Source organism: Pseudophryne corroboree, chromosome 2 (genome assembly GCF_028390025.1).
Source record: "Pseudophryne corroboree isolate aPseCor3 chromosome 2, aPseCor3.hap2, whole genome shotgun sequence".
Lineage (NCBI taxonomy): Eukaryota > Metazoa > Chordata > Amphibia > Anura > Myobatrachidae > Pseudophryne > Pseudophryne corroboree.
In genome coordinates, this window is record NC_086445.1 from 179194954 (window position 1) to 179267042 (window position 72089).

General features: G+C 44.5%; 2 protein-coding genes across 2 annotated transcripts in view; both read right to left on the bottom strand.

The window, feature by feature from the left end:
• Positions 1 to 13385: 13385 nt before the first annotated feature.
• On the bottom strand, positions 13386 to 59344 carry LOC134990872 (keratin, type II cytoskeletal cochleal-like). The gene is made up of 9 exons (XM_063950723.1): positions 58904 to 59344; positions 58129 to 58352; positions 41129 to 41189; positions 35366 to 35461; positions 30380 to 30544; positions 22167 to 22292; positions 21467 to 21687; positions 21089 to 21123; positions 13386 to 14023 (listed from the first exon to the last, which is right to left on the bottom strand). Exons 1-9 carry the CDS (start codon positions 59342 to 59344, stop codon positions 13821 to 13823), a joined length of 1572 nt encoding a protein of 523 aa, XP_063806793.1. The 3' UTR covers positions 13386 to 13820.
• Positions 59345 to 68327: 8983 nt separating this feature from the next.
• LOC135006894 (keratin, type II cytoskeletal cochleal-like) overlaps positions 68328 to 72089 on the bottom strand; it is an 18773-nt gene continuing 15011 nt past the window's right edge. Inside the window, exon 9 of the mRNA XM_063952070.1 lies at positions 68328 to 69184. Coding sequence (XP_063808140.1) covers positions 68958 to 69184 — 227 coding nt within the window. The 3' untranslated portion in view covers positions 68328 to 68957. The remainder of the gene's footprint in view (positions 69185 to 72089) is intronic.

A 72089-nucleotide genomic window follows, 5' to 3' on the forward strand; every position in this document is an offset into this window, starting at 1 on the left:
GCCCTTTACCTCAGTCGGTCGACACAGACCCAGACACAGACACTGAATCTAGTGTCGACGGTGATGAAACAAACGTATTTTCAAGTAGGGCCACACGTTATATGATCACGGCAATGAAGGAGGCTTTGCATATCTCTGATACTACAAGTACCACAAAAAGGGGTATTATGTGGGGGGTGAAAAAACTACCTGTAGTTTTTCCTGAATCAGAGGAATTAAATGATGTATGTGATGAAGCGTGGGTTAACCCAGATAGAAAAATGCTAATTTCAAAAAAGTTATTAGCATTATACCCTTTCCCGCCAGAGGTTAGGGCGCGCTGGGAAACACCCCCTAGGGTGGATAAGGCGCTCACACGCTTATCAAAACAAGTGGCGTTACCGTCTCCTGATACGGCCGCCCTCAAGGATCCAGCAGATAGGAGGCTGGAAACTACCTTAAAAAGTATATACACACATACTGGTGTTATACTGCGACCAGCCATCGCCTCAGCCTGGATGTGCAGTGCTGGGGTCGTCTGGTTGGATTCCCTGACTGAAAATATTGATACCCTGGATAGGGACAGTATTTTATTGACTATAGAGCAATTAAAGGATGCTTTCCTTTATATGCGAGATGCGCAGAGAGATATTTGCACTCTGGCATCGAGAGTAAATGCGATGTCCATATCTGCCAGAAGGAGTTTATGGACGCGACAGTGGTCAGGTGATGCGGATTCCAAACGACATATGGAAGTATTGCCGTATAAAGGGGAGGAATTATTTGGCGTCAGTCTATCGGATCTGGTGGCCACGGCAACTGCCGGAAAATCCACCTTTTTACCTCAGACCCCCTCCCAACAGAAAAAGACACCGTCTTTTCAGCCGCAGTCCTTTCGGTCCTATAAGAACAAGCGAACAAAAGGACAGTCATATCTGCCTAGGGGCAGAGGAAGGGGTAAGAGAGGGCAGCAAGCAGCCCCTACCCAGGAACAGAAGCCCTCCCAGGTTTCTGCAAAGCCCTCAGCATGACGCTGGGGCCTTACAAGCGGACTCAGGAACGGTGGGGGGTCGACTCAAGAATTTCAGCGCACAGTGGGCTTGCTCACAGGTGGACCCCTGGATTCTGCAGGTAGTATCTCAGGGTTACAGGTTGGAATTCGAGAAGTCTCCCCCTCGCCGGTTCCTAAAGTCTGCTTTGCCAACGTCTCCCTCAGACAGGGCGACGGTATTGGAAGCCATTCACAAGCTGTTTGCTCAGCAGGTGATAGTCAAGGTACCCCTCCTACAACAGGGAAAGGGGTATTACTCCACGCTATTTGTGGTACCGAAGCCGGACGGCTCGGTAAGACCTATTCTAAATCTGAAATCTTTGAACCTGTACATACAAAAATTCAAGTTCAAGATGGAGTCACTCAGAGCAGTGATAGCGAATCTGGAAGAAGGGGACTTTATGGTGTCCCTGGACATAAAGGATGCTTACCTGCATGTCCCAATTTGCCCTTCACATCAAGGGTACCTCAGGTTCGTAGTACAAAACTGTCATTATCAGTTTCAGACGCTGCCGTTTGGATTGTCCACGGCACCTCGGGTCTTTACCAAGGTAATGGCCGAAATGATGATTCTTCTGCGAAGAAGAGGCGTATTAATTATCCCTTACTTGGACGATCTCCTGATAAGGGCAAGGTCCAGAGAACAGCTGGAGGACGGAGTAGCACTAACCCAAGTAGTGCTGCAACAACACGGGTGGATTCTGAATTTTCCAAAATCTCAGTTGACCCCGACAACACGTCTGCTGTTCCTGGGAATGATTCTGGACACGGTTCAGAAAAAGGTGTTTCTTCCGGAGGAGAAAGCCAGGGAGTTATCCGAACTTGTCAGGAACCTCCTAAAACCAGGGACAGTGTCTGTACATCAATGCACAAGAGTCCTGGGAAAGATGGTGGCTTCTTACGAAGCGATTCCATTCGGCAGATTCCACGCACGAACTTTTCAGTGGGATCTGCTGGACAAATGGTCCGGATCGCATCTGCAGATGCATCAGCGGATAACCTTATCGCCACGGACAAGGGTGTCTCTTCTGTGGTGGTTGCAGAGTGCTCATCTGTTAGAGGGCCGCAGATTCGGCATACAGGACTGGGTCCTGGTGACCACGGATGCCAGTCTGAGAGGCTGGGGAGCGGTCACACAAGGAAGAAACTTCCAGGGAGTATGGTCAAGCCTGGAGATGTCTCTTCACATAAATATACTGGAGCTAAGAGCGATTTACAATGCTCTAAGTCTGGCAAAACCCCTGCTTCAGGGTCAGCCGGTGTTGATCCAGTCGGACAACATCACGGCAGTCGCCCACGTAAACAGACAGGGCGGCACAAGAAGCAGGACAGCAATGGCAGAAGCTGCAAGGATTCTTCGCTGGGCGGAAGATCATGTGATAGCACTGTCAGCAGTATTCATTCCGGGAGTGGACAACTGGGAAGCAGACTTCCTCAGCAGACACGATCTACACCCGGGAGAGTGGGGACTTCATCCAGAAGTCTTCCACATGATTGTGAACCGTTGGGAAAAACCAATGGTGGATATGATGGCGTCCCGCCTCAACAAAAAACTGGACAGGTATTGCGCCAGGTCAAGAGATCCTCAGGCAATAGCTGTGGACGCTCTGGTAACACCGTGGGTGTTCCAGTCAGTGTATGTGTTCCCTCCTCTGCCTCTCATACCAAAAGTACTGAGAATTATACGGCAGAAGGGAGTAAGAACGATACTAGTGGCTCCGGATTGGCCAAGAAGAACTTGGTACCCGGAACTTCAAGAGATGCTCACGGAGGATCCATGGCCTCTACCTCTAAGACGGGACCTGCTTCAGCAGGGACCGTGTCTATTCCAAGACTTACCGCGGCTGCGTTTGACGGCATGGCGGTTGAACGCCGAATTCTAAAGGAAAAAGGCATTCCGGAAGAGGTCATTCCTACACTGGTAAAAGCCAGGAAGGAGGTGACTGCACAACATTATCACCGCATTTGGAGAAAATATGTTGCGTGGTGTGAGGCCAGGAAGGCCCCCACGGAGGAATTTCAACTGGGTCGATTCCTACATTTCCTACAAACAGGATTATCTATGGGCCTCAAATTGGGGTCCATTAAGGTTCAAATTTCGGCCCTGTCGATTTTCTTCCAAAAAGAATTGGCTTCAGTTCCTGAAGTCCAGACTTTTGTAAAAGGAGTACTACATATACAGCCCCCGGTTGTGCCCCCAGTGGCACCGTGGGATCTTAATGTAGTCTTGGATTTTCTCAAATCCCATTGGTTTGAGCCGCTCAAATCGGTGGAGCTGAAGTATCTCACATGGAAAGTAACCATGCTACTGGCCCTGGCTTCAGCAAGGAGAGTATCAGAATTGGCGGCTTTATCATATAAGAGCCCATATCTGATTTTCCATACGGACAGGGCAGAACTGCGGACGCGTCCTCATTTTCTGCCTAAGGTGGTGTCAGCGTTTCACCTGAACCAGCCTATTGTGGTACCTGCGGCTACTAACGAGTTGGAGGATTCCAAGTTGTTGGACGTGGTCCGGGCATTGAAAATATATATTTCAAGAACGGCGGGAGTCAGAAAGTCTGACTCACTGCTTATATTGTATGCACCCAACAAGATGGGTGCTCCTGCTTCTAAGCAGACGATTGCTCGTTGGATTTGTAGCACAATTCAACTTGCACATCCTGTGGCAGGCTTGCCACAACCTAAATCTGTCAAGGCCCATTCCACAAGGAAAGTGGGCTCATCCTGGGCGGCTGCCCGGGGAGTCTCGGCATTACAACTCTGCCGAGCTGCTACTTGGTCAGGGGCAAATACGTTTGCAAAATTCTACAAATTTGATACCCTGGCTGAGGAGGACCTGGAGTTCTCTCATTCGGTGCTGCAGAGTCATCCGCACTCTCCCGCCCGTTTGGGAGCTTTGGTATAATCCCCATGGTCCTGACGGAGTCCCCAGCATCCACTTAGGACGTTAGAGAAAATAAGAATTTACTTACCGATAATTCTATTTCTCGTAGTCCGTAGTGGATGCTGGGCGCCCATCCCAAGTGCGGATTGTCTGCAATACTTGTACATAGTTATTGTTACAAAAAAATCGGGTTGTTATTTGTTGTGAGCCGTCTGTTCAGAGGCTCCTACGTTTGTCATACTGTTAACTGGGTTCAGATCACAAGTTATACGGTGTGATTGGTGTGGCTGGTATGAGTCTTACCCGGGGTTCAATATCCTTCCTTATTGTGTACGCTCGTCCGGGCACAGTATCCTAACTGAGGCTTGGAGGAGGGTCATAGGGGGAGGAGCCAGTACACACCACCTGATCCTAAAGCTTTATTTTTGTGCCCTGTCTCCTGTGGAGCCGCTATTCCCCATGGTCCTGACGGAGTCCCCAGCATCCACTACGGACTACGAGAAATAGAATTATCGGTAAGTAAATTCTTATTATTTTTTTTTGTCTTGTAAGTAAGGTTGTTTTTAGGTTATTTTATTTGATTTCTGGTAGTATGAAGGTTGTGTGAATATTGGGGGTCATTCCGAGTTGTTCGCTCGTTATATTTTTCTCGCAACGGAGCGATTAGTCGCTAATGCGCACGCGCAATGTCCGCAGTGCGACTGCGCCAAGTAAATTTGCTATGCAGTTAGGAATTTTACTCACGGCATTACAAGGTTTTTTCTTCGTTCTGGTGATTGTAATGTGATTGACAGGAAGTGGGTGTTTCTGGGCGGAAACTGGCCGTTTTATGGGTGTGTGCGAAAAAACGCTACCGTTTCTGGGAAAACGCGGGAGTGGCTGGAGAAACGGAGGAGTGTCTGGCCGAACGCTGGGAGTGTTTGTGACGTCAAACCAGGAACGAAACTGACTGAACTGATCGCAGTATAGGAGTAAGTCTCGAGCTACTCAGAAACTTCTAAGAAGTGTCTATTCGCAATTTAGAGAATCTTTTGTTCGCAATTTTGATAAGCCAAAATTCATTCCCAGTAGGCGGCGGCTTAGCGTGTGCAATGCTGCTAAAAGCAGCTTGCGAGCGAACAACTCGGAATGAGGGCCCTTGTTTTTGTATTTTCAGATTGGTGTTTGGATGAGTGTCTGATATGGATTGTGGGGCACTCGTATGTCTTTCACGGTGAAAAGTCTGGGTTGGAGTGCCTTCAGTCCCCTGAAGCAAAGCTAATCAGGTGGATCGGTGTGAGGGGCCTACATTGGGAGCATGTCATGCCCCTATTTTGGCAGCAGATGCAGAGGTCGGGATGCCCGTTGAGAGTGGTGTTCCATGCCGGGGGAAAAGACTTGATCAAATGGTCAGGTCTTGACCTTTGGAAAACCATGGTTAGGGACTTAGTTAGCCTACAAAACAGGTTACCTTTCCTAAGCGTGGGATGGTCTGACATCGTTCCACGGTTTGTGTGGAGAGGTGCGGAGAGACCTGCTGCCATAGAGTTGGTGCGGCGCCGGATCAATTCTGTGGTGGGCTGGGCTGTGAGTGAGAACTGGGGGTTTGTGGTCCCACATCCCTCCATTTCAGTTTCTACCCCTCAGGTTTGACATGGCCAATGGTGTCCATTTGAATTTGAGGGGTATGGAAATCTTTCTGAAGGACCTGTTGTCCTCAGTCTGTAGTTGGGAATTTTATTAGTGAGGTAGAAGGATTTTTTAAGAGAAGGAGTAAGTGGAGTTTGTTAAGGTTTGAGATATGGTGGCGGGGTTTCGTTGAAACTGTGGCGGGTTGGGACGGCCTGAAATTGTGGCTGTAGTTGAAAAAGGGTTTATAGGTGCTCAGGAGATGAGACGGTGGTGGAGTTTGATACATTATGGGGCCGGAGTACCATCGGACCAGGTGGGCTTCGGTCTCCGGTGGAGTGGGTAGACACCTGAGCACCTTTTTGGTTTGGAGTTGGGAAATACCTTGAGTGGAAAGTTGGCCACGGTATCCCTGGTTAACATTAATCAACACAAGGGGTGGCAAATGGCCCCTTATGGCCCCTTGTGATGCGATGGAGGCTGGGCTGAAATTGGGCCCTTGCCTCTTCTTGTGGTTTGAAACTTAGATGTTGTTTGGGTCAGCCACAATAAAAAAGGTTAAAATTTAGAATAAATAGGGACTTGAGTTAAATAGGCCGTCCCTCCTTGCCACCATACCATTTGTTTAATAATAAAGCTGACATTTTCATTTGGCAAAACTATTCCTGTTGTCGGTGTCAGTTATTTCTTTAGAGTATGTCTTGAGTATGCGTGTGAATGAAGGATAGTCTACGATAGACATTTTATTGCATACTCCAGTGGTTCCCAAGCAGTGTGCCACTACCTAGCCACCCTGGAGTGCCTCAGAGTACTTGCTGTGGTGCTCTGGGTTGGTGGTCCAGGACTAATTTAAATTATTTATGGTCAATGTAATAGAAAAAAATACAGTGCTTGGGTTTTCCAATCATAAAATATATGGACAAACAGAAGCAACCCCTGTCCCTCATCACATAACTGAACCTCAGAATGACATATATTATCACAATTCACTTAATTTTATTTGTTTTTTCTAATTTCTGAATAAGAAACTTTTGGCCTAGGGATGCTATGAAACAAATTCTGATACTTTAGGGCACCAAGATTTGAAAAAGTTTGGGAACCACTGGCATACTCTATTGCTGTGCTTGGCCTCTCAAGTAATAAGGCAAAAATGTGGTTGTGGAAAGGAAAAAGAGCACCTACTAGTGAAGTGTCACGCTCGGCTTGAGTTGAGGATCTGACGACTGACAATTGACTGAGGGAGCAGCTTTCCGCAAAGGAAGGAAACAAGATGACTGAATGTAGTTCTTATTCATGGATTGAAGACTTAGGCCCGAAGATGTAGAGAGGTAGGCAAAGAGGACAATGAACGAAAATGATTACACTGAAGAAAGATTAATTCAGCTTTACTGAGACGACAATCATACACAACGACTAGGAGATGAGTGAATTCTGAAAGACGAAATGTTTGTGACTTGTAAACAATGCTGAAGAATACTGAATGAAGAGATGACTTGTGATTTGTAAACGATGCTGAAGAACTCTGCATGAAGAGATTACATGATTTGTAAACAATGCTGAAGAACACTGAATGAGGAGATGACTTGTGATTTGTAAATGATGCCGAAGAACACTAAATGAAGAGACAACTTGAAGAACGATGTTGAAGAGCGTATCGCTGTGAGCACCATCAGCAAACAGAGACTCTCTACCAGTTAGAGGCCCCAGGGGTTAAACCGCAAGAGCAGGTGGACTGGGAGAAAAGGACTGCAATAACAGAACTGACCACCGGGCGGCCACAAAAGAACCAGGATACCTGGGAGCACAGAGCTTGAGCACCTTACAGCAGCATGTAACTTGAAGCACTGGCACCATGACTAAGCATCAACCCCTTTTTATAAGGGAAGACTGCACTGGATTGGCTGGATGCAAACTGGGATACTATTGGCTTGGCTTGGTCTCCAACATGGCGGCCCCCTGCACAGAGGACACATGTGGAACCAGCACACAGCCACTACCACAGGCCTCAGCTGTCCAGACGCCGCACTCCAGCAACAGAACACTTGGAAACAGACTCCTCCGGCTGCCATGCTCTGCTCCCCTGAACCCGGACCCCAGCCTCCAGACATCCGCCAGCTGCACCAGAGAACCTCGCTGCCACTGCTCCTATCCGCCGCAGCCACACCAGCCTGCTAACAGGAAGGCCGCAGGGACCAGAACCGGAGGTAAGACTCCGGATGCTGACATGAAGTACTGTAGATTACATTTCCAAATATCAAAAAAAGTGCTTGTGCTTATTAAATTGTATGTAAGAGAATAACATTATTTCTCGTAGTCCAAGAATTACTTACAATTTTATTAGGTACATAAATAAGTGGGCAATGGAAAACTAAAATAATGTGTACTGTCATTTTGAACATATACTGAATTATATTTTTATTACTATTTAATAGTAATAAAACAGTAGTTATATATTATTTAGAGTTATTATTTTATTACCTACTATACAGCAGTGTCGGACTGGGGCATGTAGGGCCCAACGGGGGAATGCAGTGGTAGGGGGTGTTACCAGTCCACAGAGGGGGTGTGGCCTGCCACCTCATTGGTTTGACTAACCATTAGAGAGTGCAACATCTGGGCCCCTTCATAAATATATACAGTAAATTCATCTGCTGCATGCATGATAATGCACCAGATTAAGAACAGATTAAGAACAGCAATGCACTGTAGAAAATACACCATAGTACAGTATAAGGAAACATATGTATGATGTATAATTCAAGTGCACAGTCTGGAACCTGATCCTTAGAGCAGGAGGTGGGCCCCCAGGCAGTGGGGTCCACCGGTGGTTTCCCCTGTACCCCTGTGGGCCAGTCCAAGCCTGCTATACAGTATATATAACTGTTGTTTTTACTATACATAGATTAAATATATAATAGATGAAATGCGTTGCAATGTTAATTGCAGGAATGCAAAGTGTCTCTTTTGAAACTTGCGTGTCTACTAAGACGTAAAAGTTTTTGACATAGTGTTTGAACATACAAGCAAATTCTGAGTAGAGTACGGGTAGGGCCACACATAGCAAGCAAGATACGGTCGGACCTAGTGGCGGCAGGACTACCACATGTGTGGGCGTCTGCATAAGCGCACATCTCCGCAATCACTTACAAGGCATGGTTTTGCCTTGTAAGTGATTGCCCTTTTAAAAAAAAGTCTGAGATAGGCCAGCATCCCTCATGGCTGCTGAACTTGGGCAGCATTACATCCCACCCCAGATGTTTGTTCTATTGATGTTCACTGTCTATTTGATTACCCCACCCCTTTTTTTTTTCTTTATGTTCCCCCACCCCTTTCTTTGATGTTAGAAATTAGATCCTATTCTTCTGGCACATCTGATGGACTCCCGGAAGAGTTTGTGACCCACATGCATCACACCTTCTAACTATTGAATGGGCAGGACTGGGAGCATACAGCAACAAATTGCCTTTCCAGGAGGGTATAGGGCCTAATTATGAGAAGGGCTCTATTCTGCCCCCACCAGCAATCAGCTGTATCCCCTTTCCAGGTACTCTACCAGATGAAGAAAATAAATGTAGGCAAATATGACATAGACTACTTCTGTCTTTAACACTTGCAATCACAAATACAGAAAAGACTGACAACAGCACCAGTCACATTTATAAACCCTAGGGCCATCTTAACAGCAGTGTAGGCCCCTGGGCAAAGCAATACACTAGGTCTCCTACCCAGCAGTATGGGTAGGGTGTGCTATTCCCGAGGGCTGTGAGGTCCTACAGGCAGTATAAGGTGTTCTATCTTCAGCTCAGCATGCAGGACCTGGAGCAGTAATTCTGATTATTTCTCCTTTACTATACAGGGGGGGGGGGGGGTAGTGAGATGGGACGGAAGGGAGAACACTAAACTGTAGAAGTGGGGCATTGGACTGAATGAAGGAGCCCCAATACAAGACTTTCAGGGTGGTAGGGGGTGTTTAATATGCGGGAAAGGAGTGGAGTGAGCTTACTATTTATCATTTTCCAGTGGGAGGGCAGCTGTCTTGACCACGGATATCTCCAGTTCTTTCCTTTCAGGAGGTACCATGGGTCTTGGGGATCGTGATTCAGGAAACAGAGCAATCCACCACCGAAAATGTAAACTGCATACCAGACGTGTGGAGCTGGAGCAGGGAGCAGCTGCTTGAAGGCTTATATATCCAGTTCTGGGCATGGTAGAGACAAGCTGCCTATGTCCACTGACAGGGGAGAGTCACAGCTTTTGGAGTATCCCCTCAGAAAAATTCTAAGTCAGACAGTATCCCTCAGCTATCAGCTTACGGACCTTAGACTCCAGGAGCCCTTGGACAACTGCCCATTAAGCCCAATGGAAAAGACTCCTGCTACTTTACCACAGACGGTTATTGGGTTGCCGTGCATTGAGACAGCTGAGTAAATTGCTATAGGAAAGACGCCACTTGAGTAAGGACCCCAAAGATTAAGGTGATATACTGTAAAACTGTGTAATATTCAATCACAGACAAGGGTTCTCAAGCTATCACTTTGTGCACAGGTGCAATTATATCTTGCCTGAGACTTTGTTCTTAGTTACTGATCTAGACGTTTATGTCCCAGGTGTACTACATCAACTAGATACATAATGAAGTTAAATGCATTAAAACAACCAGACTGCCAGCTACTTACACTAATTAACTCTCAGTATTTATTCTAAACAGACACAATTGATACTTTTCAGGGAGACATTTATATATTGCAACTTCTTAGCGATACTAACACTATCATGTAACACTGATTGATGCTGATATTCTTAACTTATTTTTACAGTCTTTGTGAATGTTTTTATATTTGTGTGATTACTGATGTCCAATAAATAGGTTATTTATTTAATTGGTACCATCTGCATTTTGTGGTCCATCTAGCGCAGTTAGGTGTCTATTCATGAAGCAGTGAAAAGAGTGGAGAAATGTGCCAGTGGAGAAGTTGCCCATGGCAACCAATCAGCTGCTCTGCATAATTTTATAGCACGCAAAATATAAATGTTACTTCAATGCTAATTGGTTGCCATAGGCAACTTCTCCACTGGCTCACTTCTCCACTCTTTTCACTGCTACATGAATAGACCCCGTAGTCCTTCCTTCCATTGAGTCCATGTAAAATTGTGAACCAACCTGTTTGTAAGTTTTTACATTATCATTTATTGTTTATTCTTACCCTTATGTGAAGCACTACAGAACCTCTGTGGACCTACTGTATATTAAGATATTAATGGTATACCCAAATGTCCACATAATTAGCTTACTTAACTTTATAGAGATCTGTATATTATAGCTTTGTTTAAGGCCCAATGAATGATAAAATGTATTTAAGTATTTTCAAAGCATTAAAAAAAAAAAATAGAAGTTGGTAAATACATGCCTGCAGGAAATGCATTTCAAATTGTTCCACCCTAAAATATAATATCACTTGCCATAGTGATAACATTGATGAGAAAAAAATCAATTAATTATTATCTACAGCAGGCATTCCCAACCACAGTCCTCAAGGCACACTAACAGTGCAAGTTTTAGTGCTATCCAGGCTTGAGCACAGGTGACTTAATTAGCACCTCAGTTATTTTGATTTAACCATCTGTGCTGCAGCTTGTATATCACTAAAACCTGCACTGTAAAGGTGGGTACACACTAACAGATATATCTGCAGATCAATTGATCTGCAGATATATCTATGGACGGATCGAGCAGTGTGTTCAGCATACACACTGCTCGATCCGTCGGGGACTGACGTCATGAACTGGGCGGGCATGTACACACGCCCGCCCAGTAAACCTGTCAATCACCGCCGGCCGCCGCAGCATGTGTACGGGCGGTCGGCCGACCGCCCCGTACACGCACAGCGACGCGCCAATATATCGGTAGATATATTGGCCGTCGGCTGTGCTGCGCGGCCGACGCGATACGTCTGTGAACGACGGAGTTCACAGACGTATCGGCCGTACACACTGGCCGACGGTCCCGCGATATATCGGCCGTTCAGGAGAACGGCCGATATATCGACCAGTTTGTACGGGCCTTTAGTGTGCCTTGAGGACCGTGGTTGGGAATGCCTGATCTACAGTATTTAGTAAACAACAGAAAACAATATTTTGATGGCTTACTTTAGATTTGAGAGATTTGATTGTGATTTACATCTACAAGTGATACGTTTCCTCCCAGCTACTGTAGATAAGTCCAACAATTTCATGAAATGCAGAAACAAAAGAATCACTAGTACACAGTACAGGTGAGGAGTAGATCAACTTCCATAGTCTTTGCACCAGATAATGGGGACATCAGTGCCTCACAGTGCAGTTGCCATGCATTATATTACAGGAATGTCATTATCCATGCCAAGCGTATATCTTATATGAATGTCTACATGGTTTACTCCAGGTACTTTAATTCACTCTCAGATCCCAAACCATACCTCCCAACATGACCCTCTCCAGGAGGGACATAATGCTCTGCTTCTGGATTTTTCTCTTAATTTATGCTTGCTGGCACCAGTGTTGAACAGGTTAATGGATACGAAACTTTCACCACAGGTGATGACAATCATACAGTAAGAAGGAAGGCCAGAAGCAGAGCATTCTGTCCCTCCTGGATAGGGTCATGTTGGAAGGTATGCCAAACACATTAAGTTTAATGTTAGTGTATTTATGATAGAGAATTTAGATGGTAAACTGCAGTGAGGTAGTCATTGATGTGAATGATTCAAAAAAAGATTCTCAATAGTGTGCTGCATAATATGTTAGTGTTATATAAATAACAGTTAATAATAATACATACAGTACTAGCTGATGTGCCTTGTGTCAGGTTTGCTGGGAGAAACATTTTACCCCTTTTCATCCCCTTAGGAGTCGAAAAAATCCCTGAGGAGTCGAAGCAACCCCCTTAGTGGGTAGCTGCAAATAACTGTCACAGTTAGCAGACCACCCAGCAGGTGCGCAGGTAGAGTTCACCAACTGTCACATTTTCCATCAGCACAATGGTGATGCATTGTGAATGGCAGGTGGACGTTTTGCCACATAACTCAGAAACGAAGCAGTCAATTATAACCCTAATGTTTCTGCAAATCTATGGACCAATACCTTTAATTTGATATATATGCTCAGACAAGGCATCATAGAAATATGGCACTCATAAAAGTCTTCCTTCTGCTATTAATGTATAGATATGACAGTTGAATTTAACTACTTGCCATCAATAGTTTCTTTAACATGGAGAACAGGACACTTCTCCAAGATATTTACGTCAATGTCAGTCTCTGTTTTCTTTAAAATATAAACTAAATTGACAAAGTTGATTAGTTCTCACTACACCACAAATACAAATATTATAAAAACTCAATGATTGTCAAAGTGAAATTTTAAATGAAAATTGTCTGCTTGTTTTCTACAGAAATTATACATAATTATTTGAATAAAGCTAAAAAAGTAGAACATGTGTTTGTGTTTTACTCATGAGGACCATATTACGGCCCTGTGGATCCTAATGCCCATGTAGTAATAGGAGGAAATATATCCCATGCTCGTACAGTATTATTATCTGTTTGGCACACATTACATAGACAAGCTTTTGTGAAGGCATGACTTGGCTTATGATTTATTATCATTGCTGCATAAAAGAAAAGACATTGTGAATCAACAAGCCATTTAAGGACACTTTGCAAAACCACTTGGAACAGTTAGATAGACCACAAACCTCCCTTCACAAAATCTAGATGTGGAAAAGACCACTATGGGAATTATGCTAGAAACTGAGTAAGCTGAGAATGGCTTAAAATTAGATCAGATATGAAGATAGTGTAAAATTAAAATAAAAGTCGTCAGTATAGTAAGTAAAAAAAACAGCTTGAGAATATTTTTCTTCTTTCAATTCTAACAGCTGGTTATAACAGCAGTGAGCTTCATTTAACATTGAAAGTAGGTTTTTTTCTTTAATTTCTCACGTTTTGTTTTCTTAAGATAATTCTATCTATGCTTTAGTTTTTTGAATCACGCCCACTTTTGCTAATTTGTATGTATTTTTGAGTTTATAGTGCCAAACAAGAGTATAAAGTATAAAGAGTTATTATTTTAATAGAATTTGAACTTAATTTCACAGCAATATAATGGCAGTTTAAAGGCATTTTTTACTTACTCCACCTCTATAATATAGCAGTTATCTAACACAACAAATGATTTGGGATCAATTTAGAAATTTATATGAATGCTGCATATTAAGCAGTCATTTGAACGGATGCATTTTTTGCACAATTAATTTTGTTAGGAAGCGTAGTTGGACTTCAGGCTCTCAGTTGTTGAGATGATCTTCACAGGCCCACGTCTAATCTGTTGCTGTCCAGCGCTGGAGAGACTGGCAGATGTACTTGAGATGCTGCCTCCATACACAGAACCGTAGCCACCACCAGAACTGTAGCCACCACCAGAACCAGCACCTGCTCCAGAATTAGATCCACTTATAACAGCTGCAAGAAAAAATTCATGAATTACATGCATATCATTACATGTATTATGACTACTGTAACCTATAGTCATCACTTACAAAAGGGAGATGCAGACATTTTGTAGGCTTAACCAATTTTCATGGAAATTAAAGCCACTAAGTCACTTGCAAATGGATGCCAGTGGGGTATGAGGGACTTTTGTGCTGTCATTCTTGTAATTGAGGCCTCAGAGTCTGTGATGTCCCTAATGAATTTATAGGAAACCTTATCATGGATATTATCAGTGGTATAATGAGAGTGAGGCAAACAGGGCATATGCCCCAGGCACCAGTATGAAGTGGTGCCAGGGATGGACTGGACCTGGCCCTGATCCCTCTCCTTAGCCCAATGTCTTCACCAGCAGCCATTTCCAGATCAGTTACTAGACTTTCACTGTGCAGCAACTGCCACAGACCCATGACCCATGCACATGACCCATGCACATGATGATGCTGGGAGGTAGGTCATGTTGGACATGCTTCTGCTGCACAGTGACAGTCTGTGTGGCACATGAATTGCTGAAGATGCTGCGCTGCCTGTCAGACAGGAAGATGGAAGAATGAATGACCTGCTTTGGAAAGCAAGCTACAAAGCTACTGGGCGGAGCACGGCTGCACCATATGGAATTTACATGGGGGAAGGGGGGCGCTGTAAGTGATATACAGATAGGTGACAATATGGTAATTACAGCTGGGGGGTGGGGGGGAATGATGAGAAGCAGTTTAAAGACATTAAAGAGCAAACAGACTGAGGCTTGATGGAGTGGGGTGTGAGTAGCGCAATAAGAAACATCCAGCAGGGGCTAGGACACATTTTATGAACTCAGTAAACCTAATACAGACAAGGAGTAGTATTATAGGGAAAATACAGACAAGGGGGTGGCCACTCTTAGGATAATACAGATGAGAGGGTCACTATAGGGAAAATACAGATTTCAAGGGGCGCTATTTTTTATTTGCCCTGGGAGCCACTGACCCTAGTTACGCCTCCAAAAATTAGTTCATCTCCAGAAATTGTCTCTTTCATTCTTAATCATATTAACATTTGCACTTAGCCAATATGCCCTAAAGGTACCAGAACATGTACTGTACCCGCTGTAATTATTAATCCTGAGTTGTTATTTCATATTTTTCCCATCATATATTGTACTGTGCTACTATTTGATACCATGCCCCAATATATATTTTGTGCTGAGCTACTATTTTATATATTTTAGTTATATTTTATATATATACACAAAAGAATGGTATGCGGCACTCACGGCTATAGTAATAAAAGACAACAAAGGCTCAATAGATTCTCAACGTTTTTAATTCCAACCAGGAATTTTCATCAGGAGTGACAATACAGAATGAATACAAGTCTTATCCCAACACCACAGTGCAGAATTAGCGCTTCCTGCTCGCGGCCCCGGCATCTGTGCTGCGCTCTGTTGCACCCACTATGACGTCATACGGGACCACGGCTGGTTGCTAAGTGATAATAAACAAAGTGAATGCAATAATGCCTCTCGTTAGGGAAGATATAAAATGTTAAATATAGCAGCATACTTAATAAAAAAAGAGATTAACTGGACTAAGATCATATAAAGACGTTCAAATTCAATTCTTAATTCAGCCTATGGGGATGGACGTATTCAAAGTATAAATCCAGCGTGCTTCCTTCTGTAATAAGTGCTTTGCTCTATCTCCCCCACGAATGTTATCAGGCACACAGTCTATCATTTTGTAACGTATTGTAGATAATCCGTGTTTGAGATCTCTAAAATGTTTTGCCACGGGCTGGTCAGTGGGTTTACCCTGTATGGCTGCTTGAATTGCACTCTTGTGAAGTGCCATTCTTTCCTTGAACTCTCTCACTGTTTTGCCCACATAGACCAAACCACAGGGGCAATGAATATAATAAATGACATGGGTAGAGTTACATGAAAAGATATGTTTCATTTTGTACAGTTTACCAGTATGTGGGTGAGGGAATGTATTTCCCTGCTCTAAATACCCACAGGTAACACACCCGAGGCACCTATAGTTGCCTGTTTCTTTAGTAAGGAAATTAGTGGGCACAACAGTGAGATAGTTAGTGAAATCAGTCTTTACGAACCAATCACGAATATTCTTGCTGCGTTTATAGCAGGGGATCAGTTTGCTATCTATTAATAGAGGTAGATCCAGATCCTTATTGATAAGAGGCCAGTGACGTTTGGCATTTTTTAGAAAGTTCTGAACTAACAGGAGAAAATTGATTCAACCATAACTTGTCATTCTCCCGTATCCTCCAATTACTCTTCTGTAGCAGGTCACTCCTAGGGATTTTCTGTACTTTATTTTTTGCCATAATGAGATAAGTTCTACTGTACCCCCTTTGTAAAAATGTATTAAACATAAGTGACAGATGTTTTTCTTCCTACTCTTTATTGTCACAAATTCTCCTTATTTTCAAAAATTGGGAATAGGGTAGTTCCTTCTTAAGGGAGATTGGGTGGTTACTAGATGCCTGCAAAAAGAGTTGACATCAGTCGGCTTCAAATTCAGACTGGTAGAAAGTTTACCCTTTTGGAGACTGATCTTGACATCCAAAAAATGTATTGCCACATTACGAATGTCAAACGTAAATTTGACATTAGGATCTAATGAATTAACAGTTTTCATCATACTGATTAATTCATTTTTCGTACCACACCACACCATAAATACATTGTCGATGTAGTGTTTGAAACATTTAATTTTAGAGCTATAAACAGGGTTATTGAAGAAAAGATCACTCTCCTTCTCAAACATGAAGGCGTTAGCGTACATGGGGGCCATCCATGCCCCCATTGTACCCCCCCATAGTTGTAGATAATGTGCCCCATTAAAGATTAAATAGTTTTGTGAGAAAACAAGTTTTAGAAGGACCAAAAAAAGTGATAGATCCGGACCCGTATAGTAACTGTTGTTAGTTAAGAGTAGTCTAGTAGCCTCTATTCTGCGAGAATGCAGAATGTTGGTGTATAGGCTTATGACGTCAATTGTACAAATAAAGCAATCAGGTGGCAGATCTTGTATTTTTCCTAATTCGTTCAGAAACATAGTTGTATCTTGCAGATAAGTTGGCTCTGCTAGGACCACTGGCTGCAAAAAATTATCCAGATATTTAGAAACTCCATAATACAGGGAACCCCTGGCCAATATTATCGGATGTGCTGGGGGTTTGGTGCTATTTTTATGTATTTTCGGAATTAGGTAAAAGGTAGGTGTCACTGGTTTTTCTTCAATAAGTGCCATCTTCACCTGAGATGAGATTAGTACATAAAATACATAAAAATAACACCAAACCCCTGGGACATCCGATAATATCGGCATGGGGTTCCCTGTATTATGGAGTTGCATGTATGGCCCCCGTGTATGCTAACGCCTTCATGTTTGAGGTGGAGAGTGATCTTTTCTTCAATAACCCTGTTTATAGCTCTAAAACTAAATGTTTCAAACGCTACATCGATGATGTATTTATGGTGTGGTGTGGTACGAAAAATGAATTCATCAGTATGATGGAAACTGTTAATTGATTATATCCTAATGATACATTTACGTTTGACATTAGTAATGTGGCAATACAGGTTTTGGACGTCAAGATCAGTCTCCAAAAGGGTAAACTTTCTACCAGTCTGAATTTGAAGCCGACTGATAACAATTAACAATTAACAATTTTTGAGAGTAAGGAGTATTTGTGACAATAAAGAGGAGGAAGAAAAACATCTGTCACTTATGTTTTAATAAATTCTTACAAAGGGGGTACAGTAGAACTGATCTCATTTTGGTGAAAAATAAAGTACAGACAATCCCTAGGAGTGACCTGCTACTGAAGAGTAATCGGAGGCTACGGGAGAATGACAAGTTATGGTTGAATCAATTTTCTCCTGGTAGTGCAGAACTTTCTAAAAATGCCAAATGTCACTGGCCTCTTATCAATAAGGATCCGGATCTACCTCTTTTAATAGATAGCAAACTGATCCCCTGCTATAAACGCAGCAAGAATATTCGTGATTGGGTCGTAAAGACTGATTTCATTAACTTCCTCACTGTTGTGCCCACTAATTTCCTTTCTAAAAAAACGGTAACTATAGGTGCCTCATGTGTATTACCTGTGGGTATTTAGAGCAGGGAAATACATTCCCCCACCCCAGGGCCGGATTAAGGTCTGTGGGGTCCCTGGGCAACAAATTTGTGGGGACCCCACACACTGTCCTCACAACTGCAAAAAAAACATTGGAGCAGGGGTACAGCATTTACATGTCTCCTCTCCGTCCTCCTCAGCAGCTGAGCTGTTCCTTTACAGCTGCGGTTGCTGAGGAGCTTCACTCACAGCAGTGTGAAGTCTCGTGAGATAATTTCAAATCTTGCGAGACTTCACACTGCAGTGACTGAAGCTCCTCGGCGGCTGCAGCTGTAATGGAACGTCTCAGCTGCCGAGGAGGACGGAGAGGAGACAGGTAAAAGTTGTACTCCTACTCCGATGTTATTTTACAGTTGTGAGGACAGAGAGTGGGGGCCCCAGGACAATGACCCTTCCGCCTTGCCGTTAATCCGGCTCTGCCCCACCCACATACTGGTAAACTGTACAAAATGAAACATATCTTTTCATGTAACTCTACCCATGTAATTTATTATATTCATTGCCCCTGTGGTTTGATCTATGTGGCAAAACAGTGAGAAAGTTCAAGGAAAGAATGGCACTTCATAGGAGTGCAATTCAAGCAGCCATACAGGGTAAACCCACAGACCAGCCTGTGGCAAAACAGTTAGAGATCTCAAAAACGGATTATCTGCAATACGTTACAAAATGATAGACTGTGTGACTGATAACATTCGTGGGGGAGATAGAGCAAAGCACTTATTACAGAAGGAAGCACACTGGCTTTATACTTTGAATACGGTCCATCCCCATGGGCTGAATGAACAATTGAATTTGAATGTCTTTATATGATCTTAGACCAGTTAACCTCTTTTTTGATTAAGTATGCTGCTATTTTTAACATTTTATATCTTCCCTAACGAGAGGCATTATTGCATTTACTTTGTTTATTATCACTTTGCAACCAGCCGTGGTCCCGTATGATGTCACAGTGGGTGCAACAGGCGCAGCACAGACGCCGGGGTGCTGCAAGCGGGAAGCGCTCATTCTGCACTGTGGTGTTGGGATATAAGGTAAGACTTTTATTCATTCTGTATTGTCACTCCTGATTAAAATTCCTAGTTGGGATTGAAATGTTGAGAATCTATTGAGCGTTAGTTGTCTTTTATTACTATAGCCGTGAGTGCCGCATACCATTCTTTTGTATGTCATTTTGCTAATGAGGGCACCCAGCGCCTGAGTATCTATGGAGGGGTGAGTGCCTATCATGGAAGAGATTTTATATATATATATATATATATATATATAATATTATATATACATACTAGCTGTTTTACCCGTTCTTTGTACGGGAGTTTCTAATTTTCATGGGTTGTTAAATCTATAGAGATGTAAATTTGAGACTTCTTCATGTAAGTAAATATTAATCCATGGTTCTTGGTGTTACCCAAGGTGCAGCCGTAGCAGATACGGTAAAAAGTGACAGGACCATATTTGTAGTTTATTTTATTGTAGACACTGGAGGTGAAATCCAAATTTTGGTCCGATCTTGTCCATTTGGGCATTATCGTTCACGCAATGCAAGCCACGCATCGGTAGTAACGTTATTATGTCAACCCCTTTTCAACCCCGTAGGGGAGATTTATTAAAATTCTTATTACGTAGTTTTCCTATTTCCCACCTGAAGAATACCTATGTTACATTTCAGCTTCCTAACATATCAGGAAGTAAGAGAAATAGTGATGATTCAGTGAGTGAGGACTTCCGCATTTATATATATATAGATCGCCCACGTGGAAATCTTAACGCAATACGACTATTTTCATTACGCTCATCTTCAAGTTTAAGTTCACTGCCCAATCCCTAAAATAACTAGTGTGAAGATCCTTTCCCTATATGTTAACGGACAGTCTAAGGAACATATCAATTTTCAAAATGCAAACAGCTTAGCGACCCTGAAAACTATGGATTTGACACTAATATCGGTAAATTTGGACATTTTATTTTTAACCCCTTCCCACCCCCCATGCTGATGGGGGCTGAACTTGGACTTAAACGGCATCGGGAGTGTCACTATTCATCTCAGTGACCCCGAAAACTATGGATTTTTACATGTCACCCACTTCTCACCCCCACCCCTAGGGGTGCTAGGGGTGTATTACCCCCATAGTATTTTTGTCCAGATTGTAAGTCATATGTGTGCCAAGTTTGGTGTAAATTGCTCCAGGAATTCCAGATTTATGCCCGAAAATTATGGATTTTTACATGTCACCCACTTCTCACTCCCACCCCTAGGGGTGCTAAAGGTGTATTATCCCATAGTATTTTTGTCCAGATTGTAAGTCATATGTGTACCAAGTTTGGTGTAAATTGCTCCAGGAATTCCAGAGTTATGCCCGAAAATTATGGATTTTTACATGTCACCCCCTTCCCATCCCCACCCCTAGGGGTGCTAGGGGTTTCTTACCCCCATAGTATTTTTTTCAGAGTGTAAGTCATATGTGTACCAAGTTTAGTGTACATTTCTCCAGGCATTTTAGAGTTATGCCCGAAAACTATGGATTTTTACCTGTCACCCCCTTCCTACCTCCACCCCTATGGGTCCTAGGGATGTCTTACCCCCACATTATTTTTTTTCAGATTGTAAGTCTTATGTGTATCAAGTTTGCTGTAAATTGCTCCAGGCATTCCAGTTATGCAACACACATGTATGTATATATATATATATATATATATATATATATATTGTACTGTGCTACTATTTGAAACCTAGCCTTGCTGTATGAGTACATATGTACACTGCTGTACGTACACTACTCAATGAAAGTATACAAACATTGAGGGTTTGAAATGCATGACATAATATATTCTTGGGTCAGGTAAGACTAAACCTGAAAATAATTTAGCATAATAGGTAAATATTCTGATGTTACTTACAGACATTGACTGTATTAGTGATCTCTCCCGAGATTCTGTAGGAACAAGAAAAGAAGAGTAATGAAGGATGGATAGACCAACTAGATAATCCATTAAAGCTTAGAACTGTTTATTTTATATGTATATTATTGAGTTTAATCTAGTTATTTATTACCCATTTTTCCACTTGATTTCAAGTAGTCACAGGTTTCCAATATGATTACAATACACCAATATTATTATAAGACATTATCTAGATACAGGACATAGTGAAGAGGTGTTTGATGAATAGTCTTCTAATACCAAAATATTAGCATTTCCCTAGTTACTTCCTATCACGAAGGTTTCTAGATTTTGTTGCTATCATAAATGGATATCACCAAATTTCGTGGAACTTGCCTGCCCTCCTCTCCCTCTAGCAGTGTCCTGTAAGTGGCAATTTCTATATCCAGGTACAGTTTCACATTCATCAGCTCCTGGTATTCTTTCAGCAGACGAGCCATCTCTTGTTTCAGATTGTACAATGCCGCCTCCAATTCAACCACCTTGCCCCGGGCATCTACCACAGCGCTTTCTCCTCGTTGCTCAGCGTCTGCAATGGCCAGCTCAAGGCTGGCATTCTGGAAATACATACAATATAAATCAATGTTAAGATACAGTATCTAGGTATCAAGAGGATAGATATGAAATAGATAGGGATGTAATAATTTTGCAGTTACTTTAAGTCCACATTGAACATTTAATTATATTCATGACATTTCAGCTCTGTGATAATATTGGGAAAGCATTAGAGAAGCATTTTGCTTGCTGACGGCTTGCTAACAGAAATCCAATTAGGTTCAATTATATACTTTGCTAATGCTTTAGGAGACCTCTTTCTACAGTATTTAAACCAGTAAAGAAAAAGATGAATAGATTAATATGATTTGACCCATCACTGTGAATAAATGTTTTGTAAAGGTGCCGATTTACTGTATAACACCAGTAAAGGCACATACAAAGCAGTAATCATATAATTATACATTGTAATTAATTAATCCTAAAATTAGTTGAAATAGATATTTTAATTTAAAGATATTTAAGTAATATGTAATTTTACCTGTTTCTTCACATTCTCAATTTCAGCTTTGAGTTTCTGGATGGCTCTATTCAGCTGTGAGATCTCGTTCTTTGTGTTCTTCAGCTCATTCCCCTGCTGGCCGGCAGCATCCCTCAGCTGCTCATACTGTTAATAGAATAATAGATCAAACGAGCTGGAAAGTCTTGTGAAAAATGATCTCCAAGATTACAGTACATTCTACATTGGAATTCTTAAAATGTCCCTAAACTCCACGATTCTGGCAGACTTTTCCAGCATTTTAGACCTAACTGGCCATAAAGTTCCAAACAATCACTGATCTAGATCGTTTTATAAATGGAATCTCAATGTCGATGGAGGCTTGAGTAAAAATGGTTTTGGTGATTGTTGCGATCAGACTGTGTGTTCATCAAACAACCAACCTCACTAACGGGTTGTTGTACTTTAGTCAGTTTTATTTTTTTGCAAGACTTGTATTTGCATATTCTGCATCAGAACCACAAATGCACACACATACATCCATATGTAGACTTTGGCTTATTGTTGACTTGTGCCTCTATGTACCTGAAGGGGAATCCGGGGTGGACAAGCACAGATTGAATACAGTAAAAGTGTGTTCACGTAATTGTGGGACAATTAGGCATAGAGGGATGGTGCAAGGACATGAAATGATAATGATGGATATAAGCATTACTAGTTAGCCTCTTCTATTTTGCTGATTGTCTATTGAGCCGTCTAGCTGTAAAAAGAAAATTAATTGTAAATGATTATATGGTGATAACTATTCTCATTACTTAGTTGACATTTCCTACCACTGGTATGAACATATAATTTATTTCATTTGTATTTGTGCTCGTCATTACATTTTATATTATATATAATATAACTGTCAAGATAATATTCTCCATTGCACATAAGGTATGACTCTTTGTTACATTATTATATTATGTAAAAATAGCCTAATGTGACACTCAAGCCAAAGCTGGTTACAATCTCCATCACTATGCCATTTGTACACTTTCTCCATCTCATCTCTACCACATAATTGGGCACAGGTATACACACTACTATGCCTAATGTTTACCTAGTACAAATGATACTGTTTCTGTGCTGTATGCCCCGTGAGATGCATTTGACTCAACCTACATGCACGTAAATATGCATATCTTGCAATTGTTCCCTGCGTACATTCTGATTGCATATGGGTCCATCTTTAAATGAGGTCTTAACTGTGCTTCATACAATCTAGACATACAAAATCTATATGTCACAACTGAGGGCCTGAGCTGACGGGAGGCAGCCTCAGTTGTAGGGGCTGAGATGTACCGGAACCTGGGAGGTTGTATCAGACCCCTGGACATGTAAGTAACATAAATAATAACTGCCCGAAGGCGTGACCACGACAACTTGGATAAAAGTCAATGATGTTTATTATGACAACTCCGCAACACAGCAGCAGTAAAAGAAAACGTAAAAGTCAGCAAAGAATAAATACAGTTCCTGGGTACTACAGGATGGCAGGAGCCACAGGGCACTGGTAGTGTGAGATAGTTCTTATGATCTTCTAGATGGAAAGTCCTTACCAGGCCCGACTGTAGCAATGGAGATAACCCAGGATTGTGCCAGCTGGTGTTCCAGGAAAAGCTGGGTTGCTGAAGTTAAAACAGCTGCTGTGGATACTGGCTGGAACCAGACTGTTGTTAGCACGGAGTGGATACTGGCTGGAACCAGTTAAATAATAAATGAACTTGGGAGCGATGAAATATGAACTGAAATGTAGAACTTGAGAGCGGAGAAATAATAATACCGGTGGAGAGTGGTAAAGTGTAGAAAGGACACCGGCCCTTTAAGGGAAGCTGTACTCTGCTGGAAGCTGAGCTGGAAGCAGGTAATGTTGTAGCTGGAAACAGATGAATCCACAATGGATTGGAGAGTCAGGCTACACCACAGGTGGAATGCTGGTGCGGGTCTCTATGGTGGAAGTCTTGAGACAGGAGCTGGAACCTGGAAGACAATCACAGGAGAGAGACAAACAGGAACTAGGTTTGACAACCAAAGCACTGACGCCTTCCTTGCTCAGGCACAGTGTATTTATACCTGCAGCAAGGAAGGGATTGGCTAGGCAATTATGCAGATTATCAATACTGAGAACAGATTGGTGGAAATGATCAGCTGACAGAATCCAAGATGGCTGCGCCCATGCAGACACTTGGAGGGAAGTTTGGTTTGTAATCCATGTGGTAATGAAAACAGTAATGGCGGCGCCGGCCACCGGAGACAGGAGGCGCCAGGCTGACAGATGCACATCCAACCACGCGGACACAGCGGAGGCCGCGGCTGACGTAATCGCCACTCAGACACTCTGCATGCAGAAGTTCAGGGACGGCGGCGGAGGTCGCGGGAGACGCCGTGCCAGGTGTAATATGGCGTTTACTGTGACAGCGTCCCAGAGTGACAGGAGAGGATACAGGAATGTACACATCAGGATAACAGATGGGATCCGGTCCTGGAGCGCTGAGCCAGCCTTAGGAGGCATCTGATGGGTAAGAAATGGCGTCCAGATACCCGGATCGTGACAGCACCCCCCCCTTTAGGAGTGGCCCCAGGACACTTCTTTGGCTTTTGAGGAAACTTGGAATGGAATCTCCGGACCAAGGCAGGAGCATGGACATCAGAAGCATTGGTCCATGAACGTTCCTCAGGACCATAACCCTTCCAGTCAATAAGATATTGTAGTTGACCGTAACGGTGACGTGAGTCCAGGATCTTGGCCACTTCATACTCAACGCCTCGTTGAGTTTGGACTTTCGGAGTTGGAGGAAGTGAGGAATGAAACCGATTCAAGATCAGCGGTTTCAACAGGGAAACATGGAATGTCCTGGGTATTTTTAAGAAGGGAGGCAACTGGAGTCTGTAAGCAACAGGATTGATGACTTGTTCAATCTTGAAAGGACCGATATAGCGAGGTGCAAACTTCATACTGGGAACTCTTAACCTCAAATTCTTCGTGGATAACCATACCCGATCACCCACCTTGAGAGCAGGAACTGCTCGACGCTTCTTATCCGCAAACTTCTTGTACCTGAACGATGCCTTGAGCAGAGCTGATCGTACGCTCTTCCAGATATTGGCAAACTGATGCAAGGTGATATCCACTGCGGGAACAGAAGTTGCTGGAAGCGGTTGGAACTCAGGGACTTTAGGGTGGAATCCAAAGTTAGTGAAGAATGGTGTTGAAGCAGATGAAGAATGATACTGGTTGTTATGACAGAACTCGGCCCAGGGAAGTAATTGAACCCAGTCATCTTGAGAGGAGGACACATAGATGCGGAGGAAGGCCTCCAAGTCCTGATTCACCCTCTCGGTTTGACCATTGGTCTGAGGATGGTAAGCCGTGGAAAACTTTAGCTTGACTTGGAGGACTTGACATAAACTTCGCCAGAATTTGGCTGTGAATTGAACTCCTCGATCAGAGATAATTTCTTCATGAAGACCGTGGAGTCGGAAGATCTCTTGTATGAATACTTGAGCCAACTTGGAAGCTGACGGAAGACCGGTGAGAGGAATGAAGTGTGCCATCTTGGTGAACCGGTCAACTACCACCCAGATGGTATTGAACTTGTTGCACATGGGTAAGTCTGTAATGAAATCCATCGACAAGTGGGTCCATGGTCGACGGGGAACGGATAGTGGAACCAGTTGCCCCGCAGGCGACTGGCGGGATACTTTATGTTGGGCACACTTTGGGCAAGATGCAATAAACTCCAAGACGTCCTTTTTCAGAGTTGGCCACCAATAGGACCTAGAGATAAACTCCAGGGTTTTTTGGATACCTGTATGTCCGGCAAAACGGGAAGCATGGGCCCAATGCATGAGCTTCTTCCTTAGCATCGGTTTCACAAAACTTTTCCCTGATGGGGGCGTAGAGTCCATCCCTACCGTGGAGAATGCCAACGGATTTATAATAGGATGCTTGTCTGAAGACTCTGACTCATTTTCTTGCTCCCATGAGCGGGAAAGGGCATCGGCCTTGCGATTCTGAGAGCCCGGACAGAACTGGAGTTTAAAGTCGAACCTGGAAAAGAAAAGTGCCCATCTGGCCTGACGAGGGTAGAGACATTGTGCGCCTTTCAAATATAGAAGGTTCTTGTGGTCTGTAAGGATGGTGATTGAATGAGAAGCTCCCTCCAACAGATATCTCCACTCCTCTAGAGCGAGCTCCGCTGGGGAGAACTTCCGTGAGAAGAAACTGCAAGGATGTAAATGGCCATCTTTAGCCCTCTGAGATAACACCGCTCCTACTCCAACGGAGGAGGCATCCACCTCTAGGATGAAAGGAGAGTCGATGTCAGGCTGTTTCAGGACAGGCGCAGAGATGAACCTCTGTTTTAAAAGATGAAAAGCTTGCATGGCTTCTTCAGGCCACTTGGACGGGTTAGCACCCTTCTTGGTGAAAGCAGTAATAGGCGCCACAATGGTGGAAAAGTCTCGTATAAACTTTCGGTAATAATTGGCGAACCCTAAGAACCTCTGGACCCCTTTGAGGGTTAAGGGTACCGGCCAATTCTGAATTGCTTGTAGTTTCTCAGGATCCATCTCTAGTCCGGAACCGGACACAATGTACCCTAGAAACGGAATGGACTTGACTTCAAAGACGCATTTCTCTAATTTGCAATAGAGATGATTGACACGGAGACGGGACAGAACCTCCTTTACCCAAAAACGATGTTCCTCTAAATTGTTGGCAAAAATGAGGATATCATCTAGATAGACCACGACATGACGGTATAGAATGTCTCTGAAGATCTCATTGACGAAATGCTGGAAGACAGCTGGAGCATTGCTCAATCCGAAGGGCATGACGAGGTACTCATAATGTCCGTCACGGGTGTTAAATGCGGTCTTCCACTCGTCACCCTCACGGATCCGGATGAGATTGTATGCACCTCGCAAGTCCAGCTTTGTAAAGATGGTAGCTCCGCTAACTCTGTCAAAGAGCTCAGTAATCAGGGGTAAAGGATAACGGTTCTTGATGGTAATGTCGTTCAAACCTCTGTAGTCGATGCACGGCCGCAGACCACCATCTTTCTTTTTTACAAAAAAGAAGCCTGCGCCGGCTGGAGAAGAAGAAGGTCGAATGAACCCCTTTGCTAGGTTCTCTTTAATATATTCCTCCATAGAATGCGTCTCAGGCAGAGACAACGGATAAGTTCGACCTCGAGGTGGAACCTTCCCTGGAACGAGATCAATCGGACAGTCCCATTCTCTATGAGGAGGAAGGATATCAGCAGAAGCTTTACTGAACACATCCGTGAAATCTTGATATGGAGGAGGTGGAACATCAGACGACCTGGGGGAGGAAGAACAGACAGGCAATACTTTAAACAAACATGTCTCAGCACAGGAGGAACCCCATGCCAGGATTTGCGTAGTCGTCCAATCAATTGTAGGATTGTGAAGACGGAGCCATGGAAGGCCCAGGACCACAGGATGTGTGGCTCTTGGAATCACTAAAAAAGAAATAAGTTCGGAATGAAGAACTCCCACTCTCAGACGAACTGGTAGAGTCCTTAAAGAAATAACTGCATCAAAAATTTTGCTGCCATCCACGGCAGTTAAAGAAATGGACGAAGGAAGTCTCTCGGTGGGTAGGGACCACCGTTTAACATAGGCTTCGGTAATAAAGTTCCCAGCTGCTCCGGAATCAAGGAGGGCAATGACGTTCCGATAACGTTGAGCAACTTGAAGCGAGACTGGGAGATTACAATCTTGAGAAGATGGAGAGGAGATCATTACTCCTAGCCGGCCCTCTCCTTGTCGAGCTAGGATTTGGAGTTTCCCGGACGTTTGGGACAGGCATTAATGGTGTGAGACGGAGCTGCACAATAGAGACAGAGAAACTCGGAGAGACGTCTTCGGCGCTCAGCAGGAGTTAAACGGGAACGGCCAAGTTGCATGGGCTCATCTTTAGATGGTGACAGTTGACGAGGAGGAGGAGCAGAAGATTTTGGAGCAGATGATCTTCCACGCTCAGTTGCTCTCTCTCTGAAATGTAAATCAACTTTCGTGCAGAGTGAGATTAGCTCATCTAACTTAGAAGGTAAGTCTCTGGTAGCTAACTCATCTTTAATACGCTCAGATAAGCCATGCCAGAATGCAGCATACAGGGCCTCGTCGTTCCATGCCAGTTCGGACGCCAGGATCTGGAACTGTATCAGATATTGTCCTACAGTACGTGACCCCTGGCGTAAACGGAGAATCTCGGATGAAGCTGAGGTTACCCGGCCTGGCTCGTCGAAGATGCGCCTGAATGTTGACACAAAGGCAGTGTAGGAAGATAGCAGGGTGTCGGACCTCTCCCATAACGGTGATGCCCAATCAAGGGCTGAGCCACTGAGAAGAGAAATAATGTAGGCAATTTTTGTACGGTCACTGGGAAAATTGCCAGGTTGTAGCTCAAACTGAATCTCACACTGGTTGAGAAATCCCCTGCAGAATCTTGGAGACCCGTCAAATTTTGCTGGCGTTGGAAGATGAAGACGTGGAGCAGAAATGGGTAAGGTGGGTGGGGTTATAGCTGGAGTCACTGTGGTTGACGCACCAGACGCGCCTGATCCACGGAGAGTTGTCTGAATCCCATCCAGCCGAGTAGAGAGATCCTGGAGACAGCGGATGATGTGGCCCTGTGCAGCCTCCTGATGTTCTAGTCGGGCTGCCAGTTCTTGCATCGGCCTGGCCGCTTGATCCTGGTCTCCGGCTGGATTCATTAGGTCAGTGCTTACTGTCACAACTGAGGGCCTGAGCTGACGGGAGGCAGCCTCAGTTGTAGGGGCTGAGATGTACCGGAACCTGGGAGGTTGTATCAGACCCCTGGACATGTAAGTAACATAAATAATAACTGCCCGAAGGCGTGACCACGACAACTTGGATAAAAGTCAATGATGTTTATTATGACAACTCCGCAACACAGCAGCAGTAAAAGAAAACGTAAAAGTCAGCAAAGAATAAATACAGTTCCTGGGTACTACAGGATGGCAGGAGCCACAGGGCACTGGTAGTGTGAGATAGTTCTTATGATCTTCTAGATGGAAAGTCCTTACCAGGCCCGACTGTAGCAATGGAGATAACCCAGGATTGTGCCAGCTGGTGTTCCAGGAAAAGCTGGGTTGCTGAAGATAAAACAGCTGCTGTGGATACTGGCTGGAACCAGACTGTTGTTAGCACGGAGTGGATACTGGCTGGAACCAGTTAAATAATAAATGAACTTGGGAGCGATGAAATATGAACTGAAATGTAGAACTTGAGAGCGGAGAAATAATAATACCGGTGGAGAGTGGTAAAGTGTAGAAAGGACACCGGCCCTTTAAGGGAAGCTGTACTCTGCTGGAAGCTGAGCTGGAAGCAGGTAATGTTGTAGCTGGAAACAGATGAATCCACAATGGATTGGAGAGTCAGGCTACACCGCAGGTGGAATGCTGGTGCGGGTCTCTATGGTGGAAGTCTTGAGACAGGAGCTGGAACCTGGAAGACAATCACAGGAGAGAGACAAACAGGAACTAGGTTTGACAACCAAAGCACTGACGCCTTCCTTGCTCAGGCACAGTGTATTTATACCTGCAGCAAGGAAGGGATTGGCTAGGCAATTATGCAGATTATCAATACTGAGAACAGATTGGTGGAAATGATCAGCTGACAGAATCCAAGATGGCTGCGCCCATGCAGTCACTTGGAGGGAAGTTTGGTTTGTAATCCATGTGGTAATGAAAACAGTAATGGCGGCGCCGGCCACCGGAGACAGGAGGCGCCAGGCTGACAGATGCACATCCAACCACGCGGACACAGCGGAGGCCGCGGCTGACGTAATCGCCACTCAGACACTCTGCATGCAGAAGTTCAGGGACGGCGGCGGAGGCCGCGGGAGACGCCGTGCCAGGTGTAATATGGCGTTTACTGTGACAGCGTCCCAGAGTGACAGGAGAGGATACAGGAATGTACACATCAGGATAACAGATGGGATCCGGTCCTGGAGCGCTGAGCCAGCCTTAGGAGGCATCTGATGGGTAAGAAATGGCGTCCAGATACCCGGATCGTGACACTATAGATTTGTCCTCTAGGATATGGGCACCGTTATCAGTGTCCCAGTAGGCATTATGCAGATTGTGATTCCTTATTTGCTTCCCTATGTAAATAAAACACATTTGGATCTATTAATGCAATGTGAAAGAATTCCTAACCTTTGTATTGTAGGCTTCTTCTGCCTCTGCTCTGCTTTTGCTTGCAATTTCCTCATACTGAGCCTTTACTTCAGCAATAATATCATCTAGGTTGAGAGATCTGTTGTTGTCCATTGTTACAAGAACAGAGGTGTCATTTGTCTGTTGGTGGATCTCCCCATGCTCCTGCAATATTAGAATATTTGTAAAGAGAACAGAAATTAAAAGAACAAAGCCAATCACTGCAACAGCGCAACAACCGGATTGGAACAGTTAGGGAGGTATTCAATTGTTTTCACCCCCTTCCACAGCCATTCTGTTTCTGCCCTCGGGGGCGTGGTATCATCATTTCAGCTTGCTACCCCTGTTATAGCCAGACAACCAACCCTTTACACAGCTAAACCTGATTATTATGGGTGCAATATGCGTAATAACAGAAATCATTTTAGAAAGGAGATTGGGCGTGATATATCATTTGAATACCACCCTTCGATTCCACTAATAAAGGACATTTCTGTTCATCATGGCTACTTGAATGTTTGTCATCCAACAATTTACATAGAGCTAATAAATTAATAAATTGCTGTAATCCAACTAAAAGATAATGTTAAAAAAATCCATTACAAAAGAGCATTGAACATGAAATGTGGTCGTCTGACGATAGGGAATAGCAACAGTTTTGGATGCGGAGCATAATTAATTAGTTGCTTCTGTAAGGTAGACTCCATTATGAAGTAGTCATACTAAAAATAGATGCACTGTCATATAGGCTATAGGAGTGCACCCATCTTTTCAATGATCCATAGTGTACAGGTAGGAACTACTGTATCATAGGTGTAGTACTGCATGTGTGATTGCAGTAAGGTTGTATTACAGTAACCTATGCTGTATAGATTTATATTTGAATTATTATAGTCTGTGCTGTCATACCATATATACTGATATCTAACGTGCTGCACCGTACAGATGAATAGAATTATAGTGCAAATGGATCACTAGGAACCAATGTGCACTAGTTAGATCAATACATATATTATTAGATCACAGAAACATATTGCGATTAAGATATTGCTTCATATACAAGAAATATCTGTAATTTCTGAATATATAAAGAGAGGGGTTAAAGTGGGCCAGAAAGGGTCGGAACTGCCTTGTCCAGCCCACCTTGCCCGGCCATGGGAATTCTGTAGAGCATCTCTGTAGTGCAGCCGTGGCTACTGCACAAATAGCTGGGGAGGGGGGTAGGCGGCACTGGACTGTTACTGATGCCCTTAGCCCACCTTCCCCAGTCCCCCTCCAATGGTGCTGGACTGCAGCGGGAATGAGGACCCGGCGGCACACTTAGAGCAGACACCAGTGACAGATAAGGCAAGGAGGGTGGGGGTGGCATTTACTGTGGGCATTATTATGTGTACAAGCTGCACTGATACCGTGGGCATTATTATGTGTATAAGCTACACTGATACCGTGGGCATTATTATGTGTATAAGCGGTATTGAAACCGTGGGCATTATTATGTGTATACTGTGGGCATGTGTATAAGTGGCACTGATATTGTGGGCATGTGTATAAGTGGCACTGATACCATATTATGTGTATAAGCGTAATTGAAACTGTGGGCACGTGTATAAGTGGCACTGATACTGTGGGCAGTATTATGTTTATATGGGGCAATGCTACCATGGTCATTGTGTATAAGGGGCACTGATACCATGGCCATTGTGTATAAGGGTCAGTACTGTGTAGCATAGCATGAATATGGGGCATTACTGTCTGTCGTACTCATAATGTTAGTAAAGGCACTACTCAGTAGTGTAATATAAAATAGAGGCACTATGTACAGTGTGATGACAATAAGATAGTGCTACTGTGTGGCGTAATTTCAATTGAGGTTACATAGAAACATAGAATTTGACGGCAGATAAGAACCACTTGGCCCATCTAGTCTGCCCCTATGTTACTATTGTGGGGCAACGCTGCCCCTTCCTTGTGATACCACACCTCTTTTTTGCGCTGCATGCAAAAAAGGGGTGTGGCAAAAAAATACAGTTTTGTAGTTTACAAGAAGGTACCGAACACCCTACCATCACCGCTGTCTCCGCCTAATGGGAGGGGGTTGGTGGCATGGAAATGAGTTCCACCACCTCTTCATTACCACTTTAAGCCCTGGATGAAGATAGATAGATAGATAGATAGATAGATAGATAGATAGATAGATAGATAGATAGATAGATAGATAGATAGATCGTGTCATTTTTCAAAAACAGCCTGTAACATGACTGTTAGGAGCTGATTGACTGAACAGTGGCATGTCAAACTCGGCATAGTGACATGGTGGTAATGTTATTTTAAAAAAACTGTAACTGTGTTGGCTTTAAATCACATTACTACTGTGTCATAGTAACATACCTCTCAACTGTCCTGATTTTTGCTGGACAGTCACTATTTTTTGGGTCTGTCCTGCTGTCCCACCCATGGGCCGCAGTGTCCCGCGGTGGTGGTGGGGCAGAGTTGTGAGGTCTCCAGTCACTTGCTGCTCTGTTTAGTGCAAAGCAGAGCACTGGTGAATAGACCTGGAGCAAGAGGACTGGGGACATGGCCAGCAGCTCACAAAGTACTGGCCATGCCCCCACTGTGACTAAAATGGGAGGCATGGCCTGCGGTCACGGCATTGCCACAAAGCCACATCCCCTTTCCCACACCTCTTTTCGGCAACACACAACTATCCTCCAAAATTGAGGATATTCAAAATTACATCTCCTCCCGTCACCCCTCTGCTGTCCCCTCTGCTCCCACCATCCCTCCCGTCCATCTATCCCACCCTGTCCTGCTTCCGTCCCACCTCAGACAAGGAAGTCCACTCCCTCATCTTATCTTCTCCCCCCACAACCTGCCACTTGGACCCCCTCCCCTCCCGTCTTCTCCGCTCCCCCCCCCCCACCCCCCACTGCCTGCTCCCACCTTGCTCAACTCTTTAACCTATCGCTCTCTACTGGCATCTTTCCCTCACCATTCAAACATGCTCTGGTGTCCCCTATTCTCAAAAAAGCCAACCTCGACCCTTCATCACTCACTAGCTACCGCCCCATCTCTCTTCTCCCTTTCGCCTCCAAACTACTTGAACGTCTACAGCCGTCTCACAAGCTACCTCTCTGACCACTCCATCCTTGATCCACTACAATCTGGCTTTCGCCCACTCCACTCCACCGAGACTGCCCTGGTGAAAGTCACCAGTGACCTGCTTTCGGCCAAATCCAAGGGCCACTTCTCCTTGCTCATCCTTCTGAACCTCTCTGCTGCCTTTGACACCGTGGATCACCCTCTCCTCCTCCGCACACTCCAAAATGTTGGCCTCTCTAGCACCGTCCTTGACTGGTTTACCTCATACCTCACTAACCGCTCCTTCTCTGTGTCTGCCTCCGGAACCACCTCACACCCTTCCATCCTTCCTGTTGGTGTCCCTCGGGGTTCTGTCCTAGGCCCCCTTCTGTTCTCCCTCTACACCTCTTCCCTGGGTGCGCTCATTAACTCATTTGGTCTTCAATACCACCTCTATGCTGATGACACAAAACTCTACCTCTCCTCTCCTGATCTGTCCCCCTCTGTCCTCTCTCAGGTCTCCAGCTGCCTCTCTGCCATCTCCTCCTGGATGTCTGAGCGCTCTCTGAAGCTCAACATGGATAAAACTGAACTTATTATCTTTCCCCCAGCCAGAGCAACACCCCCTACAAATATCTCTATCACTGTTGACAACACTATCATCTCCCCCGTTCCCCAACTCCGCTGCCTGGGCGTCACTCTGGACTCCTCCCTCTCCTTTGCACCCTACATCCAAGCTCTGGCGCAATCTTGTCGGTTCCAGCTACGCAACATTGCTCGCATCAGGCCATTTCTCTCCCAGAGTGCAACTAAACTTATCATCCACTCACTGGTCATCTCACGACTTAACTACTGCAATGTGCTCCTCACTGGCCTCACTTGCTCCCACATCGCTCCCCTCCAATCTGTCCTCAACTCTGCAGCTAGGCTCATCTTCCTCTCCCGCCGCTCCACTTCTGCCACTCCCCTTCAACAAAATCTACACTGGCTCCCATTCCCCTACAGAATCCTCTTCAAACTCCTCACCCTCACATACAAGGCCATCTCTAATTCCACTGCTCCCTACATCTCCAACCTCCTCTCCCTTCATACTCCCTCCCGCCCACTACGGTCGGCTGTTGACCGTCGCCTCTCCTCTGCCTTGGTCACTGCTTCCCATGCACAAGTTCAGGATTTTGCCCGTGCTGCACCCCTTCAGTGGAATGTGCTCTCCCGCTCCATTAGACTCTCCCCGACCTTGCAAAGCTTCAAACGGGCATTGAAAACCCACCTATTTATCAAAGCGTACCCCTCCAATGCATAACCTAGTCCTTAGGCTGCTCCTCCATCCCCCTGCCCCATGCCTTGGACATCTCTGCTTTGCTCGCATACCACCATCAGGCTTCTACCTGCTTGCTTGCACCTCATGTCATCTGTCTGTTGCCCCTCCCCACTAGATTGTTAGCTCTTCAGAGCAGGGCCCTCTTTCCTCTTGTCTAAACCCTCTTCTTGACACATTTCACTCAGCGACCATCTTTACCTGCTTTCTCTCCTGCTGATAAAGGCTCATCTCTATCTATGGCCGCCAGCCCCAAGTAGTACAATGATTACTCCTTCGCTACTTACATCTAAGGTGTATTATGTTTTGAGAACTGTGTTGCTCTTTGTTACCTGCACTCCATTTTTGTTATTTATTTACTGTTATGCTAAGTTTTGTCTCCCTGTACTGTCCTTTGTACGGCACTGCGAAACACTTGTGGCGCCCTATAAATAAAATGTAATAATAATAATAATACTGCACGGAAGGTTCTGACTGCCAAGGTACAGATGTTGGGAGGTATGTAGTAATACAAATTGATATACATATTGATGTGAGGGAATAATTTTTCCTACAGCAACAGTTATTTGAGGCTGCTGAGTAATTATTACCAGTTCATAAAGAGATTTCAAGAAGGCAATCTCATCATTGAGAGAATTCACTTTCCCTTCCAGTTCCACCTGGACTAGATAAGCTGCATCAACATCCTGTAAATGAAGTAAACATTTATATATTAACTGAACTTGGTTATTGATTTTATTTCATCTGATGTCATGGTCTTAAAAGGGCCACTAAACCCAAAAACGTTTAAAAAAATCTGACCTAACAAATGAGAAAAGTTTGGCCACAACATTCATAAACTGTGTAAGTAGCAGCTCCTATAGAGAAGGAATTATAATCTCAGTAATGTAACATTTTGAATAGAATATATATATATATATATATATAATATACTGGAAGAATCGGCGGCACTCAAGCAGACTGTCACAGAAATGCAAAAACGTGTCCCTTTATTAGCCTACATGTTTCGGGGAAACTCCCAGTCCTCAGGGCTAGACAAAAGTGAAAAACCACATACAAAACATTTAAATACATCACAGACAAAGATATCAGTGTGCAAATCATACTCACCTGTCCTCACGGCGCTGCCGCCCGCCTGCACACGTCGTCCGCTTCCGCGTCGCCGGGCTGTGACGTCACGGTGCGCTGCCGGAAAGAATCGTTCTCATAGTAACCAGTGTAACAAAGTCACGGACTCCCCCAGCACTGTAGAGCCTGTGGAAAACATACAAAAAACAAAAACAGCACATTTAAAATACATAGATCTCACTGGTCAAGGAGACAACTTAACAGCCCCTAGCAATAAATATATAAATGAACCATATATTAAGGACTAGCACTCTCATTAATCGACAACAGGGGCTCCTAATAAACTTATAACATTGTCACATTTTCTCCCATAAAGAGAATATAAACATCGTAAGAGCTAAAAAATGCAAAAAGGGGCAAATGCTCGCTAGGTAAATTAGAGGAAACACTGTAACCCTAGATTCTCGTTTAAACCACCAGGGGACAGTGTTCCCAATCTAAGGATCCAACGTGACTCTTTTTTCAAAAGCAACTTATCTCTATTGCCGCCCCTCAACATAATGGGGGTATGGTCAATAAGGATAGCTCGAATGCTGGCTGTTCCGTGTTTGGCCAACAGGCAATGACGAGCAAATGGTTGGTCACTTGATCCCTTCTCAAACGCCTTTTTAATTGCACTCCTGTGGAGAGCCATCCTTTCCCTAAATTGTCGTATGGTCTTGCCTACATAGGCAAGACCACACGGGCATGTAAGCAAATATATCACATGAGTGGTGGTACATGTAAGTCGGTGTTTAATGTGTATTTTCTGGCCTGTATGTGGATGATTAAAGGTAGTGCCAATCTGTAAAGTATTACAGGTGGCACATCCAAGACATCTATAGCACCCCATCTTGGGTCTAAGAAAATGAGCTTGATCAGATCTAGTCATATCAGTAACATCGAGTCGAACCACATGATCCCCAATATTGTTGCCCCTGGTGTGACTGGGCAATAATCTAGTATTGGCTAAACTACTCAATGCGCCCTCCGTTTGTATAATAGGCCACAGATTTTTAGCTTTTCTAACTATCCGTTTTGATCACGTAGTGAATCTGCTTACCCATGGCAATCTATCTGCTCTATTCTCCTGATAGGCCCTTGGGGTTAACAATTGTTCCCTAGATATATTTAATGCTGCCTCCTTGGACTTCTTTAATTCCTTAATCGGATAGCCTCTTTGGGCAAATTTAAGAAGCATTTCATCCAGGGCCCTGATAGTATCCTTAGGATCTGAGGTTATACGCCGTACCCGCAGAAACTGCGAGTATGGCAATCCCTTCTTTAAAGCAAGTGGGTGAAAGCTTTGATAATTCAGAAAAGTGTTCCTATCTGTGGTTTTAACAAACAAGGAGGTACTAAGTTGGCCAGACTCAAGAGAGATGGTGACATCCAAATAGTTAATCTGTTTGTCGTCAATCACATACGTAAATTTTACCACATGATCTGTCGCATTGTGTTGGTCCCACAGGAGCCTAAGGTCTTCCCTAGGGCCACTCCAACACACTATAAGATCATCAATATAGCGCCTGTAATAAATCACATGGGAACTAACTAAAGGATCAAGATGGAACATAGTATTCTCAAGATGGTACATAAACACATTGGCGTACGATGGGGCCACAGCGGACCCCATCGCACACCCCGATGTCTGTAAATAAAAGGCCCCATTAAACACAAAATAATTCCTTTTCAAAACCAAACTCAACAAATGCAGGAAAAAAGACAACTCTGGACCCTGGTAAATTGCATTACCCTCAATGAGTGCCCTTACCGCCTCCACACCTGCATCATGTGGGATGCAGGTGTAGAGACTGGTAACGTCAGCACTACATAGCAGGGCATCAGCAGGTACTGGTCCCAACCGTTGTAATTGTAACAAGAGGGACGACGTATCTTTTAAAAAAGAGGGCAAAGCCTGAACACAGGGATTAAGGTAGGCGTCTAGGTAGACTGCAATGGGTTGATACAATGAACCTCTCGCCGACACAATTGGGCGGCCTGGAGGGTTCACCAAGGTCTTATGCACCTTAGGCAAGGTGTAAAAAAGAGGTGCTACCGGGAAGTCTACCACAAGTGCAGCACAAACATCTTGTGTTATAATACCTGAAACATTGGACTCCCTTAGATAAGTATCCAACTCTTTCTTAAACTCATTAGTAGGATCTTTCTTAAGACATGAATAAACAGTGGGGTTACTCAACTGGCGATCACATTCAGCTATATACGCCCCAATATCCTGAACAACTATAGAGCCCCCCTTGTCAGCTTTACGAATTACAATGTCAGTTCTACTTGACAAATCCCTGAGGGTGGTGCGCTCTTCCCTGGTAAGCTTGAACTGCACCGGCTCATTCATAGCTTGGAGACCTTCCCTCTCCACCATACGAACAAATGTCCTAATGGACGAGTTTTGACTTGGGGGGGGTCAAATTGAGATTTAGGGGCAATCTTCAGAAGTTGTAAAGGAATTCCTGTTGAGGTCATCTCCAAAGGTGTCTGTGAGGAGGCTCTACTATTGAAATATTCCTTTCGTTTCAAAGTCCTATTAAGACGATATATTTCAGCCTTCCATTCCAGTGGATCTGGGATTGTGGTGGGGACAAAAGTCAGTCCCTTAGCTAAAAGTCCATATTCTTGGTCTGTAAGCGGAGTTGATGAAAGATTAAATACAAGTTCTTTTAGGTTCGTGGCGGTCTTAGCTCGTATGATCCTTTGATTTTGTTGGGACCTCCTCGTCCTCTGCCGCGTCCGCTTGTAGGGTTGCGGTTGGGGCGTGCTCGTGCACCCGATTGTGGCTGCCCTAAAGGGACCACTCTTTCCGTCGATGTCGAGGGTGCTGAGGTCGCATCTGAGTCACTAGCAGACGATGACATGCCTGGCTGATCCCTTCGTCGCCAATTTTGTTGTCGGCGTCTAAACGTGTTCTGAGGCTGATTAGGTCTTGAGCTGCCCAGCCAAGGATAAACCTGCCTTTGTGCATAGTCTCGTTGGACTTTAGTAAGTTTATCCTTCTTAAATCGTATAAGATCTTGCCGATATTTTTCAATCTGGGTATTCAGCTTACTCATCCAATCAGCCTGTGTATCAGCACACATGTTGACCTTATGCTGCTGCTCAAATGATATGATCTGTTCTTTTACCAAATTCAATTCTCGGGTGGACTCCACCACTAGTAGAATGAGGTCCATCGAACATTTATTTAGAATGGCCACCCACCGGCGACAAAATTGGGCATTGTAGCGGCCAATCGTCGGCGAGTTGGTAATCCTAAAGCCACGAGGAATTAAATTACTGCGGTAATAATCTGATAATGTTATACCATGATAGGTATAATCACACTCCTTTTGTTTTAATTTAGTCCATTGACGGAACAATTCCTCATTAGTATTAGAGATAGGTTCATCCATCAATCTCCTATCCACCAGAATGGCATTGGCCTCTGCATCTGAAAAACTCAGGCGTTCACGTGCATCCTGGTGCACTAATTCAAGCGTGGCGTCCATATCAGGGTTAGTTTCCATACTGAAGCAAATGTAAAATTTCTCAGATGTGCAGAAATAAACTCCAAGCTGTCAGCATCGTCTCCTGAGCAGTGATGTGATTTTAAAAAAGCTGCCAATGAATACAGCAACAACAGATATCTTAGTCCTGAGTAAAGGCTTCTAATAAACGGGTGCCATGATAAGGATAATGTCTATCCAAAAATATATAAGGAGATTATACCGGCACTCCAAACATCCATAGATTACTTAGCTGCGGTGCCCTCCAGGTCAATGAAGACTAAATATACTGGAAGAATCGGCGGCACTCAAGCAGACTGTCACAGAAATGCAAAAACGTGTCCCTTTATTAGCCTACATGTTTCGGGGAAACTCCCAGTCCTCAGGGCTAGACAAAAGTGAAAAACCACATACAAAACATTTAAATACATCACAGACAAAGATATCAGTGTGCAAATCATACTCACCTGTCCTCACGGCGCTGCCGCCCGCCTGCACACGTCGTCCGCTTCCGTGTCGCCGGGCTGTGACGTCACGGTGCGCCGCGGGACAGGATCGTTCTCATAGTAACCAGTGTAACAAAGTCACGGACTCCCCCAGCACTGTAGAGCCTGTGGAAAACATACAAAAAACAAAAACAGCACATTTATATATACATACACACACACACACACACACACACACACACACACACACACACACACACACACACACACAATCCCTGCAGTGTATAGTATATTAAGTACTATGCACTTTACATGTTATACTCTATTCCTGTACAATAGTGTTCACTTTATGGGTATTTGAAATCTAAAAACTCCATAGTGTTTTAAGTTAACACAGAGCACAATAACACCTTTGCTAGTCCTGGGTCCTTATTGGTAAAATATATTTTTGTGTGTGTTAGTGACTTCCAGCTACTTACAGCATGTTCATGTGTTACCAAAGTCCTAACATGAACATATATGCATGGGGTGGGGGGGGGGGGAGGTAGTGTAACATGTGAGTGCTGAAGAGGATCACCTGTCCTGCCTCTATGAATAGTGAATAGCTCCGCATTGTGCACCCTCTCTTATACTGTGGACGAGATTTATCAAACTTTCTAAAAAGGCAATGAGGAGGTGTTGGCCATTGCAGCCTATCAGATTCTAACTATCACTGACAAGAATGTACTAAATAACTAATAGCTAGAATCTAATTGGATGCTATGGACAACACCTCCACTTCTCCTCCTAATGGTGCCCATACACTTGTGCGATGCCCCGCAACGCGCTATCGCGGGGCATCGCACCGGCAGTTCAGGTGTAATGAAATCGCACCTGAACTGCCAAAGTGATTACCATGCGATCATGCGTCTGGCCGCTCCCGGAGGGTGCCCATCACACATCGCAGTGCGATATATTGCAAGTGTTTTAAAAAACACATGCGATCGCACTGCGATTCGATAAATATTAAGTGCAGCACATACTATCTTGAGACGCGAGATTCGACCGGCGTGCCCGCTTGTCACGTCGCAAGGTACCTAAAATGGGCATACAATCCTTCGATTTCTCTCACAGATCTGGTCGAAATCGAAGGTTAGCACCGATTATCTAACAAGTGTATGGGCACCATTAGAAGGCTTGATGAATCTCACCCTGCGCATTATGCTAGTATACCGCTAACACCTGAGTGGATTTGTTATGATTTTGTCTCTTTTCTACTATCTCCCTAAATCTGAATGTAAAGCAGTTTTCCTATAACCTTTTTGAGCAGCACAAAATCGTTCTCTGCTGAAGCCCGCTGCTCAATTTCAGTCTCATACCTGTTGGTATATAAATGTTAGGTACATCAAATGCAATATGAATGCTATTACAATACACATCAACTATATTTCCCATTTCAAAAAGAGGGTGATACAGTGTCAGATATATGCACCATCTTACAGACAGTTGGAAATAATATCTTTTATGTAGTTTGCACATTTTATATACAACTATTACTTTAGAGTATTACTAGATTTGTTTCTTTTGTTTATTAGTTTGATACATCACAAGTCTTTAAATTCAATTTGATTTCCTAACAGCAAACAATCTATTTAAAGTTTGATGGTTACAATTAGCCTACTATGCTCTTACTGTTCCAATATAATACACATTATTTATATTTGTTTTAGGAAATTAGGGTAATTAGGAGCAGATCTCCAGTGGTGCACTCGCCAATTACATAAACATTCAGACATTAGTATTAAGGCAGTTACCATTACAAGAGCAAGTTTTGTTACTTAAATCAATAAACAAAATGTGAACTACTAGTTGAAATCATGAAAATGTGCATTGCTCAATAAGAGGCAAATAGTTTGCAGTGTTCCTTGAATACTCAATTTTTCCCACTCTGTTATCTCTGCTGTATTTGTGAAAATGGGCATATTGCTGTATTCCAGGCATTCCCAACTTCAGCCCTCAAGGCACACTAGCAGTGCAGGTTTTACTGATATCCAGGCTTCAGCACAGATGGTTAAATACAAATACTGAGGTACTAATTAAGTCACCTGTGCTCAAGCATGGATATCATTAATACCTGGACTGTTACTGTGCCTTGAGGACCGAGGTTGGGAATGCCTGCCGAAATCAGTCTGTTCAGGAGTGCATTTTCCACTAAACAGAGAGGAACTCAGGGGGAGATGTAAAGGCCCCCACACATTAGAACGATATTGTACACGATGTGCATGATTTCGACACATTGGATCGATATAGCGTTAATAAAAGAGCAAACCGTGTACCTTTCTCTACTGATAATGATCTGATGCACGGTCCCATGGGTCATTTGTTGTATCTTCAGATCTCCCTAGGTGCAGGCATGATCAGAAGCTATCACCAATGACAGCATGCTCTCTAATGGGCAAAACCATGTGCACTGCATGAAGGGGGGGGAGCAGATGATCATGTAACGTGTGCAGAGAGTGTTAGATTTGGGTGGGGTGTGCTCAAACTAAAATCTAATTTGCAGTGTAAAAATAAAGCAGCTAGTATTTACCCTGCACAGAAACAATATAACCCACCCAAATCTAGCTCTCTCTGCACATGTTATACCTGCCCCCCCCCCCCCCCCCCCACCCCCTGCATGTCTTTGTCCATTAGAGAGAGATTTTGCTTTTGCGATCGGGTCTGAATTAGGTCATATGGACGTTTTTCAAAGATGGATGCAGATCGCTGCATACGCACCCAGATCTGCGTCCATCTCCTCACATGCTAAGGGCCGCCCAACACTGGGCAAGGCCAGCCAGCATGTGTGATGGGCCGCCTCACGATGCATCCACATTTATATTGCAGATACATCGAATTAAGGTTGAACCCTGTCAGAGCAGCCTAGATGCACTGTCAGGCAGTCCGCTGACATTTTTTTTAAACAGAGTGGCTGCGTGTGATGTAATGCAGCTGTCCTGAAAACGCTCCCGGGCCGCCACACATCCCAACGCCCCACGAATGCTTACCACTGTCAATCACATTGCGACCGCATCGCAATGTGTAAGGTCACGCAGGGTGGATGTGGCTGCTGCGCATGTGCAATTTGCCAATGCAGGTAGACTGCGCTGCGGGCTGCATCATTGGCCATCTCTGAATCAGCCCCTATATCATAACCCTAGGACTACCGGGGAGCTGCTGGGGAGTTCAAGAGAAGTCAAATGTGCTATAAACGGCGCTATTTGAAACTTACAACTAACCTCTGTATGTATGAAAGCAGATAATGTAGAGACAAATCACTTTTCTCTGTAGTATCTGCAAACATCTAACGATTTTGCCATCACGATACAATTGTATGGTGATGTAAACTCATTCAGATGTACTAAAAACCATAAGCGCACTTTTGCAGAAGGGATTTCCTGCCAGAATGTGTTCTAACCCACAGCATCTGCTGAGGTCCAGGCTGCGAGATCTTGCACATGGCAGGGAAGCTGGCTGGGGGGTAAGACTAGTGTTGATGCGCTGTGTCTATAGCAAGGATTCCTGGATAGGGAAGTTTTCACCACTCCCCCACTCAGGCCACTGAGATGTTATCACACCTCATTAATATTGCTTCCTGCTTCAGGTGAAGCAGAAAGAGCTACAGTGGCATGATAAATGCTGCTATAGTAAATTTACCCCTCATTGTTACTAGAGATGAGCGGGTTCGGTTCCTCGGAATCCGAACCCGCCCGAACTTCATTTTTTTTTACACGGGGCCGAGCGACTCGGATCTTCCCGCCTTGCTCGGTTAACCCGAGCGCGCCCGAACGTCATCATCCCGCTGTCGGATTCTCGCGAGGCTCGGATTCTATCGCGAGACTCGGATTCTATATAAGGAGCCGCGCGTCGCCGCCATTTTCACATGTGCATTGAGATTCATAGGGAGAGGACGTGGCTGGCGTTCTCTCCGTTTATAGAGAAGAGAGTGAGACAGTAGAGAGAGACACAGTAGTAATTTTGGGGAGCATTAGGAGGAGTACTAGTAGTTACTTGCTGAAGTGATAGATAGTGTGACTGTATTATCTGACTTGTGGGGGAGACACTGACAGTGGGGAGCAGTTAGAGTCTGAGAGCAGGACTCAGGAGTACATATAACGTACAGTGCACACTTTTGCTGCCAGAGTGCCACACTGCCATTGTGACCACACTGACCACCAGTATAATATATATTGTGATTGTCTGCTTAGGAGTACTACTTGCAAGTTGCTGATAGTGTGACCAGTGACCTGACCACCAGTTTAATAATCACCACCAGTTTAATATATATAATATATATATATAATTGTATATAATATATATATAATATTGTATACCACCTACCCATTTTTTTTCTTTCTTCTTCTTTATACATACTACTATAGTAGCTTACTGTAGCAGTCTGCGGTGCTGCTGAGCTGACAGTGTCCAGCAGGTCCGTCATCAGTCATTACATAATAAATATATATACCTGTCCGGCTGCAGTACTAGTGTGATATTATATATATATATATATATATATTGATTTCATCTCATTATCATCCAGTCTATATTAGCAGCAGACACAGTACGGTAGTCCACGGCTGTAGCTACCTCTGTGTCGGCAGTCGCTCGTCCATCCATAATTGTATACCACCTACCCGTGTTTTTTTTTTTTTCTTTCTTCTTTATACATACTACTATAGTAGCTTACTGTAGCAGTCTGCGGTGCTGCTGAGCTGACAGTGTCCAGCAGGTCCGTCATCAGTCATTACATAATAAATATATCTACCTGTCCGGCTGCAGTACTAGTGTGATATTATATATATATATATATTGATTTCATCTCATTATCATCCAGTCTATATTAGCAGCAGACACAGTACGGTAGTCCACGGCTGTAGCTACCTCTGTGTCGGCAGTCGCTCGTCCATCCATAATTGTATACCACCTACCCGTGGTTTTTTTTTTCTTTCTTCTTTATACATACTACTATAGTAGCTTACTGTAGCAGTCTGCGGTGCTGCTGAGCTGACAGTGTCCAGCAGGTCCGTCATCAGTCATTACATAATAAATATATATACCTGTCCGGCTGCAGTACTAGTGATATTATATATATATATATTGATTTCATCTCATTATCATCCAGTCTATATTAGCAGCAGACACAGTACGGTAGTCCACGGCTGTAGCTACCTCTGTGTCGGCAGTCGCTCGTCCATCCATAAGTATACTAGTATCCATCCATCTCCATTGTTTACCTGAGGTGCCTTTTAGTTGTGCCTATTAAAATATGGAGAACAAAAATGTTGAGGTTCCAAAATTAGGGAAAGATCAAGATCCACTTCCACCTCGTGCTGAAGCTGCTGCCACTAGTCATGGCCGAGACGATGAAATGCCAGCAACGTCGTCTGCCAAGGCCGATGCCCAATGTCATAGTACAGAGCATGTAAAATCCAAAACACCAAATATCAGTAAAAAAAGGACTCCAAAATCTAAAATAAAATTGTCGGAGGAGAAGCGTAAACTTGCCAATATGCCATTTACCACACGGAGTGGCAAGGAACGGCTGAGGCCCTGGCCTATGTTCATGGCTAGTGGTTCAGCTTCACATGAGGATGGAAGCACTCAGCCTCTCGCTAGAAAAATGAAAAGACTCAAGCTGGCAAAAGCACCGCAAAGAACTGTGCATTCTTCGAAATCCCAAATCCACAAGGAGAGTCCAATTGTGTCGGTTGCGATGCCTGACCTTCCCAACACTGGATGTGAACAGCATGCGCCTTCCACCATTTGCACGCCCCCTGCAAGTGCTGGAAGGAGCACCCGCAGTCCAGTTCCTGATAGTCAGATTGAAGATGTCAGTGTTGAAGTACACCAGGATGAGGAGGATATGGGTGTTGCTGGCGCTGGGGAGGAAATTGACAAGGAGGATTCTGATGGTGAGGTGGTTTGTTTAAGTCAGGCACCCGGGGAGACACCTGTTGTCCGTGGGAGGAATATGGCCGTTGACATGCCTGGTGAAAATACCAAAAAAATCAGCTCTTTGGTGTGGAAGTATTTCAACAGAAATGCGGACAACATTTGTCAAGCCGTGTGTTGCCTTTGTCAAGCTGTAATAAGTAGGGGTAAGGACGTTAACCATCTCGGAACATCCTCCCTTATACGTCACCTGCAGCGCATTCATAATAAGTCAGTGACAAGTTCAAAAACTTTGGGCGACAGCGGAAGCAGTCCACTGACCAGTAAATCCCTTCCTCTTGTAACCAAGCTCACGCAAACCACCCCACCAACTCCCTCAGTGTCAATTTCCTCCTTCCCCAGGAATGCCAATAGTCCTGCAGGCCATGTCACTGGCAATTCTGACGATTCCTCTCCTGCCTGGGATTCCTCCGATGCATCCTTGCGTGTAACGCCTACTGCTGCTGGCGCTGCTGTTGTTGCTGCTGGGAGTCGATGGTCATCCCAGAGGGGAAATCGTAAGACCACTTTTACTACTTCCACCAAGCAATTGACTGTCCAACAGTCCTTTGCGAGGAAGATGAAATATCACAGCAGTCATCCTGCTGCAAAGCGGATAACTGAGGCCTTGGCATCCTGGGTGGTGAGAAACGTGGTTCCGGTATCCATCATTACTGCAGAGCCAACTAGAGACTTGTTGGAGGTACTGTGTCCCCGGTACCAAATACCATCTAGGTTCCATTTCTCTATGCAGGCGATACCGAAAATGTACACAGACCTCAGAAAAAGAGTTACCAGTGTCCTAAAAAATGCAGCTGTACCCAATGTCCACTTAACCACGGACATGTGGACAAGTGGAGCAGGGCAGGGTCAGGACTATATGACTGTGACAGCCCACTGGGTAGATGTATGGACTCCCGCCGCAAGAACAGCAGCGGCGGCACCAGTAGCAGCATCTCGCAGACGCCAACTCTTTCCTAGGCAGGCTACGCTTTGTATCACCGGTTTCCAGAATACGCACACAGCTGAAAACCTCTTACGGCAACTGAGGAAGATCATCGCGGAATGGCTTACCCCAATTGGACTCTCCTGTGGATTTGTGGCATCGGACAACGCCAGCAATATTGTGTGTGCATTAAATCTGGGCAAATTCCAGCACGTCCCATGTTTTGCACATACCTTGAATTTGGTGGTGCAGAATTTTTTTAAAAACGACAGGGGCATGCAAGAGATGCTGTCGGTGGCCAGAAGAATTGCGGGACACTTTCGGCGTACAGGCACCACGTACAGAAGACTGGAGCAACACCAAAAACGCCTGAACCTGCCCTGCCATCATCTGAAGCAAGAAGTGGTAACGAGGTGGAATTCAACCCTATATATGCTTCAGAGGTTGGAGGAGCAGCAAAAGGCCATTCAAGCCTATACAATTCAGCACGATATAGGAGGTGGAATGCACCTGTCTCAAGCGCAGTGGAGAATGATTTCAACGTTGTGCAAGGTTCTGCTGCCCTTTGAACTTGCCACACGTGAAGTCAGTTCTGACACTGCCAGCCTGAGTCAGGTCATTCCCCTCATCAGGCTTTTGCAGAAGAAGCTGGAGACATTGAAGGAGGAGCTAACATGGAGCGATTCCGCTAGGCATGTGGGACTTGTGGATGGAGCCCTTAATTCGCTTAACAAGGATTCACGGGTGGTCAATCTGTTGAAATCAGAGCACTACATTTTGGCCACCGTGCTCGATCCTAGATTTAAAACCTACCTTGGATCTCTCTTTCCGGCAGACACAAGTCTGCTGGGGTTCAAAGACCTGCTGGTGAGAAAATTGTCAAGTCAAGCGGAACGCGACCTGTCAACATCTCCTCCTTCACATTCTCCCGCAACTGGGGGTGCGAGGAAAAGGCTATGAATTCCGAGCCCACCCGCTGGCGGTGATGCAGGGCAGTCTGGAGCGACTGCTGATGCTGACATCTGGTCCGGACTGAAGGACCTGTCAACGATTACGGACATGTCGTCTACTGTCACTGCATATGATTCTCTCACCATTGAAAGAATGGTGGAGGATTATATGAGTGACCGCATCCAAGTAGGCACGTCACACAGTCCGTACTTATACTGGCAGAAAAAAGAGGCAATTTGGAGGCCCTTGCACAAACTGGCTTTATTCTACCTAAGTTGCCCTCCCACAAGTGTGTACTCCGAAAGAGTGTTTAGTGCCGCCGCTCACCTTGTCAGCAATCGGCGTACGAGGTTACTTCCAGAAAATGTGGAGAAGATGATGTTCATTAAAATGAATTATAATCAATTCCTCCGTGGAGACATTGACCAGCAGCAATTGCCTCCACAAAGTACACAGGGAGCTGAGATGGTGGATTCCAGTGGGGACGAATTGATAATCTGTGAGGAGGGGGATGTACACGGTGATATATAGGAGGATGATGATGAGGTGGACATCTTGCCTCTGTAGAGCCAGTTTGTGCAAGGAGAGATTAATTGCTTCTTTTTTGGTGGGGGTCCAAACCAACCCGTCATTTCAGTCACAGTCGTGTGGCAGACCCTGTCACTGAAATGATGGGTTGGTTAAAGTGTGCATGTCCTGTTTATACAACATAAGGGTGGGTGGGAGGGCCCAAGGACAATTCCATCTTGCACCTCTTTTTTCTTTAATTTTTCTTTGCGTCATGTGCTGTTTGGGGAGTGTTTTTTGGAAGGGCCATCCTGCGTGACACTGCAGTGCCACTCCTAGATGGGCCCGGTGTTTGTGTCGGCCACTAGGGTCGCTTATCTTACTCACACAGCTACCTCATTGCGCCTCTTTTTTTCTTTGCGTCATGTGCTGTTTGGGGAGTGTTTTTTGGAAGGGCCATCCTGCGTGACACTGCAGTGTCACTCCTAGATGGGCCCGGTGTTTGTGTCGGCCACTAGGGTCGCTTATCTTACTCACACAGCTACCTCATTGCGCCTCTTTTTTTCTTTGCGTCATGTGCTGTTTGGGGAGTGTTTTTTGGAAGGGCCATCCTGCGTGACACTGCAGTGCCACTCCTAGATGGGCCCGGTGTTTGTGTCGGCCACTAGGGTCGCTTATCTTACTCACACAGCTACCTCATTGCGCCTCTTTTTTTCTTTGCGTCATGTGCTGTTTGGGGAGTGTTTTTTGGAAGGGCCATCCTGCGTGACACTGCAGTGTCACTCCTAGATGGGCCCGGTGTTTGTGTCGGCCACTAGGGTCGCTTATCTTACTCACACAGCTACCTCATTGCGCCTCTTTTTTTCTTTGCGTCATGTGCTGTTTGGGGAGTGTTTTTTGGAAGGGCCATCCTGCGTGACACTGCAGTGCCACTCCTAGATGGGCCCGGTGTTTGTGTCGGCCACTAGGGTCGCTTATCTTACTCACACAGCTACCTCATTGCGCCTCTTTTTTTCTTTGCGTCATGTGCTGTTTGGGGAGTGTTTTTTGGAAGGGCCATCCTGCGTGACACTGCAGTGCCACTCCTAGATGGGCCCGGTGTTTGTGTCGGCCACTAGGGTCGCTTTTCTTACTCACACAGCTACCTCATTGCGCCTCTTTTTTTCTTTGCGTCATGTGCTGTTTGGGGAGTGTTTTTTGGAAGGGCCATCCTGCGTGACACTGCAGTGCCACTCCTAGATGGGCCAGGTGTTTGTGTCGGCCACTAGGGTCGCTTAGCTTACTCACACAGCTACCTCATTGCGCCTCTTTTTTTCTTTGCGTCATGTGCTGTTTGGGGAGGGTTTTTTGGAAGGGCCATCCTGCGTGACACTGCAGTGACACTCCTAGATGGGCCCGGTGTTTGTGTCGGCCACTAGGGTCGCTTATCTTACTCACACAGCTACCTCATTGCGCCTCTTTTTTTCTTTGCGTCATGTGCTGTTTGGGGAGTGTTTTTTGGAAGGGCCATCCTGCGTGACACTGCAGTGCCACTCCTAGATGGGCCCGGTGTTTGTGTCGGCCACTAGGGTCGCTTTTCTTACTCACACAGCTACCTCATTGCGCCTCTTTTTTTCTTTGCGTCATGTGCTGTTTGGGGAGTGTTTTTTGGAAGGGCCATCCTGCGTGACACTGCAGTGCCACTCCTAGATGGGCCAGGTGTTTGTGTCGGCCACTAGGGTCGCTTAGCTTACTCACACAGCTACCTCATTGCGCCTCTTTTTTTCTTTGCGTCATGTGCTGTTTGGGGAGGGTTTTTTGGAAGGGCCATCCTGCGTGACACTGCAGTGCCACTCCTAGATGGGCCCGGTGTTTGTGTCGGCCACTAGGGTCGCTTATCTTACTCACACAGCTACCTCATTGCGCCTCTTTTTTTCTTTGCGTCATGTGCTGTTTGGGGAGTGTTTTTTGGAAGGGCCATCCTGCGTGACACTGCAGTGCCACTCCTAGATGGGCCCGGTGTTTGTGTCGGCCACTAGGGTCGCTTAGCTTAGTCATCCAGCGACCTCGGTGCAAATTTTAGGACTAAAAATAATATTGTGAGGTGTGAGGTATTCAGAATAGACTGAAAATGAGTGGAAATTATGGTTTTTGAGGTTAATAATACTTTGGGATCAAAATGACCCCCAAATTCTATGATTTAAGCTGTTTTTTAGTGTTTTTTGAAAAAAACACCCGAATCCGACAAAAAAAATTCGGTGAGGTTTTGCCAAAACGCGGTCGAACCCAAAACACGGCCGCGGAACCGAACCCAAAACCAAAACACAAAACCCAAAAAATTTCAAGTGCACATCTCTAATTGTTACCCTACAGATGGAGCTGCGCTCATCTGTGGCGGCTCCATCACAAATGAGAACTCCTGGCACGACTAGGCGATCCATCCAACTAGACACACTGGGAGTGGACAGAGACGCTCCCATTCAGAGCGTCTCTGTCCGGGCACGCCCACGGAGATGCTCTCTATTTAAGTGAATGGGGCTTGTCTCCATCACAGGAGCGCATGCCCAGCCGGAGACTGAGACGCCGTGTCCTAGGCAGGCACGCCTTGGCACAGATGGAGCCACGACTGGCGTAGCTCCACCTGTACTGTATGTGATGTATCACATAACTAAGTCACTAAATACTGCGCAGATTCTAGACTTTCATTTGAAATGCCAGGAGTTATAGAGCTGATTCATAATCGCAGACCTCAAATCACCCTAACGGTCCAGGTTTTAAGTATATCCATTGCAGCAGTCCGAAACGTGTTAGAATCTAACTGTCAAAGGACCACCAGTGACTACCCGTTTAGAAGCCTTGTAGCCCAGCAGTGTGTATATTCCGGATCACACACTGCTTTACCACCGGCGGCTCCATCTTCAATAACCGGGAAAGATCACTTCTGGTTCTGTCTACAACTGTTTAACCTTAATGCTCATACAACCGGAGCACCAATCAGTGGCGTCACAAGGCGGGTGCGGCCAGCACTCGGGTGTGACGCCTAGAAGGGGTGACACCAATCTGTGGGCTCCTCTGCAGTGACAGGAGCCAGGTGTTGCAGTGTGAAATTCTGCTACAGCACCTGGCTCTGACATAACAGAGGAGCCTACAGTGCTGCAGGCAGTCTCCAGGGGCAGCCCAGTACAGCCCAGCATCTCCGGAGATGCTGGGCACACCCCCGGAGTGACGATCTGTGAGGCCACACCCCCTTTCTTTGCGGCCACACCCCCTTTTGCCGAGAGCGTGCCTCCGGTGCGCTGGCATATGAAGGTGCGCACTGGGTGTCACCACACCCGGTGACGCCTCTGGCACCAATGATGGCATTTTAAGGAGGATTAATTTAGTTTCTAGTTTTTTGTTTTATCTGGTGAGTCACCATAGGACTTTTGATTTTTAATCATTTCTATTTCATGTACAATAAAAATTCTATGTTAAGCACTCCAGCACTCAAATTTAGGAAACTTACAGTATTCACCGCTGCAATACAATCCCTTGGTCTCGAGGAGACCTAGTACTTAACACAGGCTACAAAGGAGGGCTGCGCATTTGAACCATCCACTTCTCTTGCGAATTTAAGTATATCCATGTTTGGTCACAGGCATACTTGCCTACTCTCCCAGAAGTAGTGGGAGGCTCACGATTTTTATGGTAGTCCCCCAGAAGAACAGGCAGCTCTCCTGCACCCTGCCCACACCCTAGAGGAGCGGGCAGGATGGAGAGATAGTCTCCAGCATTCGTTGGTCCCTGGGGAGGCAGAGGGAGGGGCTAAAATGACGAGAATAGCTTGGTGATGTCAGAGCCCGGCCTCGCCCCCTGAAGTTCCCTGCAGCTTCTCCTCTCCGGCCTTCTCCAATCACAACTATGTAAGAATGGCCACAGGTGACTTAATTAGTGCAGAACCTCAGTCAATGTGATTTAATCATCTGTGCTGAGCAATGGATATAAAGGTTGAGTCTCCCTTATCCAAAATGCTTGGGACCAGAGGTATTTTGGATATCAGATTTTTCCGTATTTTGGAATAATTGCATACCATAATGAGATATCATGGTGATGGAACCTAAATCTAAGCACAGAATGCATTTATGTTTCATATACACCTTATACACACAGCCTGAAGGTCATTTAATACAATATTTTTAATAACTTTGTGTATTAAACAAAGTTTGTGTACATTGAGCCATCAAAAAACAAAGGTTTCACTATCTCACTCAAAAAAGTCCGTATTTCGGAATATTCCGTATTTCGGAATATTTGGATATGGGATACTCAACCTGTATTTAAAACCTGGATTGTTTGTCTGCCTTGAGAGCCGCATTTGGAAACTCTGCTATAAGCTAACTAAACAGGAGCTTCTCCACAGGTCTAGGACCACACAGAAATGGAGATAAGTTGCATTATGCAATAATTCATATCATATATTAGACTCAATGCCTACCAGAGCATACAGGGATATAATTTGACAACAACTGATACAAGCTGCCTTCTATGGTCTATAAGGTGTCATTTTTGGACATGCAGTTGTTTTAGGTGTACTAAATCATTTTACTTGGACTGTCACATACATGCATCTGGATCAGGGACATAAGAAGGTGGTGCAGCCGGTGCAGTGCACACGGAGGTTTGCCACTGGGAAGGAGACAAGCATGCTCACACCCACTGTGATGCATGTTACACTGGTGGTGCGCACAGCTCCTTCTCTCCACTGCTGCACTGCTCTGTCTTCCTGCTCCCACACTGTGTGGGTAGAGATGCCATGACATCTCCCACAGTACCATGCTCAGAGCCATTTGACCTGTGTAGCCTCTCTGAGCATCCTGCCCACCAACCCGTGCTCTGGGGAGTAACTTTATGACACAGGTCGCACTGCCTCCCTGTTAAGAGTTTCATTTGGATTCAGGGGCTGATTCTAAGTTGGGAGCAAAGCTTAGAAACAAGTAACTTTGCACCTGGACAAACCATGTTGTGAAAATAGTAATACATATATTTTTTTGCTTGCATGCAGGGTAAATATGGGCTGCTTTTGCATGTAGCCCTACAGCTTTATGTGTACACTGCAATTTAGATTTGAGTTTGGACACGCCCCTCCCAAATCCAAATCTCTCTGCACATATTAAATCTGCTCCACATGCGGGATGCTTGTCTAACTCAGACATTTTTTTAAAGGGGCAATCATTTACAAGGCATGGTTTTGCCTTGTAAATGATTGCCCCTTTAAATAAATGTCCACGTTCGGCCGGAATCCCGCACATCAGGTGAACTCGGGCTCCATTACATCCGCCACATGTGTTTCTATTTGCCCTGTCAGTACAAATCTCCATCAGACGATCATAATTTTAAGACTTATTAAATATATCCTCTATCAGTCTAATAACCTATATATAATTCTTACTGATCCCCAAGATCACTTATTTTTATGTGCCTGCAAGTGCACAACTTGTTAATGGCATACTTTTCACTGACATTAATCATATTGTGCTGTATACAATTGTCTAATTTATATCATTTAAGAATTTATTTTTTGCAATGTTTTGCATTTATCACTGCAAGTGAAGGGCATAAATCTCATAACCGAGCATATGATGATGTTATGAGTGCTGAGGGAGGGGCATGCCAAGAGTCATAGGCGTGCGCAGCTAATTTTGTTAGGGGGTGCACTGCTGGAGGGGCGTGTCTAACACCTCCTTTTGGGCGTGTCTCGCACCGCCTTTTGGGCGTGTCTAGCACCGCCCAGGGACATGTCAACCACTATTTTACATTCTCTCAGTAAAATCACATGGTGTAGTCTAATTTATCCCTAGTTACTAATAATACAAGTAGAAATAATACACCGCAGAGAAATAAAATGAAATATAATGGTGCGACCAGTAGCCAGTACTGACTGTCCGCTACGGCATTAACCTGAGTCCTAGCTGCAGCTGCATACTATCACTACTTACACTTCCCCAACCTATCTCTGACCTAGTGGTGGAACTAGAGTGTGGTGGGCCTTGGTGCAAAATTCACATTACGCCACATGGTATGAGACGAAATTCACATTATGCCATGCGGTATTAGCCGAAATTCACATTACGCCACACGGTATTAGCCAAAATTCACGTTAAGCCACACAGAATAAGACGAAATTTACATTATGCCACACAGTATGAGCCAAAATTCACATTACGCCACAGAGTATGAGCCGAAATTCACATTATGCCACACAGTATGAGCCAAAATTCACATTATGCCACACATTATGATATGAAATTCACATTACGCCACACAGTATGAGCCAAAATTGACATTACGCAGTATGAGATAAAATTTACATTACGCCACACAGTATGAGCCAAAATTGATATTATGCAGTATGAGATAAAATTTACATTATGCCACACAGTATGAGGCAAATTTCACATTACCCCACGTGTGAATGTGCGGCTGCGCCCCGGCCAGAATAGACCCCATAGTACCCCCCAAACACATTATATAATACACAGTGCCCCCTAAACACATTTGCCACATAGTGCCCCCTTACACACATTATGTGACACATAGTGCCCCTCCAAGCACATTATATAATCTACATTACTTGTTGTGGGTGCGCTCGCAGCTGAGCGCTCCTCGTCGCCTGCCACTCCATGCATAGACAATTACTGACGTCCTTTCTCTCTCCTTCACCCCCTCCTTCCCTGCAGTCCTGTTCACATGTGGGTTCCAGAAGCGGGTGCAGCTGACAAATGCACCCTTTGCTGCCCCTGCAGCGGCGTGTCTCTTCCCCTATCGCCAAGCCTGCTGACCGGGTGTAGCGGGCAGGTGTAGAGAGGGAAGCGACGGATGGAGGGTAGGTGCGGGTGCAGAGAGCAGGGTTTGGCAGGCATAGAGAGCGGGGGTGGGCGGGCGTAGCGAGCTGGCGGCCGGCCGTAGAGAGCGGACGGTCTGTGCTGGCTGGTGGGCGGTCTGTGCTGGTGGGCGTAGAGTGCGGGTGTACAGAGTCAGGAATAAAACTGCAAGCTCGGCAATGACTCAGCTACAGGCATGTGTGAGGGGGGTGCCGGACATTAGGGGGTGCCTGTGCGCACCAGGCACCCCCCCCTGCGCACAGCTATGCCAAGAGTGCGTAATTCCCAACCCTGAAATATTGTGTAATCCATAAAAAACAATAACGTTTTCTAAATTGTACTAGAAAAGATTCAAAATATAAGTGAGTTACATGTATGCACTGCACACATGTGAAAACATTGCACGGCAGCGATAGTTTCGCCTGTTTTGAGTATCCCTCTGCTAAGGCAGATGGCTACCCACCATGTTTCATGTCGCAGTGGCTGCATGTGACTTCACTCAGCCGCACCTGCCTGCCCCACAAACGGTCCGGACACAACTGCGTTGTCCGGACCCTGGCCCCCTAAAGCTGCTGTGACGCCCCTTAAACTCCACCACGATCCCCCTCCCACCCGGTGAACATCTCTGCCTGTCAATCAGGCAGAGACATTCGCAGATGTTAGATGCCGCCGCATCCCACAGTGTGCACACATGCAGTTCGGATTCTGGGGGTCATTCCGAGTTGTTCGCTCGTTATTTTTTTCTCGCAACGGAGCGATTAGTCGCTAATGCGCATGCGCAATGTCCGCAGTGCGACTGCGCCAAGTAAATTTGCTATGCAGTTAGGAATTTTACTCACGGCATTACAAGGTTTTTTCTTCGTTCTGGTGATCGTAATGTGATTGACAGGAAGTGGGTGTTTCTGGGCGGAAACAGGCCGTTTTATGGATGTGTGTGAAAAAACGCTACCGTTTCTGGGAAAAACGCGGGAGTGGCTGGAGAAACGGAGGAGTGTCTGGGCGAACGCTGGGTGTGTTTGTGACGTCAAACCAGGAATGACAAGCACTGAACTGATCGCACTGGCAGAGTAAGTCTCGAGCTACTCAGAAACTGCACAGAGAAGTATTTTCACAATATTGCGAATCTTTCGTTCGCAATTTTGATAAGCTAAGATTCCCTCCCAGTAGGCGGCGGCTTAGCGTGTGCAAAGCTGCTAAAAGCAGCTTGCGAGCGAACAACTCGGAATGACCCCCTCTGCACGTGCGCATACTTCAAAAGGCCCCAGCATGGGTTTCATGCTGAATCCGGCCCATAATTGGGCCTCTTGCAGCTCTTTTTCTGCTGTACGTAAGGGCGTAGCTACCATAGTTGCAGACAGTGCAGCTACTATGGGGCCCAGAGCTGAGAAGGACCCAGCTTCCCTGTCAAAGTTACATATGTTAATACATTTTTCACCATTGGGTGGTAGATAGGGGCCCTTTACAAACTTTTTCCTTGGGGTCTGCAATATATCTAAGTATGCTCCTGGACCTGCTTTTAGTCATGTGGTATATAATGAACTGGAGGGCAATACAATGTTACCAAATATAAACTGGGGCACTGTAATGTGGCATAATATGAAGTGGAAGCACTAAAGTGTGAATTGGGGGTACTGTGTTGCATGATGTGTACTCGCAGCCCTACAATTTGACATAATGTGAACTAGGACATTTGTGATACCCACATTGGGGTATCCCTGCTGCATGCTATTGCAGCCCTAGTAGTAATTTGTACGGCCTGAGAGAGAGACTGTTTTGCACAGGCACTGCAGGGTTAATCCCTTTCCCTGGTTGCCTGGCAATGGCCTCGGTTGAGGGGGGCTGGACTAGCAGGGCACTGGGACCTGGGCCTGCAACGAGTGACCCAGCAGCGCGGGAACTCTGCCCCGTTGGGATTGGACAGGGCCATAGCGTGAGGGAAGAGGAGGAGGAGCCGTTAAAAAGGAACTGTGTGGGTCCACGGTCCGGTGCGGGAGGGTTCGTGCGGCGGCGGAAGCTGGTGAAGACCTGCGGCGTGAAGGAGAGACGGGCCAACCTGACCGGAGTGTGAGGAGCCTTTGCCGCAGACCGCCGAGCAAAGGAGGGGAGATCGGATGCTATACACAGCCAGCAGGGAGAAGAGCCGCCCGCAGCAGCAGCGCATCGCCAGTTGGGACACGCTGACGCTGAGCAGGGAAAGGATCCGCCAGCTGCAGCAGAGTCAAAGGGAAGCCCAGCAACCGCAACAGCACCAAGGAGAGCCCAGCAGCCGCGAGTAGGTGCCGGAAGCTGGGATCCGGACACTGCCACTAACCACCAGTGAGCTGGTAAGGGGAACTGCACCTACACTGCACCACCACGATCCCTATCTGGGTGTAGAAGCAGGAGGGACATGACAGTCTAACAGCTAGACACCTCAAGGACATTTTACCCTCTATTCAGATCTTTACTCAGGCGATTGATATGGTGCACTTCTTTATACCCTGTCGAACCCTACTGGTTATATCCAACAGCACGTAATACAGGCCCTCTTGCATTGAACTACCGCAGGGCCAACCTAACCCAGTGCCTACTGACATTTCCATTTTGGACCCCCAGACAGTAACCGCGTGTTGGACTATACCAAACCTCAGCCTCAGTAGGCTGATCATTTGCATTTCCTTTATCCATGGGGTCCTCCTTGGGGTGACCATTCTATTGCCACAGGTTCCTGGGAAAGAAGCTACGAGAGGTCCTGAATCCGCAAGCGTCTTCTGGAAGCGCAGGTACGACACAACACCATCACACATTACTCTGGGGCAAAACATTAACTAAGGCACTGCTATGGTTCAGAAGATGAACTAGGGCACTATTATAGGGCATAAAATGAACATCTGCAGCAGAGAAGTTTCCTTCTAGAAGCATTGGGACAGGGACCCTTGCTACGGGGCCCAGAAAGTCCTGGCTACGCTCCTGGCTGTACGTATAGTGAGTGGCAGATCCTCAGTCAATGTATGTGCAATGCCAATTTTGTATATAGCCTCAGCAAATATTGGTATAGTGACTGTTAAGTGCAGGAATTGACTAGAGCATTTACAGCCCTGTGAAAGTGTAATACCGACTTACCTGCGTTTAAACTCTTCAACACGTTCCTGCTCATTACGTAACTCTCCCTCCAAGCGGCCCTTATTGCTCACTATGCCGTCCAGCTGACTTTTCAAGTTATTAATATAAGCAATGAAGATAGGTTCAATGTTACTTTTCTGACCAGCCTTACTTCCCCCTCCTTGTTGCTGCAACAGGCTCCACTTAGTCTCAAGTACTTTATTCTGTTGCTCAAGAAATCGAACCTGGCAAAAGATACAAAGACAATAACAATATGCAAATTAAATACATACTGATACTGTTCAACATTATTCCAGAATAGAAATCAACCAAACTAGTGGCATTTACAGTAATACCTCTTTCGTGGTTTTCTGACTTATGTCATGCTAAAAGGACCATAGAGTCAGATCACCAGTGCTTAGAGATGATGTTATCTCCAAGTGCCGGCAGATCAGGCAGACTGCACACAGGTGCAGTTTGAAAGGGGTCTATCAGGCAATAATCCGGGTCCAGTCTGCGATGTGATACGGGTTGAAACCATGTTCAATAACCCAGGTTGGACCTGTGATTTTGGTGTGAAAGTAGTAGAAGTATGAAACGTATTGCAGTACAGTTGATATAGGCCAAGCATGCAGCATTAATATATTCAATGTAAGCCTGGCATTCACTGTAGATTTTAATAATTAATAATAATAATAATAATAACAACAACAATGCAATATATATATTTTTTATTAAATACAAAATTTGCAATTATATCATTATGAAAAAGACTAAATATACACTAAGATCATACCTTGTCAATGAACGCAGCAAATTTGTTATTTAGGGTCTTGATCTGCTCTCTTTCCTCTTTCTTCTGAACTGAAATGTTTGGATCGATGCCCAAAATGACTGGTTTCAAGAGGTTTTTATCATAGACCAGACTTCTGATAGTCTCAGATGGAGCTGCAGATCGAGATCCTCCATACCCTCTTCCACCATACCCACCGCCTGAGCCACCGAGCCCACTGCCTGAGCCACCAAACCCACCACCTGATAATGAAATCCTGCCACCAGCTTGCTGGTTGTAGAGGCTTCTACTCCCAAAGTTGGCACTGGGGGCAGAGATAAGACCTGCACGACTCCATTGCGAGGATGAGCTATTGCTGGCTCTGTTGCTGCCTCCCACTGAAAATGAGCTAAAGCCTTTAGAAGATGCTCCTCCAGAGGATGTAACACGTTGTTTCAAACTCATTGTAGCTACAGGTTCTTCGAGATATGTTGGGGACAGGTTCAAGAGTTGAACAAGTGCACTCTGGTTATTGCTCTTATGCTTTTATCTGCACAATATAATGGGCATGGCCTTTTTTTAAGAGATCAATTTACATCTGACCGTCTGTTATGCCTTGAAGCAAAAAGTTGTTTGCAACCTGCTAAATTTGCTTAAAGAAAATATGTTGCTCTGCTTGAAGGCTTACAGCGTGATGTAAACTAACATAACTTAGTTTTCATGGGAAAAATAGGATTTTTTGCACCAGACAGTATATTGTTAAAAAAAAAAAAATACACCTACTCAGAGGTCAATGTACTGTCTGGATATTTGCACATTTAAGTAGCACTGATGACTACTGGAGAAGAGAAAAAGAAGGCTTTGTAAAAAGTAAACCAGCAGACATAGCAAACAATCTATTGGGAATAAATATGATTTGCTGGCGGTCAGGATGCCAGCAGTCACATGACCAACTGCGGCATCCCGACACTGAAGATTCACACATCGTAGGGGGTATTTCTAAACCCCCATATCCCCTATTCTAACCCTAACTCTTGGGGGATGGCGTCTAGGGCTAACCCTCTGGGAGTGAAGGCTATGGCTAACCCTAGTGCCTAACCATAACCCTCCCCCCTCCTGGCCCTAATCCTAAACCTGAACCTAGATACTCACCTTCAGGATGCTGGCTGTCGATGATCCGGCACCATTTTCCTGAGTGGTGTCAGGATTCCGGCGTCGGTCACATGACCACCAGCATCCCATCTATTGTCTGGGTACTTATTTAAATACTCTGCTGGAGGAAGAGAAATGCAGCTGCATACTCCTAGCACTAAGAACACTGATAGTAAGAATAATTTAAATAAACTCACATTTATTATAGAGTATAAGTGAAGTTCTTAGCACACATTTGCGCAAATATGCGGCACCATACACCACGACCAGGTGACTTCATCACATGGGTCCCTAACATCTCTAATACTATCATATTATATCAATTTATCAAGGTCTTACATTCTAATAATGTCCTTATCAATGTGTGATCTGAAATGCAGGAACTTTAATAATGAATACACCTGAGCTTAAATGGGTGGGGTGCCAATACCAGAGAAAGGAGCCTTGCCTTCCACTGTACAATATATACACAAATATAGATGATAGGGGGGGCTGTACTGCATGGGCATGCATATTTGTGCAAATGTGTGCTAAGAACTTCACTTATACTCCATGTTAATTGTGAGAGTTTATTTAAATTATTTTTACTATCAGTGTTCTTAGTGCTAGGAGTGTGCATCTGCATTTATCTTCCTCCATCATAGTATTAGAATCTTCAGCATGATAGCACCTCTTAATATCTTTAGTAATAGGGTGTGCAGTCCAGGCCCCTCCCCCCCTTTATACTTATTTAAATACGTACAGTATATAGGTAAAAAATTGTTGTGCCAATAAAACTACACTAATCTATTGGACTCAAAGTATAAATTACTGTTGGGAAACTAAGTAGAAAGTACAGGTGGAGTCACGCTAATTGTGGCTCCGTCTGTGCCTGGGCGCACCCAGCGAGGCGGACCACTGGGAACTAACGCACGCACCCCATTGAGTTTGAATAGGAGCGTCTGTGTACACTCGGCGGCGGGCTGAGGTGCAGGCGTGCCTAGGCACGCCGCTCACCCCCGCCTGCGATGTTGTCACGCTCAATGAGCATGTCTCCATCTGTAATATAATAATAATAATAATAATAATAAAAACAGGCAATCAGAAAATGCTCAGAAGGCTTAATTGTCACCACATTCAGGGGCATATTCATCATCACTTAATTTCTACAAAAGTACATTTTTACCTACTTTGTAGAAATTAAGTTTTGGGGCCATTCATCATGAAGGTAACGCAGAAGATATCACAGATATCTCTTGCTTACCTGTCACTCCCTTTCTGGCCCGGCGACCCCATCACTAGTTTGGAGACCTAATTCATCAAGCTCTGAAAATACAATACAGTATTTTTAGAGCTTGACTGTGGGAGCATTCGTGATTTCATGTGGCATTTGCTCCTACACCCCCACTCTTTACCTAGGGAAAGCAGTCCTGGCTTGTTAAGAGAGATCCTTCTTGCCCCAGTTCGGCTCCCACTGCCGGACCTCAGGGATTTGTACACCTGCGTGATCCCTAGTTCATGCAGGTGCAGTAGAACTGCCAGGTCAGACTTGGAAGTGCTAACTTTCAGTAGCTACGAAAGTAGCAATGAAAAGATTTTGAGAAGACAGCTGATTTTTGCATCAGCTGTCTCCATGCCGGAGCAATGATACACTGCACTAGCACTCGGGGTGAGTGAGAATGTTAATTAACAATCTGTATCGAAATCCTGTTACACACATCTAAGAAATATCGCCTGAAAACATGTGTATCTCAAACAAGACACTGCAAAAACTTAACTTCAGCCTGATGCTGAGTTGAGACAAATCATGTGTATGTAATCCAGCATCGCACTTCAAGAACTAAAATCACATTTGTTCCAGTTTGCTGAGATGTATGCATCTGGTGGTTCGGCCGCTTGATTTGCTATTGATCATCATCATCATCAATGCACACTTACACCAGACCCAAGGGCGTAGCTACCATAGGTGCAGGGAGTGCAGCTGCTATGGTGCCTAGAGCTGAGAGGGACCATTTTCTTTCATGGTTAAGTGTTATATAAATTTTTCACCATTGGGTGGTACACAGGGGCCCTAACAAACTTTCCTTGGGGCCTACAATATATCTAGTTATGCCGCTCGACCTGCTCATTGTAATGTGGTTTAAAATGAACTGAAGAGCATTATAATGTTACATAATATGAGAGCACTGTTTGTCATAATGTGAATTGGGGGTACCATGTTGCATAATGTGTACAGGCAGCCCTACAATGTGACATAATGTGGTTGATTGAACTTTAATGAATCCGATTTAAAAATACTTCAAGCAAAATACAATGGGACTAGGTAAGTGATTTTTTTAAACTTTGCCTTAACCAAACATTTACCATAAGGCTTACTTACCACCCCATCAGCTGTTGTTAGGTGGCAACACTATTTCCTAGAACAAAAAAGATTGCACATCAAAGATTCCTACAATTTAGTGTACCCCTCCCCCCAGCCTCCGACCACCGACCTGTTGGAAGCAGAGGTGCAACGATCCCTGTGCCCTTTTAAAAAATGCCTGAGTTAGGCCAGCATCCCTCCGAACATGAGCAGCATTTACATCCCACCCCAGATGTTTGTTCTATTGATGTTCAGTGTTTATTTGATTACCCCCCCCCCCTTTTTTTTAATGTTCCCCCACCCCTTTCTTTGATGTCAGAAATGAGATACAATTCTTCTGGCATATCTGGTGGACTCCCGGAAGAGTATGGGACCCACACGCATCCCACCTTCTAACTATTGAATGGGCAGGACTGGGAGCATAAAGCCACAAATCTCCTTCCGTGAGGAGGGTATAGGGCCTAATGATGAGAAGTTACCTATTCTGCCCCCGCCAGCAATCAGCTGTATCCCCTTGCCAGGTACTCTCCCAGATTAATAAAATAAATGTAAGCAACTATGACATAGACTACTTCTGTCATCAACACTTACAATCACAAATACAGAAAAGTCTGACAAAAGTACCAGTCACATTAATAAACCGTAGGGTCCTATTAACTTCAGTGTAGGCCCCTGGGCAAAGCAATGCACTAGGACCCCTACCAAACAGCTGGGGTTGGTTGTGCTATTGTTGGGGGCAGTGATGTCCTACAGGCAGTAAAAGGTGTTCTAGCTTCAGCTCTGCATGCAGGACCTGGAGCAGTAATTTCTGATGATTTCTCCTCTACTATACAGGCGGAGGGGAGGTAGTGAGATGGGACGGAAGGGAGAACACTAAACTGTAGAAGCGGGGCATTGGACTGAATGAAAGGGCCCCAGTACATGACTTTCGGGGTGGTAGGGGATGTTTAATCCGACAGGAAGGAGTTCATAGTGGAGTGAGCTTAGTATTTATCATTTTCCGGTGGGAGGGCAACTTTCTTGACCATGGATATCTCCAGTTCCTGCCTTTTAGGAGGTACCAGGGGTCTTGCGGATCGTGATTCAGGAGCCAGAGCAATCCACCACCGAAAATTTAAAACTGCATACCAGATGTTTGGAGCTGGAGCAGGGAGCAGCTGCTGGAGGGCTGATATATCCGGTTCTGGGCATGGTAGAGACAAGCTGCCTATGTCCACTGACAAGGAAGAGTCACAGCTTTTGGAGTACCCCCCCAGAAAAATTCTAAGTGTTAAGTTCGGTTAACTTTCAGGAAAAAGCAGTACCATATTATACAAGTGTTCAGGCCGCTGCAGCCGCTAAATGTATGCGATTAACCTCTATGAAATGTGTGCACGTTGCGTTGGCACGCCGACACGCTGTGAACACAATGCAGCTATACGTGTGGCAGAATACACTTTAAAACCCTTAACAGGAATGGAATGCGACACCAATTGTATATGTTATGTTGTGGTCCAACGCAGCAACAAATATTTACTTAAAAGTGGATACACACAGAAATACAATAATACAAGAGAAAAGCTACAACCAAGAGTACATACGTTTGTTCGCCTGCGCCACCTGGATCCGATACTCAGTCAGTCTAGCAAGATGACCTTCAGAGAATTAGACTGGGACCAGCCAGGAGGCCTGGCTTTTATACAATTGTCCAAAACATAATACAAAGGAAACTGTAAGCTCTTCTTTCATAGGTCAAAGGGTTGGTCATTTACAGTATGTGAGGGGTCATAGGTCGGTTTGAATAGGTGGGCGATGCTTGGTCCAGGTGTACTTGCAGATGTCCTCCACTGGGTTCCCGCCGAATATCAGGAGTACCGTGATTACAGTGAGATATTAATATTGTATTCCTGTGCATATCTATGCGCAGGAGCATGCTATAATCTGCAAACTGAGATCGGAATGTTGCCCTTGAAATACTGTACATCTGGATACCAAACACTTTGTCCTAACCTAATTCTGTCCCCTCACATCCTGTAAAGTTGAATATCTCTATTGTTCCATTTCTGAAGTAAATGTAACTTGCTGGTGTGGTGTGTGTAGACTATGGGTAAATTATGCACTATGTGGATAAAATATCAGATATGTCTTTGTGGCTTTTCTATGCGAATGCGTATGTTACCGTATTTACTCATACCACGCGCTAACTCGCAGGACTTCGGGAGCCAATGTACGCAGCGTGTGGGTATGCGCACGCACGGCAGAACAAGCACCCGCACGGAGGCCACTCTGTGTGGTGTTTGCACATGATGGATGTGGGTATAATATTTTCGACTTCGACATAAGTCAGACAGAACTGGAGATATCTGGCTGGGAAGAGCAATTAACCATCATGGGCTGGGACCACTACTTTGAAGTCGGATAGCTCCGGTTTTCCAGGGCCGATTTAAAAAAAATCTTGTATCCCTGGAAAAAGAAGACCCTCAGCTATCAGCTTACGGACGTTAGAATCCAGGAGCCCTTGGACAACTGCCCATTAAGCCCAATGGAAAAAACAGCCCTGATAAACCACTGCTACTTTACCACAGACGGTTATTGGGGTGCCGTGTCATTGAGACAGCTGAGTAAATTGCCATGGGAAAGGCGCCACTTAAGTAAGGAGGCCAAAGATTAAGGTGATATACTGTAAAACTGGAATATTCAATCACGGACAAGGGTTCTCAAGCTATCACTTTGTGCACAGGTGCAATTATATCTTGCCTGAGACTTTGTTCTTAGTTACTGATCTAGACTTTTTATGTCCCAGGTGTACTACATCAACTAGATACATAATGAATTTATATGCATTCAAACAACCAGACTGACGGCTACTTACACTAATTAATTCTCAGTATTTATTCTAAACAGACACAATTGATACTTTTCAGGGAGACATTTATTTATTGCAACTTCTTAGCAATACTGAGGGTGATTCAGACCTGATCGCAAGCAGGCGTTTTTTTTTTTTGCAGTGCTGCGATCAGGTAGTTGCCACCTACAGGGGGTGGGGGTATTTGATGTCCAGGGGTGCGAACGCTTGTGCAGAGAGCTGCACAAACAAAAGTTTGTGCAGTCTCTGCACAGCTCAGGACTAACTCAGCCGCTGCGATGATCCAGCCAGGAGCTGACGTCAGGAATCTTCGCTCCAAACGGCTGGGCACGCCTGCATTTTTCCGGACACTCCCTAGAAATGGTCAGTTGACACCCAGAAACGGCTTCTTCCTGTCAATCTTCTGGCGATCACTGGTGCGGCCGCTTTCTTTGTAAAATCTGTCGCTGTCCGGCGATCCCCATCACCAGCGGTCAACGTGCCTGTGCATTGCGGTGCATATGCATGCGCAGTTCAGACTCGATCGTACTGCTGCAAAAAAAAGCTAGCATGCCATCGGGTCTGAATGACTCCCACTACTACTATCATGTATCACTGATTGATGCTGACATTCTTAACTTATTTTTACAGTCTTTGTGAATGTTTTTATATTTGTGTGATTAAATAGGTTATTTATTTAATTGGTACCATCTTCATTTTGTGGTCCATCTAGCGCAGCTAGGGGTCTATTCATGAATTAGTGAAAAGAGTGGAAAAATGAGCCAGTGGAGAAGTTGCCCATGGCAACCAATCAGCTGCTCTGTATAATTGTATAGTATGCAAAATATAAATGTTACTTCACTGCTAATTGGTTGCCATAGGCAACTTCTCCATTGGCTCACTTCTTTACTCTTTTCACTGCTACATGAATAGACCCCTTAGTACTTCCTTCCATTGAGTTCATGTAAAATTGTGAAGTAACCTGTTTGTAAGTTTTTACTTTATCATTTATTGTTTGTTCTTACCCTTATGTGAAGCACTACAGAACCTCTGTGGACCTATATTAAGATATTAATGATATACCCAAATGTCCAAATAATTAGCTTACTTAACTTTCTAGAGATCTGTATATTATAGCTCTGTTTAGTGCCCAATGAATGATAAATACTGTATTTTAGTATTTTCTAAGTATTTTAAACAAAAAAATAATGTAAGCAATATTAATTTTAACCAAATACAATAACACATAACTATTTGAAGTTGGTAAATACATGCCTGCAGAAAATGTATTTCAAATTGTTCCACCCTTAAAAATTATATCACTTGCTGTTGTGATGACATTGATGAGAAAAAATAAACTACTTCATGGTGCTGTGGCCATGCATTATATTACAGGAATGTCATTATCCATGTGACGCTTATATGATCATCCCGTGTGTACATGGCTTACTCCAGGTACTTTGATTCACTCTTAGTGCCCAAACACATTAAGTTTAATGTTGGTGTATTTATGATAGAGAATTTAGATGGTAAGCTGCAGTGAGGTAGTCATTGATGTGAATGATTCAAAAAAAGATTCTCAATAGTGTGCTGCATAATATGTTAGTGTTATATAAATAACAGTTTTTAATAATACATACTAGCTGATGTGACTGGTGTCAGGTTTGCTGGGAGAAACATTTTACCCCTTTTCATCCCCTTAGGAGTCGAAAAATATCCCTGCACAGGGGTATATTCAATAACTGTCGGAAGCTGCGTCTTCTCGAAAAGACAGCAGTTTCCGACAGTTTTAGGTCGGAAGGGGTTCTGACCTATTCATTACGGCCCCATTTTTTCCAACAAGTCGGGAAACCCGACTTGTCGGAATGCTGTCGGAATGCACACTGATCAGCGGCTTCAGCCACGATCAGCGTGCATTGTCGGAAGTGGGGCCAAACCCGACAGGTTTTAGCCCCGTTCCCGACAATCTCAATCCGACTTTAAAAAAAGTCAGATTGAGATGAGGGAGCTGGGAGCAGGAGACGGGGGAGCAGCGGGGAGAGCAGGAACCCAGCGGCAGCGTCCACCCGGCTCCAGCAAGTGAGGTCCCGTTTGCTGGAGCCGGGTGGACGCTGCTGTGAGCCTCCAGTTATGCTGCTGCAGCCGCTGCTTACCCCATCTCCTACTCTCCGTCTCCTCCTCCTCTGCTGCTGTCCCGCTGCTGCCCCCACCGCCGCAGACATCCCTCCCACGGCAGCCGCTGAGAGCAGCCCCCACCGGCGTCGCAGGCAGCTCCCCCCGCCGCTGCTGTCAGCGCAACCGGCTGGACAATACACCAGGAGTGGCCAAATACGACAGTCGGATTCGCCCGCTCTTTGAATAGGGGTTGTCGGAATGGACCCGACTCTTATTGAATATACCCCTTAGTGGGAAGCTGCAAATAACTGTCACAGTTTGCAGACCACCCAGGTAGAGTTCACCAACTGTCACATTTTCCAACAGCACAATGGTGATGCATTGTGAATGGCAGGTGGACGTTTTGCCACATAACTCAGAAACAAAGCAGTAATTACAACCCTAATATGTTTCTGCAAATCTATGGACCAATACCTTTAATTTGATATATATGCTTGGACAAGGCATCATAGAAATATGACACTTATAAAAGTCTTCCTTCTGCTGTTAATATATAGATATGACACCTGAATTTAACTACTTGCCATCAATAGTTTCTTTAACATGGAGAACAGGACACTTCTCCAAGATATTTACGTCAATGTCAGTCTCTGTTTTCTTTAAAATATCAACTAAATTGACAAAGTTGATTAGTTCCCACTATACCACAAATACAAAAATTATAAAAACTCAATGATTGTCAAAGTGAAATTTTAAATGATAAATTGTCTGATTGTGTTCTACAGAAATTATACATAATTATTTGAATAAAGCTAGAAAAGTAGAGCATGTGTTTTGGTTTCACTCATGAGGACCATATTAACGCCCCGTGGATCCTAATGTCCATGTAGTAATAGGAGGAAATATATCCCATGCTCGTACAGTATTATTATCTGTTAGGCACACATTACATAGACAAGCTTTTGTGAAGGCATGACTTTGCTTATGATTTATTATCATTGTTGCATAAAAGAAAAGACATTGTGAATGAACATGCTAGTTAAGGACACTTTGCGAAACCACCTTGAACAGTTAGATAGACCACAAACCTCACTTCACAAAATCTAGATGTGGAAAAGACCACTATGGGAATTATGCAATAGAAACTGAGTAAGCTGAGAATGGCTTAAAATAAGATCAGATATGAAGATAGTGTAAAATGAAAATAAAAGTCATCAGTATAGTAAGTAAAAAAAAAACAGCTTGAGAATATTTTTTTTCTTTCAATTCTAACAGCTGTTTTTAATGGCAGTGTGCTTCATTTAACTTTGAAAGTAGGTTTTTGTCTTTAATGTCTCACGTTTTGTTTTCTTTAAAAAAATCTCTCTATGCTTAAGTTTTTTGAAATTGCACCCACTTTTGCTAATTTGTATTTTTTTTATTTTATAGTGCTAAACAAGGGTATAAGTAGTTATTCTTTTAATAGAATTTGAACTTCATTTCACAGCAATATAATGGCAGTTTAAAGGCATTTTTCACTTACTCCACCTCTATAATATAGCAGTTACCTAGCACAATAGTGGTTTGGGATCAATTTAGAAATTTATATGAATGCTGCATATTAAGCAGTCATTTGAACGGATGCATTTCTTGCACAATTAATTTTGTTAGGAAGCGTAGTTGGACTTTAGGCTCTCAGTTGTTGAGATGATCTTCACAGGCCCACGTCTAATCTGTTGCTGTCCAGCGCTGGAGAGACTGGTGGATGTACTTGAGATGTTGCCTCCATACGCAGAACTGTAGCCTCCACCAGAACTGTAGCCACCACCAGAACTATAGCCACCACCAGAACCGGCACCAGCACCTGCTCCAGAATTAGATCCACTTATAACAGCTGCAAGAAGAAATTCATGTATTACATGCATATCATTATATGTATTGCTTATAACTAAAACTGTAACCTGTTTTCATCACTTACAAAAGGCTGATGCAGTGGCGTCACAAGGGGGGTGCCACCAAAATGCCGGCTCCTGCTCAGTGACAGGAGCAGAGTGCTGCACTGTTACATTATGTGCAGCACTCTGCTTCTGTCTCTGTGTAGGAGTTATAGGGAAAATACAAACAAGGGGGTGGCCACTCTTAGGATAATACAGATGAGAGGGTCCCTATAGGAAAAATACAGACAAGTGTATTATTTTTTTTGCTCTGGGAGACATTGACCCTAATATTAGTTCATCTCCAAAAATTGGCTCATTCCATTCTTGATCATATTAACATTTGCATGTAGCCAATATGCCCTAAAGCTTTTCATGCTACTTAGTACTTAAATGGAAAATACTGTACAGAGATGCTAAGCACAGTGTTTTGGCATCCAGGAACTTAGGGAGAAGCTTTAATATCTCCCCATTATACTTATAAAGATAACACCTGCCACTATAGCCTTTAGAGTGTCTGTACAGTATTTTATATTTGAGTACTAAACGAACTGCTTGTTACATACTCTGCTCTAAAGGCTACAGCGGCAAGTGTTATCTTTATAAGTATAATGGGGAGAGATGAAAGCTCCTCCCTAAGTTCCTGAATGCCAAACACAGTACTTAAAATTTCTATACAATAATTTCTATATGAGTAATAAGTTGCACGAACAGCTTGTAATGTACTCTGCTCTAAAGGCTACAGTGGCAAGTGTTATCTTTATATGTATAATGGGGAGAGATAAAAGTCCTCCCTAAGTTCCTGGATGCCAAAACACTGTGCTTAACGTCTCTGTACAGTATTTTCTATTTGAGTACTAAGTAGCATGAACAGCTTGTAACGTACTCTGCTCTAAAGGCTACAGCAGCAAGTGTTATCTTTATAAGTATAATGGGGAAAGATAAAAGCTACTCCCTAAGTTCCTAGATGCCAAAAAAACAGTGCTTAGCATCTCTGTACAGTATTTTCTATCTAGCCAGAAACCCTGCACCCCGTGCAAGCTGGGCAGACAATTGGAGGGGACCCGACACACGGTTGCTTACTGTTTCCCTTTGCGGTGTAACATAAACTAGTGGCTGGACTGCCTGAAAGCCAAGAGTCTCCTCTTTCATTTGGTACTGGTCTCGAGTCTCTGGGACACCCAGAACTGGAGATATCGGGTGCAAATTGGACCCATTGTCCCATAGACCATAATAGACCCGTTACTTCAGACCCACCATGGGTTCTGACTCTTGCCGTTAGCCTTGTGGGGTCGGTATACTTTGGTAGATAATCACCTCTCCTTCAATACAAACACAGTTCTGAGCCAATTGGACCCCTAGCTCCGGAGATATTAAGCTTTAAGCCCATTTTTATTTAATTTAATAGCTCACATAAACCCAGTGTCAATGGACCATTGCTTTAACACATTAGTTTGTATATGTACACACTATTTTTATGTATTGATTTATTGGTTTCTTTTTTTGGGTCCCGACAGAGAATGAATATTTTCAACAGCTTCCCTGAACTGGTTAACCCCCACCTCACCCTTCCCCCCTACTGAGAGACTGATCTTTTTAGACAAAGAGGCCAGTTTACAGTCAATAAATTGCCAACACAGTATGTAAATGAAGGGCTGATACAACAGTCACATTGGTTGGGGGAAAAGGACTAGAGAGGGCCAGAGTGAATGTACATTAAACAGTACAGTACTGTGCTATGGATTTGTGTGTCATATGCCCCGACAGTTAGTTATGGAAACAGGTATTTCCTGTGTGCATATTTCTACTGAATGTAATGTTCTTAAATATATGAATGTTATAAAAATAAAAATTAAAAAGGTGTCAAGATGAAAAAAAAAAAAAAAAAAAGCATTCACACTTTGGGAATCGAACCTAGGACTCTGAGCATGGGGTGCCAGACACTTCACCGCTTGGCCACGATGCCTAGTATTAGAAACAGAAGCTCATGTGTAAATGTAAGCAGTGATCCCTTCCCATGGGTTTTGCTGTATTGGCCAAGAGACTTGGATGTTCACATACAGTACTGTATGGCTAACATCAATCGACCATTGCTTTAACACATTTGTTTGTGTCTGTATACTCCATTTTCACTTATTGATTAGTCTACGGGACTTGAACGCTTACATAACCCTAACATCAATGGACCATTGCTTAACACATTCGCTTGCATCTGTATACACTCATTTTATTGATAAATGTATTGGTTTCTTTTTTTTAAATTGACTCTCTCCGTCTGACCATTGGTCTGTGTGTACAGTATACAGTAACATTACAGTAATCACTGACCATTTGCCAGAGCTTGTAGATCAATCCGCCACTATTCACTCTACAGTACTGGATTAGTGGAGCACTAGCCACCCAGTGGTGAAAATGTGTATTGCATGCTGCGTATGCAGTCATGCCTCAACGTACCTGTCCATGAAACAACTGAACAACTTGAGCTATCGCTTAGGCGTGACTAATACTCCATTTAGGCAGAGGAACAGCAATGATGAGAAAGGCTCCATCTGTATATATATATATATATATATAATATTATGTACACATTAAAGATGAGCGGGTTCTGATTTACTCGGTTCTTAACGCCAGAATTAATGCCAGTTCAGTTTTATCATTATTTTTCTGATTGGCTTTCCAAAACACGTGACATCTGTGAGCCAATAAGATGCCGTTTTGAGATCCGAGTAAATCCGATTGAAACCGAACCCGCTCATCTCTAATATATATATATATATATATATATATATATATTGCTATACATTACTCAGTGAAAGTATACAAACATTGAGGGTTGAGATGCATGACATAATATATTCTTGGGTC

Excerpts from the sequence above, each read along its gene's own strand:
- LOC134990872 (XM_063950723.1), bottom strand. The coding sequence starts at position 59,344 with ATGAGTTTGAAACAACGTGTTACATCCTCTGGAGGAGCATCTTCTAAA. Across the intron at positions 30,545-35,365 it reads TGAAATCTCTTTATGAACTG|GAGCATGGGGAGATCCACCA; the intron begins GTAATAATTACT and ends CTAATATTGCAG. Across the intron at positions 22,293-30,379 it reads AAGAAGCCTACAATACAAAG|TATGAGCAGCTGAGGGATGC; the intron begins GTTAGGAATTCT and ends TTCTATTAACAG.